At 37.3% G+C, this 72,089-nt stretch overlaps 4 protein-coding genes across 4 annotated transcripts; 1 reads left to right on the forward strand and 3 right to left on the reverse strand.

Moving 5' to 3' along the window:
- Positions 1 to 1,001: 1,001 nt before the first annotated feature.
- On the reverse strand, positions 1,002 to 14,041 carry LOC125837510 (ubiquitin-like-conjugating enzyme ATG10). The gene is made up of 6 exons (XM_049516614.1): positions 13,883 to 14,041; positions 13,748 to 13,798; positions 13,601 to 13,675; positions 9,468 to 9,567; positions 9,296 to 9,393; positions 1,002 to 1,309 (listed from the first exon to the last, which is right to left on the reverse strand). The coding sequence occupies exons 1-6, from the start codon at positions 14,039 to 14,041 to the stop codon at positions 1,067 to 1,069; spliced, it is 726 nt and encodes a 241-aa protein (XP_049372571.1). The 3' UTR covers positions 1,002 to 1,066.
- A 5,146-nt stretch (positions 14,042 to 19,187) lies between these two features.
- LOC125837501 (uncharacterized) lies at positions 19,188 to 31,192 on the reverse strand. The gene is made up of 6 exons (XM_049516604.1): positions 30,893 to 31,192; positions 30,569 to 30,809; positions 22,631 to 23,195; positions 20,884 to 20,986; positions 20,301 to 20,540; positions 19,188 to 19,577 (listed from the first exon to the last, which is right to left on the reverse strand). Exons 1-6 carry the CDS (start codon positions 31,190 to 31,192, stop codon positions 19,524 to 19,526), a joined length of 1,503 nt encoding a protein of 500 aa, XP_049372561.1. The 3' UTR covers positions 19,188 to 19,523.
- A 1,007-nt stretch (positions 31,193 to 32,199) lies between these two features.
- LOC125837512 (TPR repeat-containing protein ZIP4) lies at positions 32,200 to 35,711 on the reverse strand. Its single transcript, XM_049516616.1, has 5 exons — positions 34,395 to 35,711; positions 33,833 to 34,022; positions 33,733 to 33,765; positions 33,018 to 33,638; positions 32,200 to 32,826 (listed from the first exon to the last, which is right to left on the reverse strand). Exons 1-5 carry the CDS (start codon positions 35,696 to 35,698, stop codon positions 32,200 to 32,202), a joined length of 2,775 nt encoding a protein of 924 aa, XP_049372573.1. The 5' UTR covers positions 35,699 to 35,711.
- An 11,625-nt stretch (positions 35,712 to 47,336) lies between these two features.
- LOC125837502 (uncharacterized) lies at positions 47,337 to 48,209 on the forward strand. Its single transcript, XM_049516605.1, has one exon. The coding sequence runs from the start codon at positions 47,337 to 47,339 to the stop codon at positions 48,207 to 48,209; it is 873 nt and encodes a 290-aa protein (XP_049372562.1).
- The last annotated feature ends 23,880 nt before the right edge of the window (positions 48,210 to 72,089 follow it).

The raw sequence follows: 72,089 nt of genomic DNA on the forward strand, positions 1-72,089 counted from the left end.
TTCCTCCAGCCTCAACCTGGTGGTCCATCCTCATTTGTGACGACGACATCAAATCCGATACAAACTCAATAAACTTCACTTTCAACATCTGGAAATCCAGCCCAGATCTTTGAATCGGATTCTTCGTCGAATCTCATAACTACGACTTAACCCATAAATCCTGGATCTACACAACGAAAATCCAAAAATGCTCAATCATATTGACGAAATTCATGATCTTAAACATAGAAGGATTTCTTCATCCTTTTTTTTTGTTTCAGCAGATCAAGTTAATGATTTTTTTCCGATTTTTTGTTGTTCATCTTTTTCTGATACATATAGGTTCAGTTGTTCAATGTATTAAGTTGTTTTTATTTCTTAAATTAATGTATAACACCTTTGTTTCATCATTATTATACATTACAATTTTATCAAGTGTTGTTGGTGGCTCCGGTAAGGACTTAGGATCGAGATCCATGGGACATCATCATTGTTGAAGGTGAAAAAAAGCTACAAGAATTGATACAGAGCAAAGGGAAAAGTGTGGAAAGATTTCATCATCATTTTTTTTTTTTTGCTTTTAGCAAATCAAATTATTGATTTTATTTTTATTTTTATTTTTATTGCTTTATCTTTTAATGTATCTAGTTTAACAATAAAAAGAAAATATTAAAAAAATTATGCAGGGCGAAGCAAGACAGATTAAAAATTTTACGGATTAAGCTCAACCCGCCCACGCCATCCCCATTGCCATCCCTAAGTAAATAGCTATCAAATAAAGAGTAATTGTTGCAAATAAGCGGATACAAAGTGTGCTTATATATTTTCAATATAAGTTTTTTGACATTTTGCAACTGTGAATGTAATCCTCACCAGCGTACATCATGTAAGGTAAGAGAAGCTCATTGAAGAAATCTGCAATGCCAAGACTTTTAACAGAAATTAAAATTTTAAAATCTACATCTGCCTATTCACATTAAAAGATTAGTTTTATGTAAGGCCTAACATCTGACATAAGCCCCACCAATTTTGCATCTTAGCAGATGATTTCATTCTAAACATTTACATTGAAAAGAAAAAACTAAATCTATATTACAGTAGCAACATTTCCAGACTTGCTGGGTGTAGAGTTCATAAATGTAGAGAATTTTAAGGGGATTTTAAAACCAAAGACAGGTGATACAACTGAAAACCATGAGGTTAGATACTTTTCAATTGCAACTCCACCTTGAGACACCACTGAAGGTTCATTACTGAAAAGCAGCTTCATCCACTCACTAGTCCCACATGGATGCAAAGTATACCATGGCCGATTCAGGTACGGGTGCTCCTATAGATAATTCACCATTTAAATTAAGACACATCTCAACGTGGTGCACATTCATAACATATATATATTTCCACTAAGTTAACTTCATTCTAATGGCATCAAGGAGGTATAATGGAGAAACATAAAGAAATATCCTTGTAGCTACTCTTTTGCATTTACTGGTGAAGGAGGGTTAGGGAAGAAACATAGTAAGAGATACTAATTGACAGGATATGAAAAGGATCTTCCAGGAAGATTCAGCAACAATGGGAGTTTTGCTGGAACCTACACATCCAAATGGCCTCAAACAGAAAATAAGAATTCCACTGAAATACATGGCAACTACTAGAAATTGGTAGCGGTTATGATTGTCAACTGATAACTAAAGGGGTTTTTGGTCATGATATCACTTGCAAGTTGAAGTTTGGCTACCAGTATATCATATACTGGTGAACAATGTTGCTTTCGAAAAATGCCCATGTACTCATGTCAAATCCGCCACATATGAATAACTTTTGACGGATCCGACTCACACTCGGCGGCTGAGCATAGCTGGTGAAATAATGAAAAACTTGTTTGAGAAGTATTTCAGGTGAAGTATGGCTTTCACTCAGAAAACTTAACTTCAACCTTTTCTTTTTATGAGGAAGAAAAAGCTTCCACCATTTTTTACCAAGAAGGAATAATATAATTATAGACAAACGTTGCAGTACTCCCTGATAACTTAAACTGCATCAATGCACTATTCATCTCTTTCATGCAGATAGAACCCTGAATTTTGTGGCCAAGAAGAATGGCAGAGGTTAAAATGTAATGACAAACAAGATGATTTTTTTTTTGAGAAAGTTAACATTTTATAGACAACAATACACCAAGGTGTATTTCAGTAGTAATTACAACAGGAGTATACAGTAAGCAAAACCAAAAGATCTATCATTTATACTCCTCCTAAACTATCTAAAAAGTCAGCAATAGCCTCCATCTCTTTGGGGAGGACATGATTACACCAAAAATAAAGGGTTATAAGACAGTTCAACTTCAAACTCTGGAAAGGGATGCTCTTGTTTTTGAAGCATCTCTGGTTCCTTTCCTTCCAAATTGTCCACCAGATGCAAGCAGGGACAATCTTCCATCTCTCCTTGTGACCTGATGTATTCCCTTCTCTATTCCAGCATGCTAGAAAATCTGAGGTGTGTCTTGGCATGGACTAGCTGATTCCCCTCAAATTCAAAAAGACCTGCCACAATTTTTGTGTCACTCTGCAATGGAGGAAGAGATGGTTTGTTGTCTCTGTTTCTATTTCATAAAAAAAGCACCTGGAGCATAACTGTCTTCCCCTTTTCATTAGATTGTCCTGAGTTAGTACTGCTTCCCTAGCTACCAACCAGGTGAAACAAGCCACCTTGTGAGGTACATTAATTTTCCATATCATCTTCCAAGGCCATGGTAACAACATTTCAGCTGGCCTGTCAAAATGTCTATAAGCTGATTTTATTGTGAACTTCCCATTGTTGGCCCTCAACCATTGTAAACTGTCCTCCTTTGCGTCAAGGTTACTTGCCTGCTCCAAAGACTTGTAAAAATCTTCTAATTTGTCTATTTCCCAATCATTCAACCTTCTCCTAAAAGATAGGTTCCATCCTTGGTTGTCTTTGACTTCTGCTACTGTTGCTTTCTTCTGTTGGTTCAGATTATAAATCTCAGGATGCAATTGTTTCAGAGAGTGTTGTCCAACCCACACATCATTCCAGAAGAATGTCTTCCTTCCATTTCCTATATCAATTTTTGAATTTCTCCATATTTTAGGCCACAAATTTCTGATTGTTCTCCATAAACCAACCCCATAAGGGCTTCTAACTTCCTTTGTAGTCCAAGAGTCCTCCATTGCATATCTGGAGATTATAACATCTTTCCACAGACCTTGTTCTACAGAATCAAACCTCCACAACCACTTCAAAAGGAGACTCTGGTTTTGGACTTTGAGATTCTTTATGCCCATCCCCCCTTCTTTTTTGTTGTTTATCACCACTTCCCATTTCACCAAGTGATATTTCTTTCCCCCTCTCTGTTTCCTTGCCATAAGAAGTTTCTCCTGATGGATTCTAACTTCTTTAAAACACTCCCTGGCATAGGGAATAAAGACATCATGTAGGTTGGCATAGCATCAAGCACACTATTAATTAGTGTCAATCTTCCACCCAAGGATAGGTATTGACTTCCAATTTACCAGCTTTTTTTCACACTTCTCCACCATTGCATTCCATATGTTCTTTGATTTACTGTTTGCACCTAGAGGCATCCCTAGGTAAGTGGTAGGCATTTCTCCCACTTTACCTCCTAAGATGCCAGCCAATCTGTTGATTTCTGGGACTTCATTCACTGGGTAAACAAAACTTTTACTCCAGTTTATATGAAGTCCAGAAACAGCTTCAAACAATATAAATATGATTCTTAGATGCTTTAGTTGATCTTCCTCTGTACCACAAAACACTAGGGTGTCATCTGCGTACTGCAAATGGGAGATAGATAAACCCCTTGGGTCACTATCATTCGTCCAGAAACCTCTGATCACGTTGTTTGATTGTGCTGTTTTCAACATGTCACTTAGTCCTCCCATAGCTAGGATAAAAAGGAAGTGGGAGAGGGGATCCCCTTGCCTTAATCCTCTTTCAGAGGGAAAGAAACCAGATGGGGAACCATTTATTAGAACTGAGAATTTGACTGTTCTCACACAATACTTCAACCAATTTATCCACCTATTTCCAAAGCCTATCCTCTCTAGTGTGTACCACATAAAGTCCCAGTTGAGGTGATCATAGGCCTTTTCTATGTCCAACTTACATAGAATCCCATGAATTTTAGTTATTTTCCTCACATCTACACATTCATTGGCTATAAGTATGGCATCCATGATTTGCCTGCCCTTAATGAATGCCAATTGATGTGTATCCACCAGCTTAGACATCACTTTCTTGAGTCTTTCTGTTAGGACCTTGGATATGATCTTGTAGACACTGCTAATCAGGCTGATGGGCCTGAAGTCCTTCATTTCTGTTGCCCCCATCTTTTTTGGGATCAAGGCTATAAATGTAGCATTGAAACTTTTTTCAAAATAGCCTTGACTATGGAAGTTCTGAATGGCTGCATCCCAACAATGTATGAAAAAAGCCATGGTAAAACCATCTGGACCAGGAGCCTTATCTCCTGCACAATCAAAAACACATTCTTTAATTTCTTGTTCTCCAAATTGACTTTGAAGAAGGAAGTTGTCTTCTTCATTGAGCACAACTTGTTCTCTGGGGCTGAATTGGGGTCCCCAGTGTTCATTCTCTCCATAAAGGTTTTGGTAGAAACCTGTGATCTCCTCCCTAATTGTTGTTGAGTTTGTGACATTAGTTCCATTAATCAGAAGACTGTCAATGTTGTTGTATCTCTTGCGACTGTTTGTTGTTCTATGGAAAAACTTTGTGTTTTTGTCACCCTCTTTCAACCATATAGCCCTGGATCTTTGCCTCCATGCTACTTCTTCTCTTTTTGCCACTTCCTCAAAATCTACTGACAGGACAGCCCACAGATATAATTCATCTTCAGACAAGCACCTTTGTTCCTGTATCATATCTAACTCATAAAGCTGATTTAAGATGTTCTGTTTCTGTAAACCTAGATTACCTTGTACAATTTTGCTCCATTCTTTCAGTTTTACTTTGAGAGCCTTCATCTTGCAAGCTAGAATGTAATCTGGTCTACCCACAAAAATTTCGGAGTCCCACCACCCCTTAACTCTCTCTTTGAAATTTTCAGTTTGCAACCACCAATTTTCGAATTTAAAATACGAATGTGACCTCTCCCAATTTCCACATTCTAGTAGCAACGGGTTATGGTCTGAGGTGACTCTAGGCATAAGAGTTTGTTTTATTTTCTTGGATGATATCTCCCATTCTTCTGAAAATAGGAACCTATCCAATCTTGCTGCTGTAATGTGCCTATCTCCTTTTCTCCAAGTAAAGCTGCCACCTACGAGTGGTGGGTCTACTAATTCCATGTCCTCAATGAAATCTGAAAAATCCTCCATAGCTTTGGTGATTCTGTTACAATTCTTCTTCTCAGAAGGGAACCTCACAACATTGAAATCCCCTGCAATCACCCAAGGGAATAGACTCCTTACTGCTCCTAGTTCTCCCCCAAACCTCTTCCCTTTCCTCTCTGTTGTTTGGAGCATAGACACCTGAAAGGTGCCAGCTGAAATTCTGTGTTTTCCCCCTAAATCTTACAGTAATACAGTATGTCCCTACCTCACAAACTTCTCCCTCCCATATGTTGCTGTCCCATAGAATGATAATCCCCCCTTAGGTACCTCTGGCTTCCAATTGTGTGTGATTTACCCCTCTATTCGCCCATAGTTCTTTAATTGTCTCCCTTATATCACCTCTTAATTTAGATTCCTGAAAACAATAGACATCTGCCCTCCATTTGTGTACCATGTTCTTGATCATCAGCCTCTTCCCAGGATCATTGAGGCCTCTCACATTCCATGACACTATGTTAACCTTCATTAAGGTTGCTCACAAAACACCCCCCTCTACTTCTTGTTCCAAAGCTAATGAAATTGCTGGTTGGTTCCAGGTTTTTAAGCTCCTTTGAAACCTTTTCTTTTGGAGTCATTGGCACTATTGCCCTTGATATCTCATCTATTACTAGTCTTTTGCCATCGATTTTCATGAATAATTTCAAAGCCGCCTCCTCACAGCCTTGAAAGTGGACTCCAAATTCCTTACTCAGTTCAATTATATTCCGTTGAACCCACATGGGAATCGTTTTCTCAGATTCTGTTGTGCCTTCACCCACTGTTGAGTTTAGAGGTAAAATATCCTCTACTGTGTCATCCCTCTCCTCCTTCTCTTCCAACTGTAAATTCTCCCCTACTTGTGTAGCGAAGTTCTCCTTGTCGTCCATCTGGATTATAAACATCGCATCATCATCACTTTGCTCTTCGGCCAGTTCGAGACCATTGTAAGCCTCTTCGATGGTTCCTGGGTTGTTTACTAACTCATCTTCCAAACCCATTGACAATAGTTTATTAACTTCTATCTCAATTTGGACTGGGTCTGGTGTCTTTGTTACATTAGGCCCAACTCTGTTGTTATAATTTCTGCTGAACTGGGCCAACGGGTCCAGGCCCAACCTTTCTTTGCCCTTTGTTTGATTTTTAAGTGGAAAGTCACGTGTCCAGTCACGTGTTAGGGTTCGTGTTTCAAAAAAACTTGAACAACCCACGTGTTCCTCTGTTCGTTCAGTTGTTTCCAGTACGGATAAAGACTTTTCAGGTCCCAGTATTATCCGTTGGTTTGAAGACTTGCCCACTGGATCAGCTCCGGCGATCTCCTTCTCTTCTCCGTCATAAAATCTGACCGGCGCCTCATTCCAGATTTGGATGATGTACCCAGTTCCTTCGAATTCGATTCTCACTTCCTTCAGGATGCTATTTCCCCAACCCTTCACTGGAATTCTCGCCCATTTTAAATGATTCCGAAGTTTTGTCTCCTCCTCCGTACTTATCCACCCTCCGCAAAAATCCCCTACTGCCTTAAAAACCTTTTTTGACCACAAGTGTAGAGGCAAACCTACCAATCTGATCCATGTCTGCTTGATGGCTGCTTTATATTGAGCAGCACCTACAGTTGGAGTCCACCATTGGAGTTGCAGGGCCTGTTTCTTCCAAAACCAGCAACCTCTCAGGGCATGTTCTGCCTCTTTCATAGAGGTGAACTCGAAAAGGAAACAATGGGTCTGAAATCCCGACTCTCTTTGAGATTCGCAGATGGGCTGAAATCCAGAGGGATAGATGCTGCGACCACAAATGAACCTCTCTATTTTATTAGCCACATCCCACCAACCTACATTGAATGTTGTTTCTGGGACAATTAATACTACTCTGTTTCTGCCTTGTACACTGATTATACTAATATATCTCCCCCCATTGTTGAAATTTCTTACACAGAATAGCTGCGTAGATAGTTCCTGTCGTTTCCATCAGCATACACTATTGCCTTTGACCTTTGAAGCTTCTTTGAGAGTCCTACACAGCCATTCCATTGTTCTCTGGCTAAAACTTGCCCTGCTCATCCTCTTTCTTCCACGTTTAGTCCAGTCGTACCAGTTTTCTCCTCGAGAGGAACTTCTCGAGATGTCAAAAGATTTGAATCCCATCGTAAAATAGATTATGTCACTTTCCATGGTAGAGGTCGAAGAGAGAAAGAAAAAGGTGTTAGTTAACACATAAGGTGGTAACCAGGATGAAGAAAGAAATCTTTTTCGGTGCCGAGGCCACCGGAAATGGTGGTTCTACCCTCCTAGTAAGTAGGAGAGAGAACTATCTCAGTTTTCGTGCCTGGGAGCATTCTAATTTAAAGCATGATATGTAACACTTATATTGTTGACAAACAAGATGATTTTTGTTATTAGTGGTTGATTATTGTAGAGAGGGAGGAGACTTGGGGAGAATTAGCAGCAGAACAGGGACTACTAAATAGTCCATGGGTATTTTGTGGGGATTTCAACACTACGAGGTTCCCATCAGAAAAGAAGAAGGGAGTCGCCGAGTCGGAATAACAAAAGCAATGACAGATTTCTACGATTTCAAAGGAGAGATGGAAATAAGGAATTTGAAGGCACAAAATCAGAGTTTTGGTGATGAAATGGCTATGGAGATATGCTTCAGAAGAACCTCTATGGAAGGAAGTTATTAGACAGAAATATAGGGAGGACAGTTGGACAACAAATCCAGTAGCCACTCCTTATGGTTGCCGTATTTGGAGGTCCATCAGAAACTTGTGGCCAAGGATGTGGAACAATTCAAGGCTAAAGGTGGCGAATGGCAGGAAAATATCTTTCTGGAAGGATAACTGGCTTGGACAAGGCACTTTACAACAATCTTTTCCAGACATGTACATTCTAAACCCAACAACAAGAGGCAACAGTGGCTGAGGCATGGTCTGAACAAGGATGGAACTTGTCTTTTAGGAGATATCTAAATGACTGAGAACTGAGGAGGGTAACAGAGTTCTATAATGTTCTAAGTCAATTTCAGGGTATCAAAGGAGATGAAGATCCTATAGTATCAAGGAAATTCCCAAGGAAACTTTAAGTTGACAGAAGCTTACAGGATTTTGAGCAAAGTTAATAACCAGGTTGACTGTTCGCCATGGAAAATGATTTGGAAAGTGAAGATACCTCTGAAAGTGACATCTTTCTCTTGGCTGGCAGACAAAGAAAAACTGTGTTGACACTGGAGAAGCTGAGAAGGGAAGGTTTTAATTTATCCTCTAGATGTTATTTATGTGGGGAGTAATCAAAGACAGCCAACCATCTCTTTTTACACTGCAAATGGACGTACCAAATATGGAAGATCTTCATCAGCTTGAGGGGAATCAGATGGGTGATGCCAGGCAACAAAAGGGGGGCTGCTCTTAGCAGTTGGGGCAAAGAAGGACTTCTGTCAAATCAGAAGAGAGATAGAGGGTTGTCCCTGCATGTATTTGGTGGACTGTATGGAAAGAGAGAAATCAGAAAATGTTTTGAAGAAAAACAATGGAACATTCAAAAGTTGAACATGAATTGCTTAGCTCTTCATTATTTTTGGTGTAAACAGGAATGTTTAGTACAAACAGAAGATATTTTTGATGTTCTAGACAATATGTAACTAGCAATATATGAAGAAAGTATGCTATAACCTGTAATGTTTTGATTTGGGGGACTATACTTTTCTGGTGTAGTATATCTGTTGATATATACCATTATCAAAAAAGTTTAATGTAGATGGATTACACAGAGACTATCGAGGCATAATGGGATCAGGGTTTGATGGCTAAATGAATTTGAGAGAAAAAGGATATCAATAATCTTCTTTATAAATAGAAGGCAAAGCCACATAAAATTACCAAGTGCAAATTGAGATTACAAGGTGAGAAAACATGATCAGCTTTCAGAAAATAAATTAAGCAAACATACCTCCCGAGTTATAAAAGTCCTTTTAGATACTGCTAGTTCCTGTGCAGTATAGGCAGGAAAGTCCTTTTCCAGGTCTTCTATTGCCAAGGGTTCTCCATCTATGGATGTAGCATAATCAGAACAATATATATGTTGGTGTGTAACTTACGGCATAAAATGAATACAAACATACCACTGCAGTATGCACGGAAATAAAGTACTGGAACCCTGAAAGAGGAACTGTAGATGACATGAAAGTCGTAATGATGTCTTTCTTTGCTGTCCTTTTGAACCTTTAAAGGAAAATCATGACAATGTTCAACCATTTATAGTTTAAAGACAATTAAGAGATGAAAACTGGAACAGATATATCAAAGCAAAGTATGTAGTATTGAAGATAGAGCATGGATATGTATAAATGTTGACAGCCACATACTGTAATGGAACTATAAAAGATAATGAATCTAAAACTCCATCAGACACAAAAGTCATCGTTGTAACCGATTGAAGGCAATTGATGTTTAATTAGTGTGGCTAGAGTACTTAAGAGGAGCATATTGTTGATAAGAGCACCACCATCTATCAAATTAACAGCCATATCCAAAAATTGAAAGTCTTTAATGCCAAGGACAGGAATAAATGATCTCATTAAACTTATTGCCTGATTGCAAGAAATTAACATGTAAACCAATCTCGTAAGAAACTTGTATCCATAACTTTTTCTCTCTCTAAGTAAACACTCTCCACACAAACAAAAACCTTAATACACAACGGTAACTTTTTCAGTGAGTCTAAGGCATAGCACCTTATGGAGCCACTGGACAGAGGCCTTCCGGCACATCCACTTAACTGAATTGCTCCCCTTGCTGGAGCGACACAACCAACTGACAGTATTTCTAGAGAAGTTCCGTGTGCCACCACCGTAACAAATGTAAACACAACATCGACGGCGAAATCCCCACCCAGGGAATCAATCATCGCGAGAAACACCACTCACAATGGGATGTCAGTGATAATGCAACAACATACCTAGAGAAATTCCACAATTAGGGTCTAAGGAGGGTAGAGTGTACGCAGACCACCTAGCTTATATTGATGATATTATTATTTTCATTTTTCCGTAGTGGAAGTAGTGGAAATAGTAGATTTATGAAGTTTATCATGAAATAGGTTAGAAGATATGAGAAATCCTCTAGTCAAAGAGTTAACACGGATAAAGTTTCTTTTAACTGATTCTAAAGCTAGTGCATACAAAATTAACAGAATTAGAAGATGCACTGGCTTCATGGACAAAGGCTTTCCTTCTACATATTTGGGTTGTCCTATTTATGTGGGAAGAAAGATGATTTCTTACTTTGATGATATGGTTGCAAAGTTGTTAAAAGATTGAATGGTTGGCAAGGTAAGGTTCTTACTTATGGTGGTAGAGTGGTTATGATTAAAAGTGTGCTTCAATCTATGCCTACTTACATTCTTACTGTTATAAACCCCCTTGTGAGTACCCTGAACCTTCTGGAACAACACTTTGCTAGTTTTTACTGAGAATCCAGTGATAAGAAAGCAAAATATCACTGGAGATCTTGGTATTGGTATCAGAAACATGAATGACATCTCCAACACCTAAGCCATCAAAAGATGGTGGAGCTTCACGGCTCAACCTTCTTTATGGTTGATTTCTTGAGGGAAAAATATTGCAATAGTGTTCGCCCTGTGTCCAAGGCATGGACAAGCAGAAACTCTCAAACATGGAAATCTCTAATTAAAGCTAGGGAGAACACTGAAAGAAACATTCTTTCACATATTAATCTTAGTTGTTGCAGCATGTGGTGAGATAATTGGATTGAGAAGGATGTTTTGGCAGACCTTTATCCTGGTAATATTGATAATAATAATAATAATAAAGGCTAATGCCAGTGACTTATTGACAATGGAAAGTGGAATTTGGAGGAGCTTTGTGAGGTGCTCCCAGATTACATATCTCCATGATTTTGCCATCTGGAATGTTACCCAAGATGGCCATTACACCAACTCTTCAACAACAACATACCCAGTGAAATCTCACAAGTGAGGTTTGGGGAGGGTAGAATGTACGTAGAACTCAGCACTACTCATGGAGGTAGAGAGACTGTTTCCGAAAGACCTCGGCTCAAGTACAACACACACTTGTATAAAGAAGAAGACAATGAAGAGAAAATCGAAACAAGAAACAGTGCAAAAGTAGCCAAAATAGCAATAAATCATGTGATAATCGAAATGCCATAAAACCAATATTAGGGTAGATTATTATTAACAAACAATAATAAACCATGATAAGAATAAAAACAAGAACTAAAATAATACAACAAGTACAATCGTAAACATCAACCACCCTAATATGAGTCCTCCAAACCCTCTTATCTAGGCCTTGTCTTTGGTAACCTGAACCTGCATCATATCCTATCTTATCACCTCTCCCAATACTTCTTCGGCCTACCTCTGCCTATCCTCATACCCTCTATAACCAACCTCTCGCACCTTCTCACTAGTGCGTCTATGCATCTCCTCTTCACATGTCTAAACCATCTCAGTCTCACTTTCCTCATCTTGTCGACCACGAAGGCCTGACCTACCTTATCCCGTATATCCTCATTTCTAATCCTATCACTCCTAGTATGACCACACATCTCCACAATATGCATCGTCTGGGCATGAAATTTCTTGACTGGCAAACACTCAGTCCCATGCAACAAAGTCGGTCTAACCACCACCCTGTAGAACATTACAACAACTCTTTAGCATGAAAAATCATCAGAAAGCCTAAGTAGAACGACACCACTCTTGAAAAGTTATGGCATAAATGTTTACCTTTTAAAATTTCATTTCTTTACTTAGAGATTGATTCTTAAAAAGTTATTTGATTCTCCATAATTTCGGTAACCAATTAGTATCTAGATGCTTTTGTTGTACTACACCTACTCGTGATACAATGAACCATGTTTTATTGATGGAAAGGCTGATAGTTATGTTTGGAACTTCTTTGGTAACCCTCTGGGAGTTAGACATCACTATGTCTATAAAAAAAGAAATTTAAATATGTGGTGAGATGTTAAGACTAACAACAGCGTACATAAACTGTTTCAACAAATAGTTCCTATTGTATTTGTTGGGAAATTTGGAGGAGCTGGACTTCTTGTAAATATGGTGACCAGAAAAGATTTGTTACTTCCAATATGGAAGTGCATATTCTGTGGAACATAAAGACAGCCATATCTGTGGCATTTCCCAGATGCAATATTTCAGGTAACTGGACTCAATTATGTCAAAGAATTGAAAGATTCAAGCCAGTAATCAGTTGGAGATAGGTTACTTGGACCAGACCACCGCTTGGAAGGATTAAATTTAATACTACTGGAAGCTACATCCAGCAAAATAACAGAGCTTTATGGTGGTGTGGCGAGGAATGATTCTGGCAACCTGATCATGGCCTTTTCAGTCCCAATTCAATGTAAAACAATCAGGCAGAGGCTATGGCTGCTATGTATGGGATTAACTGGTGCAAACAGACTGAATTCAATACTTTTGAACTTGAATTGGAATCCTTACTGACTACTGACATGATCAATAACAAGGTCACTAATAATCTCAGGCTCAAATGTATCATCAGAAACATTATCAAGGGTATCAATGGTGTTGATGTGAAGACTTCACACTGTTTTAGGAAAGCCAATCAAGTGGCCAACTTCTTATCCAAACAAGCCTCTTCAAGTGGAAATGAGATCTTCTTCTACTCTTTTCAACATCTTCCTAAAGGGGTGAAAGGATTTTTTCAACAAGATAGATGGCAACTCCCTAGTATTAGAAGAAGATATGACAAATGTGACTTCTTTGTGAGTTAATGCTCTTATGCTAATTTTATGAAAGGTATTGTATAGGCAGTCTTTCATCTTTTGCAAAGATTGAATTTTCAATATTTACTTTTGCGGGGTTAGGTCCACGTCTCCCTTCAAATTATGTAATCTCTTTTTGCATTTATATAGACATGGTAAGGTTCAAACCAAACCCCCAAACCATAAGGCTAAACGCCTAAGGTGATGGCTTAAAAAAAACAAGAGATTTGACAATTAATGCATTCTACCAAAGACTCAAATATTAATCCAATATACAGCCCAAAATTATTGGAAATCTTGGTTGCAAGAGTTGAGCAGTTTAAACTAGAAATAGTCGTTGTTAAAACCTTCAACACAGGTGAGTAAGAGATAAATATTTTAAAACTGAAGCACTCTTATCAAATAAAATGTTGTTTCCTAGGTAAAGGAAATTACTTCAAGAATAAAAGGTGTAACATACCAATATGGCAGTATCATTACATAAATCTTCACTAGAGCAAGTCAAATCTTCTATTCCAGCAAGAACACATTCTTCCTATAAATGAAAAAGAAAATCAGCAAAGTCTTACATGCATAACCTCTTAAAATAGCTCAACCCAAGACAAACCTCAGTGGTTCTGTGAAGAATCATATTCTCCAATGATAAATATCCTTGTAGCTGCCAAAATTGCAGAAAAAAGGAGTATAAAATATATGAAAAAGAAGATTGTTGAAATTCAAAGCCAAATGCAGAAAGATAAACCTTGGTAGCAGCAAAACCTGGTTTTTTTGGACAGTTAATCCATGACCAGTGAGGAAACCCTAGATCGAAATTGTTCCATATCTCAGAAAAAGTAGAAGCAGCATTGTGAAATTGAGTGGATGTAATGGTGCCGTCCCATGAAGAGGAGATGGATGACATTTTTGCCCACAACACAATATCTCTAAATATCACCCAATTTAAACATATGGACTGACCACAGATTGATATACAGAGAGAAAGACGACGATAAGTACATATGTCAACGAAACCCCTAGTTCATATCACCTTTTTGCATATGACTCGACTTCAATTTTTGTACCTTCCGATAAATCTCTCGTAAACCATCGAGTTTTCTATTTTTTTCACTATTCCAAACTCGATACTCTATTTTATACTTTAACAAAAGAAATTTCTTTTCTTTTATTAATATTATATTATTATTTTTATTTCATTCTTATTTTCTTCTTCTTTTCCAAATAATCATTCTATATAATTTTCATAATTTTTTTATTTAATATAAAATTATTATTTATTCTAAATATTTAATTAACATAAATTGCAAGCAAATATTATATAATATACAAATTAATGGACAATTCAAATAAAAGTAAAATCATTAATGAAATACAATTACATAAACATTATATAAATACTCAACTTTCAAGATTATGCATTACTCCTATAAATGCTCTATTAGTGCATTACGGAGTTAAAAATGAACAGTTTAGTCCTTAATTTTTCTATCTCTAGCTAAATATTGTTCAAACCGGAGATTTTCAAATTATATTAGTGACGAAAATAAAAAAATTTATTAATTCCGGATGAACATAGTATATATTAAATAATATATTTTTTATAAATATTATATTATATTTAAAAAGAGTTGCAAATATTAGGTATTTACGTAGTGGCATTATATGTAAAATAATATGTTAATTACAAAATAATAGAAAGGCATAATACATAAACATGACCCTTAACTTGGCTTCAACGGATAACTATGTCCTCCAATTCTGAGTGTGCACAAGTAGGCACTTAAACTTGATTAAAATTGAACAAGTAGACACGCATGTCCTACATAGCATAATAAACGTAGGACGCCATGTCGGACACAAAATTGCCATGTAAGGTGTCATGTAGGACTAATGTGTCTATTTGTTCAATTTTATATAAGTTTAAGTGCCTAAGTGTGCACACCCAAAGCTAAAGGTTATGGTTGCCAACTGACGTCAACTTAAATGTCATGTTTATGTATTATGCCTAATAGAAAAAGAAAAAAAAAGTAAAATAGAGAGTGTGAATAGTAGTTCTCCAAATTTGGAGTACTACTATTCACCTCTCTAAAAATGAAGAATAGAGACTAAAATAAAGAGGGGTTGGACTATCATTCTCTATTTTACACTTCAAATATAGAGAATTGAGAGTAAAATAGAGGTGAATTGGAGATGATCTAAATGGTTGAGCACATTTATTAACAATTGATAGGTTGAAGGTTCGATATAGGGTGATTATTTGGGGAAAAAATGATGTATATTATGAAATATGGAAATAAAAATGAAACATAAATCATAATATTACTTTACTATATAAGAAGAGTGAATAAAATTCACTCTTCTTTCGACACGTGGCACCATGGCCCACCTACTTTTATTTTATTTAAATCATATATCATATATATTACTATATATAATATAATAGTAATATATATATATTACTATATAAGAAGAGTGAATAAAGCACCATGGCCCACCTACTTTTATTTTATTTAAATCATATATCATATATATTACTATATATAATATAATAGTAATATATATATATATATATATAAATATAAGAAGAGTGAATAAAATTCACTCTTCTTTCGACACGTGGCACCAAGATGGCCCACCTACTTTTACATTTGGTTTTTGAAGATGGCCCACCTATCACAAATATGACCCACCTACTTTTATACACTCCTCTTTCATTATATTTTAATTTTTTCCTTTTTAAATAGTACTTAAAAATAAATTTAAAATATCACAAATTCGATTAACTCTCAAAATTTTACGCGAATTCTATAATTAAGACGAAGGGAATAACATATATTATTTGAAAAATTACTATATAATTACTACTCTTCTTATATAGTAATATTTTAATTTTTTCCTTTTTAAATAGTACTAAAAAATAAATTTAAAATATTACAAATTCGATTAACTCTCAAAATTTTACGCGAATTGTATAATTAAGACGAAGGGAATAACATATATTATTTGCAAAATTACATTAAGAATACCATAAACCACAATAGTTAACAACTTACAATATTTGAAAAACATATTAACTCTCAAAACTTCACATGTGTCACATAAATTGGGACAAATGGAGTAACATATATTATTTGAAATTACGTTAAGAATATTATTAATCACAACTTAAAGTATTTAAAAATACATAACATATATTATTTGAAAATAATGTAAAAAATATTATAAATCATAATAATTAACAATTTAACGGATATTGTGCCCGTGCTTCCATTTAGAAGTGAGAATGTTTAGGAGCTTAGGGTTAGTCAGTCAATTGACCGATTTGCCCTTCTTCTTCAACTTCCTCTATTTACTACAAAAATAGTACTAAAAATCAATTTAAAATATTGAAATTTTGGTTAATTCTTGAAATTTCACATGTATTGCATAATATAATAGAGTGAGTAACATATATTATTTGAAAATTATATAAATAGTACTAAAATATAGTTTAAAATAGTACTAAGAATTTGATTAACTCTCGAAATTTCATATGTACTGCGTAATTGAGATTGAGTGAGAAATATATATTATTTGAAAAATAAAATAAATATGTGATATTATTAGAAAGAGCTTTAATATATATTTTAAAAATTATTTTGTCTTCCGTATATGATTTTCTGCATATATGTGGAGTTTTAAAGTTTTTAACATTTTAATATAGAAATATGATTATTTGAAATTTTTTGTACTTTCTTCATTTAAATTTTTCCTTGTTTTTCTTTTAATTTGTTCTAGATTTAAAAATTACATAAAAAGTACTTAAAATCACAATGTAATAATATAAGATATTAAAAAAACATAATTAAAAATCATAAAAGAAATTTTATTGATTCTTTAATTCCATATTGAAACAAAAGAAGTTTGTTTGAAAATAACATAAAAAGTAACGTAAATTAAAGTAAAATAACAACTAAAAATATTTAAGAATCATATAAGAAATTTAGTTGAGTTTCGTAAAAGTACCTACGTCACATAAAATGGAACAGAAAGAGTAATATATATTATTTGAAAATGATATAAGAAGTGCTATAAATCACAATAAATTAACAACTTCAAAATATATTGAACAAAATCACATACAAAAAATTATATAACTCTCCAAATTTCATCGGTGTCACATAAATTGAAACAAAGAACTACTCCCAATTTATGTTATTTACTTTCCTTTTTAGTCAGTCCCAAAAGAATGTCACATTTCTATATTAAGTAATAATTTGATTATAAAATATTTATTTTACCCTTAATGAAATAATTTACAGTCATACAAATTTATATCATTCATTTTGGACCACAAATTTTAAAAGTCTTCATTTCTTTTTTAAACTCCGTGGCGAATCAAACTACCTCACATAAAATGAGACGGAGGAAGTAATATACATTGGGCCCGCGCTGGCGCGGGAACCTAATAACTAGTAATATTGAGAAGAGAAAAAAAGATTTTTTTAAAGAAGTAAATTAGAGAAATAAATTGGAATTGATTGTGAAAAAAATAAGGGAAAATTGTATGAAATAACAAGCTATTAATTCAAATTAAATGTTATAGTCATAGTTTATTTTATTTGTAATTCGCAGCAAACATCCCATTTTTTTGACATCTGATTCGGTATACAATTAGCCATTTTCGGTATACAATTAGCCATTTTATACATTTCGGTATAAAATGTATAAAATGTGTTTGTGTTTGTATAAAACGAGAGAATAGTGTATATACAAATACAAATACATATATTTTCGTCCTATACACTTATAACTATACAAATACATATTTTATTATACAAATGCAATGTATAAATGAATTTATACAAAACTGACAATTTGTATAAAATTGGATGTATCTAGCGAATTATACAAATCAAAAACTCCATAACAAACATAAAATTTGTTATGGAGCGCAATTATGCAAACTATAGTTATAACAAACAAATATAAATTTATGTTTGCTATGTGAAAGTTTTCCAAAAAATAATAATAAAGAACTCTCTCTCTATATATATAGAAATAGAGGGTAAGATTGGAGACGTATTATAGAGACTCAATTCTCTATTTTACTCTCCAAATATAGAGAGTGGAGAGTAAAATAGAGAGATGTTAGATATGGTCTAATGCTTATTTAATGATGTGAGAGGTACGCTAAAATGAGATGTGATAGCATTAAGGAGGTCTCATAGGCCTCATTTGTTTGCACTTAACAGAGGTATGAATCTTAATCATTTAGATTCATCCCATTAAGTGTGTTTAGATTTTAAGATTCAAATCTTAATCATTCAGATTCCATCCATTAAATCCATTTGTTTCTTTTCAAAAGAAGCCTCTTAATGGATCTGGAAAGATCTTAATGAATCATATCACCAGGAGAGTCTTAATATATATCATTCAGACTTATTTAATATGCTTTAAAATAATTAGTCGTCGCTTTTCTTTCTCTTAGCACAACTTTGTTCTCTCCCTCTCTTTTCTTAATCAAACATCAATTTTTTCCTCTTTGAACAAGTAAGTTTTCATAATTTTACAATATTTTTTTGGGGAGTATATTGATGTTTACCTCTGCTCTTTCAAGATTTGTGTACAAAACTTTTTGAAGGTTCTACTGCAACAAGAGTTCATGGTTCCTCCTCCTCCTCCTCCTCCTCCTCCTCCTCCTCCTCCTCCTCCTCTCACATTGGTTTGTTCTAGTTATCCGAGTAATTTGAGGGTATAGGTTGCCGCCAAGAACATGTATAGCTATGAAAATTCCCAAAGTATTTGGATAGAGTTATGAGATAATTAAACTAAACCAATTCACATGTTTCGCTTATCACGTAACAGAGTTAGGAAGCTATTTATATTTTGTGTTCGTCATCTTCTCTTCAACTTGGAAAAACAAATTCCAAATCAGAGGCAATAGACATTAGGGCATAAGGATAATCCGGCGATTCCAAATACATTTACTTAGTCATTTGCTCAGGAACACCAGTTTCTCTCAGTGTTACAAGCAGATCATCAATCAATCATCTACAATCCCTGGGATGTGGGTGGGAAAAGGACATTTCAGAGACTTAATAGGCAGTGATTTGGTAACAGAGCTTGCTACAAAAGAGCTAGCTAAAAATTCTTGTTCAACACATACACTAAAAGTGAAAAGTTTAGCAATGCCCAAAACTGGACTATAGAAGTTATTCTGCATTCCATGGTGGATCAAGGAAAAATCAAAGCAGACATCATTTGCTTTGGTTTTTCAGTGTGTGTCAGTCATACTCTCTTCAGAAACATATTGATGTCAAGCTGCAGTTGAGACATGGCTAATATTACACCATTCACATGATCGATGAGATAGGAGGCATCAAAGGAACGACATGCAACTACCATCAATTTTGAGGCTTTGAAGGAGAAGGGGACGATGGGGGCTTCAAATTTGGATACTGCAAGATAGATAAACAAATAGAGTCAATATTTCACGAGCCTAAAGTTGTTCCCGGCAAAAAGCATTTTGATGGTTCTGAGCAAAGAGGACAGATAAAAAGAAGCTATGCAGAACCATTCTTAGCATTAGCACATGACCTAAACTGACTGACAGTAACAAAACAAAGAAGGAAAGGAGACACAAGAATTAAGTGTTCCACTTTGGTTAGTTTGGCACTGTCAAACTGCTGCCTACCGTGGAATGCACGGTGGTCAGGTGATAATTTTCGAGAAAGAGTTTAGATCAATTGGGATTTGTGCCAGACTTCCAAAAAGAGAACCACAGACTAAAGCATAAAATGACTCCATCACAGTGCGCCTATGAGACAGCAAACTTGGATACTGAAGAAGCAAGTGGCACGTAGATATATTCAAGAATCGTCCCAAACACCCTTCCACTACTCCTAAGGTGTGTTAAGGAATAAAGATAGTCATTTAATAGCTTTGCAATCTCACGCCCTTCCACTACTCCTGTGGTGTGTAGTAAGGAGTAAAGATAATCATTTAATAGCTTTGCAATCTCACACCCTTCCACTACTCCTGTGGTGTAGTAAGGAATAAAGATAGTCATTTAATAGCTTTGCAATCTCAGACACTTGCTCATGGTCATGGTCGTGTAATCAAGGTGGGACAGTGTTCACTTATATGTGTGCAAGAGATGGAGATAGAGAGAGAGATCATACATTTGGATATGGGGATGATGACCTAGGACCACATTTTATTGCTGAGAGTGAGTCAGCAGAGTGCTTAACGGGACCATTGCTTATCTGCTCAACTTGGGTCACACCTATAGCAGATGGAGATTGACTATTACTTTCATTTGCTTGAATCACCCCATTATTGCTGCCTTGTGGTTGCAACCCTTTATCCTTCTTCTTGGGATAAATATGAACAGATGGAGGGAGAAGGGTTTCTTGGATCTCCTGCAAAGTAAAAATAAGCATTTTAACTGACCAAGATGAAATTATCTGTGCAGAGTTTCTGATAACTAAAAACATTGTGCTTCTGATTTCATTCCAAGACCAGCAACATAAAGAAAGTACCCAAGGAAACACTTATTAGATTGTCAATTAGGCCAGGTCGATGCAGTAATCACGACCCCAAAACTATCTGAGTCTCTTATCATTTGAGAAACGACAGAATTATTCGCAAGAATACATATAGGCAGATCATTTGCAAGCTAAGTTACAGAAAATGATACAGTTGAACATGAATGAAGAGATAAATCATCCCAACTCAAACTACTTGGAAGAAAGGAAGAAATACCTGCCATCCTTTCTTGCCTCTTATCCCACCTCGGATAGCATAAGCCTCTTTGAGACCATTTTTCACCAATAGTTCAGCCACTTTAATCGAGTTCCCATCAAAACTACCTTCCACATCAAAGAAAGATATCTGTCAAACTCTTTGAACTACTCAAATTGCCAAGTGTTACTTGTCACTATCTGCTATTACAGCAGCTACCTTTAGAAGAATCCACTGTTTGTCAGAGCAGAGGCCATAAAGGCAATTCTCAGTAAGTGAGAGACATTCAACAAATACATGCTCATTAAGGGGGAAACGACACTATTCTCTCTTCTTCTTTGCAGTAGCTATCTGATTGTACAACACAGCTATAAAGCTACTTAGGCTGCCATCTTGGTAAGCAAAAAGCCTCATTACCCCCCTAAGGAAATCATCAGATAGAAGGTGAGGCAACTTAAAAAGGAAAAAATTTAGGTGGAAAGGGCATCTACACCTGCCATTACTTGGACAACCAGGAAGCATCCCAATCGCAGCTTCACCCACCCCTCCTGCATCTACATATTACTTGACTGTGTTGACAGCCTCATGGCATGCAGAGGGGATAGGCGCAAACATCCTTCTCAACCTAGTAATATAGCCGGATTGCTACAGTCATAAACAGACATAAGGAGAGACATTGGAGCAAATCCAAATCTATACATGACTTGCTCGACTAACCATAAAGGTAATGATAAGTTGACACTATAGAATATATTACTTAACAATAACAATTCGCTTTTTTTAGAACATTTTATAACAATGGCATTCAAGACAATTAGCAGGCACCTCGTGCCTGCAAAAATAACACTTGCCACTTGCACACAAAAGAGAGTTATTTGATAATGTTGAGAAGGATCACAAGAGAACTTTGCAAGATTATTTGGCAAATATAACAATAAGGGTGGACTCACAACTACTCTTCCCGGTCTCTCTACATGTGTGTACTCTATAAATGACTCAAAATAAACAAGAGAGACACAGTCACACACATTATGCACCAGAGATAGACCCCCCCCCCCCCCCCCCCCCCCTCCCAAAACACAACACATATAATTATGGAACGAAAGATGTTTGATTCCAAACAGGAAGAATCTAATTATAAGTAAATAGAGAATATTATTAATAATTTTTATATCTTTCACTATGAGCCAAAAATTAAATCAAATGGATATTGCACAAAAGCTTGCCACATCTGTACTATGCCAAAGCAGCTAATATATATGTAGGGAGAACATGGACAGTAAAAAGCTGCATAAGAAAAGGTCAACCATTTTGCCACTGGAAAAATTATATCATCAGTCAAATGCTTCACTGTGAACTCATTATAGGTGGAGAAGTACACAATGAATGGAATGGTTCGAAAATTGCTATAGAAGACCAACAAGTCTTAGTGAAGCTAGTCCATTAATTAGATAGTTCAACTGTGCTATCTGTAATAAGAAAAAACCTGGAGTGGAGGACTCAAAGTTAGAAACAGGCTGCTTAGTTTGGCCCCTTTACTTTGTGTATATTTATTGGTATAGTGTACAACATATGATGCCAAATGTGCAACTAAAGAATCAAAATACATACTACTCTCTTATCATAATAATCCGTGAACTAGTTATGTTTACATGTATGATAATTACATGAAGTCTGAGAAGACCATTTTGAGCTGACCATATCAGAAGCAAAAAACCAACAACAAGATATAGTGAAGAATGAATGCAAGATTGTCACATACACTTACTTGTCTATAACACAAAGCGTAGTATTTTGTGGGTCGTTGAATTTCTGAAAGACACTCTTGACAAAGGCATCTTCATCTCCTTGGCGGAACTCAACCTGCATCTCACTCTTATTAAACATTCTCAAACTGGGAGAAGGCAAATAAGCTAAGCTCTTGTTATCACGAATATCTAAAAGTTGGGAAGTGGGGTCATCACGAAGCTTTGCAAATGCATCAACGGCAGAGATGAACTTATACTTTTGCAAGTACTCTTCTGCTAATGGTATAACAACAAGCCAGATAAAGGAAACCCCAGCAACAAAGAATGGATACTTGGTGAAAAAATCATCAATAGAGACCAATATTGCTTCTAAGTTGAGTTTAGTTGAAGTGGGTATTGTAGTTTCAGAGGAGGCAAAGGAAGTAAGAGGAAAAGAAAGAGTCATAGAAAGAAAAGATAAGTAGAATTTGTGAGAGATAAGATGAATTGGGGTTTCAGTTTGTAAAACGGGAGAGAGATTTCTGGTTTTAGGGGAATTCAATTGGATTGAATTGCAGAGGAGGGTGGGAGAACATCTGAATTTGGGTGAGGATGTGAGGGATTGTGGGTGTTTTTTGACAAGTAAACAAGTTGAAATGCCTATAGAAAGAGACTCCATCATCAGATAAAGAAGCAAAAGATGTTTGAGATTTCCCAAGGAAGAGAGACGATAAGATGTGCCGCCATTTATAACGCCAAATTTATTTGTTCTGTCTATTTTAACATACACCTAATTTGACAGCATATAAAATATTTTTAAATTTTGTGATTTTAAATTAAATATATGTCAAATATATCAAAATGTTTTTAAATTTTATGATTTTAAATAGGTCATACGAAAATTTGAAATGAATAATTAATTAAAAAAATTATTTTTTTCTAGACAGACTAAAATAATTAAATAAATTAAAACCGAATACAAGAAACTATTAAAGTCCTAAATAGTAAAGATGACTAACTATGTATATCATCATATGACTGAAATATAGAAAACTAATAGCAGTCTCCTAAATAAAAGGATAATATTATCTGTTAATAACCCCCCCCCCCCCCCTCCCCGCCCCCGGAAGTTGGGGGTGACTGGATAAGACCCAACTTGTGAAAAGGGCGCTGAAAAGTTGTACGGGAAAGAGGCTTGGTGCGGACATGAATTACTTGATAAGCTGAGGGAATGTGACAAACCTCAAGTGCCTTCTGCTGAACTTGCTCACGAACAAAATGAATGTCAATGACTATATGCTTCATCATATTGTGAAAAACAAGATTCGCACAAATGTAGGTGGTGCTAGCCTTGTCACAGAAAACAGTTGGTGAAGCAGGCAGCGATAGATGTAAAAAGCAAAAAAATTGTATATCTAAAAAGTCAAGTTATGATATCAAGAGTCGTGAATCTAAAAACCGATTCTCACACTTAATTCCCTCTATACCAAAAATATCCATCATGGGAGAAACCATTGGCGTTAGTAGATCCAAAAGCTCTGAACCTTCCAAGATGGTTGAAGGCAACCATCCCTATTTTCTCACTCCTTTAGATTCACCTAGAATGAATCTCAAAAGCATCAACTTCAATGGAGCCAATTATGAAAATTAGAAGAGGGGTACTAATCTCTCTTTCTGTTAAAAATAAATTGGAATTTATTAATGGAACATGTAAGAGGCCTGAAGAAGACACGCCTTTGTTTGATCAATGGCGGAGGTGTAAGGACATGGTGTTGGCATGGCTTATAAACTCCCTTAGTAAAGAAATAGCGGCATATGTGATCTATTCTCAAACAACAGAGGACTTTTGAAATGAACTTGAACAAATGTATGGACAAACAGATGGTACCAAGATGTTCCAATTATAGAGAGAGTTGAACAACATATCTCAAGAAACCAATGATGTTGCTAGGACATCAACAGATTGAAGAAAATTTGGGACCAAACAACGGTACTTAATACTTTTATGATATGCATTGTGATTGTAATTGTGGTGCAAAAACGCACAATGTAAAGAAAAACAAAGATCAAAAGTTGATCCAGTTACTTATAGAACTGAATGAAAACTATTGTGGCCTAAGGGGAAACATACTCATGATGAAGTTGTTCCTACTACAACACATACATACTCAATTATATTACACGAGGAGACTCAGAGGGGAGTAAATTCTGCAAATCAGGTTAACATTAATGTTGAATCTATTTCTTTTATGCCAACCAACAAAGATGGACTAGAAACAAAGGAAACAATCAAAATTTTAGCTACGCTAACACATATATTAAGGAACACCATTTTTTGCTCTTATTCTAAGAAGTCGGGACACACAAAGGAGAAGTGTTATAAACTAGTTGGATATCCACGATCCTTCAAGTTTACTAAGCCAAAAAGAGTATGGGAGTGGGCAAGAGTGTAATAAACTAGTTGGATATCCACAATCCTTCAAGTTTACTAAGACAAAGAGAGTCTATCGAAGTGGGCAAGCAAATGCAGGTATAATAGAAGAAGGAAATATCACACAGACTGCTGGTGATAATGAACCTAGAGGTCTAGGTCTAGAGGGATTCACGAAGACCAATGTATAAAAATGATCCATATGCTATTATGCAGGTGGGAAATTTAGGTCCTAAGGCGAATCCTAGTGCCAACTCTGTGGGTAAATGCTCAATCTCTAATGTCTTTGACTGTTGTTTTACTACTATTGGTACCAACCTCTGGATAATAGACTTAGGGGATTCTCAACACATGACTCATGAAAAAAATCTCCTATATAACATTAAACGCTTAGAAAATTTAGTCTTAATAAAGCTACCAAATTCATATAAAGTCACATTTTTCTTTGTTGGTTCGATAACTTTTAATTCTGATAATGAACAACAAAATGTGCTCTAATAACTGATGAGTCCACGATTTGGACTCATTTAGGGATTTATTTTAATAGATTTAGTGTCCTCAAATGCATATTTTGTGCCAATAACTGATATAAATCCTTGAATTTCAGGTATTTGGATTGAGGCACAAATCATGGACACTAATAAGCAAAAAGGAACAAGGCAGCTAAAAGAACGAAGAAAAGAAGGCCTGAGGATCACCCAAACCATTGGGCGAGTCGTTGAATGGCCTTGACCTCGCCTAATGTTCCAATGTGCCAAGCCCTGAAGGAGAAAATCAAGTCGGCGATAGAAGAGAGCAGTCGACGAGTCGCCGAACAGGTCCGTGATGCAGTACTTCATCTCCCAAAGTTACAGAACTTGAATTTGCTGAAGGCCAATGCAGAAAGGTGATGAACCAGACCAACGGGCGGATCACCGAGTGGATCGGCGATCCCGACTAACTGTGCCGATTGGACCTTCGCAGCACACTTTTTGACAACTACAAATACTTGTTTGAATTTTTAGTTTATTAAGCAACCAGTTTATGAAATTTTAGAATATCAAGATTTAGAACTTAGAACTGTTTTTGGAGACATTTTCCCTTAGCTTTGAAGAGTTGAAGATTTCCATTTCTAAGTAATTGGAAGTGAGTGTTGAAGATTCTTCATCTTAGACATTTGTAAAGACAATATCGATCATACCCAATTGATGGAAACACATTTCGGTATCGATTTCTATTTTTTCACTATGTCTAGCTAAAACCCTAATTTTTGGGGTGTGATTATATGATTATGGGTTGATTTAACTGCTGGGTATTGTTACTTAATAGTTTATTTTCTGTTTAAGGTGGTTTCGATCAGTAATTATGGTTGAATTTAATGGGGTTGTAGTTGCAAATACAATCTTAACTTCGTGTTTTTGGCTTGCTCGAGAGAGAGGTTTTAAAACCAAAATTACTGATTCAATGGTATGTGGGTATTGGGTTGTCGTGGGTTCAACTTGAGAGAGTGAATCCTAACCCTTTTTCCACACATTCAACTCGAGAGAGTGAATGGACTAAAGCGAAGGCGGTGCTTCATTGCCGCTTATTGGTGTTTGAGAGAAACCAATTTGATTCGGGGTAAATTGTCGAGAGAAAGTTTGCCCCTACTAAAGTCTAGCTTATTCACCGATTTGCATCGGTTTACTATTAATTGCAATTACCCGATTGTTTATCTTAGCCCATAATCCTATCACATCCCAAGAATCCCGTCTGCATATTCGTATTTTCATATTATTTGTTGTTTTTAGTTGCTAGTTGACTACAAACCTTTTTGATATTTGACACTTGTGTCAACCTTTAATTTATCATGTTTTTCTTCGTATATGTCTTTAGCTATAATTGACTTGAGCGAAGTTCTTGCTTTTCTCTTGATTCTCGATTACAAACCGCTCCCTTGGGACTTGACCCCAACTCACTAGTTGGGTTATATTACTATTGAACGACCGTGGATGCTTAGTATTGGATGAAGCGTCCAGATACGTCAACCAATAACATGTAAAAATAAAAAAAGAAATTTGTATATTTTTCTGGAATATCGATTGTGCTATACAATATGATCTATTTATAAACCAACAATTGCTTAAGATTTTGTAGACTCCTAATGATTTTCAGAGACTAGCCTCCTAATAATCACATACAAGGATAAAATCTAGTGCAACGTAAATACAATTCCTATACATATACTAGTATAAATAAAATACAACTCAATATTTGAAGTTGGGCCGCTTATTGAATCAAAGTGAAGCAGCCCGAATTCAATTTGTTCCTCAAACAAAATAACACCCAGCGACTCTTAATCTGAAATAATGTTTTCTTCCTTCAACACTCTTAAGTGTTCTGTCGTTTTCTTTCGAGATGAGCTCAAGTTGATTGTACTATCAACAATAGGTGAAGCTCCCGGAGGAAATTTGTTAGCCAATTGACATCAGAAACAACAACAACAACTTGGTACTTGGCTTTCGTAAATGAGCGGGAGACATACTTTTTGGTTTTGGAAGACCAAGAGATTGGTGAGTTCCTAAGGGAGATAGTACATAACCTGTTGTTGATGTTCTATCTTGTCGATTTCTAGCCCAATCAGAGCAGAATAAGCAAGTAAACAGCCTGTTGGTTCGTGATTGAGCTAAACTACCATGTACTTATGTATTTCAAGTAGCGTAGCAAACGTTTGATAGCTTTTCAGTGAGACACGTCACTATTATGCATAAATTGAGATAGCTTGTTCACAACAAATCTGATATCAAGCCTAGTGAAGGATATGTAGTGAAGCTTACCAATGACTCTTCTACAAAGGAAAATGTCAGCTACGTAATCAATTTCTGAATCATCGAAGGTTGATGTCATTGGTGTTGGAAGACCCTAGCAATAATTCATATGCAATTTATCTAAAAGATTCATGAAATATTTTTGTTGAGACAAAAAGATGGCAGTTGGCGTGGATATCACCTAAATACCTAAAGAATAATGGAAGAGGCCAAGATTTTTGAGAGAGCATCGTAGGGAAAGTGGTGTAATTATAGACTTGACACTTTCCTAAAACTGCTCGTAATAATTATATCATCAACATATATGAGAATGTATACATAATAACAAAATTATGAAAGATAAATAAAAATGAGTCAGATTTTGATTTAACAAACCCAATACCTGTCAAGTTGGTGTTGAGCTCGGTGTACCAGGCCCTAGGAGCCTGCTTAAGTCCGCATATGTCCTTTTGAGCTTGCAAATGTATGTTGAATGTTGAGAGGACTCAAAAATAGGAGGTTGCCTCATATACACATCTTTTTCAAGATTTTCTTGCAAAAAGGCATTATTGACATCTAACAAATGAATAGGCCAGGAGTGTTGAGCAGCAATTGCAAAGACTAAACGAATTGTTGCAAGCTTGACAATAGGGTTGAATGTGGAATGATAGTGTAACCTAGGTCTTTGTGTGAAGCCTTTGACTACTAGGGGAGCTTTATACCTATGAATGCTTCCACCAGATTTATGCTTAATTCTAAACAACCATTTACAATCCACAATATTCCTAGAGGGATCAATAAGGACCAAATCCCATGTCTGGTTTCTGATTAAAGCATAATATTCTGCTTTCATTGCTTCTTGCCATTGGGGATAGAGTTGTGCTTGACGGAAGGAGCGTGGAATTGGTGGAGAGGGATTGATTTTGACAAGAAAGCTCTTGGGTTTGAGGCTATTTATTTTTTAACGGGTAACCATTGGGTGAGAAAGGGTGTTTGGTTATGATAGCGGCGGGAGTTAAGAGGCTTGGACATATGTGGTAACTGTAGAGGTCCGACGTCAATAGATTTCGGTGATGGGTGACTTACTAGTTTTTACTGGAGAAAGAGGACTAGGAGTGGATTGAGTGGGGTAGGTAGAAGCAAAGGTGCTTGTTGGATTTTTGAGAGAAGGTGGAGATGTACTTGAGCTTGGCGACACCGCTGAGGAAGGAACAAAGAGATATTTGAGCACCCATAGATAATGGCTGAGGTAGTTCAATACAATGTGGAGCTACTGGGATATCATTGTGCATTTCTATTGACGAATATGAGTCATCCCAAGAAATTTTCAAATGTTGAGTTTTATAATTAGAAAAAATATTGGTAAAAGGGTTACTAGTTTAAAAAAAAAATACTACATCTCTAGAAAGATAAACTTTGGAGGTGATTGGGTCAAAACAATGATGGAAATAATATTTGTTTGAAAATCTCAAATAGACACAGGGCTTTGATTTTGAATCAAGCTTATTTTGTACATATGGTTTTAACCACATATAACATAGACAATCAAAATTTTTGACATTGTCATAATTTGGTGATTCTTGAAATAAAAGCTCGTATAGACATCTGTTTAAATTTGGGGTTGTCATTCTTTTTATGAAAAAAACAGCTTGATGGCATGCAGAACTCCAAAAGGTGGCTGGTAAAGACGCTTGATGCATTAGAGTATTTGCAGTCTCGACAACATGGTGATGTCGTCTTTCAACTATAACAACTCTTTGTGGTGTATAAGGTGGGGAAATTAAGTGTTCAATGCCCTAAGATTTTAAATAAGAAGTTAAACTCAAAAATTCACCTCCTCCCTCAGTATAAAAAGATATTATTTTTGTTCGAAACCAACGTTCAAGCAATGGATGTAGTGTTTTGAAATCATCTAAAACTTTGTGTTTGGACTGAATCATGTGGAGCCACATGTATTTTGAAAACTGATCAACAAACAAAATATGATATCTTTTTCTATCGGCGGAAAAATCTGGTGACGGGCCCCACAATCACTGTAAATAATTTAGAAAGACATGTAACTTTGTAAAGAATTTGTAGAAAAAAATTGTCTGTGACTTTGATTTGATTGACATGAATTACAAATGGAAAGAGAGTCTTTCTTAACATGAATGAAAAATTTATTTACAAACAAATCTAAAGTACAACATGTTGGATGCCCCAAACGCCGATGCCATAGATCTAAAGACAGCTACATTGCATTGAAGTTGATAAGAAGAAGAAGAAAAAGATTTTTCTAACGGCCACTCATAAAGGCGTCCTCTACTCCGACCTTGAACTAACGGTGCCCCCGTACTCACCTCCTTCACTAGATAACAAAATGAAAAGAATTCAATAGATGTTTTATTGTCACGACAAAATTGAGAAACTGAAATCAAGTTACTGGAAATGAAAGGGGAGCAAAGTATATTGGATAATTGAAAGCTAGAATCGGATGGGGATAAATCAGTGTTACCGGTGTGAGAAATTCGTATGGTATTATCATTTCCAATAGCGATTTCTTCCAGATCATTGTAGTCAACAACGTTGTTGAGACTGTGGGCATCTAATGCAACATGATGTGTATCCCATGAATCGACAATCCATGGGGAAAACTGCTGCATATGTTGTCCAACAAAGTTGGCCTGTGCCTAAAAATGGTTATGAGTCTGACATCGATAAACGCGAGCAAATGTCCAAGTTGGTTACATAACTGACACACTAAGTTGACTTCTTGCAAATTGGTGCGATGATTGGACCCTGATGAGAACGTTGCTGGTAGTTGTTTGAACGCCTATTAGTGTTGGTGGCTCTAGTCCACATTTGAGAGCTCGACTTTTGAAAAACAACAACAGTAATTATAGTGGATTGAGGCGGATCATTGTGTTTGAGGAAAAGCTTATGATTGCTAAGCTTTTCAAACAGTTTAGCATATGAAATTGGGGTGTCACGTGCTCGAATCACTGCAGAGATTTCGTGATATTCTGGTCCAAGACCAGTGAGAATCTTGACAATGTGTTCGACATTGGTGACATGAGCTCATGCAGTCACAAGTTATGTGATCGAACTTGGTTGAGATAGTCTGTTACAAGGAGACTCTCTTTCCTGAGATGATCGAGGCAATCTCGCAAGCTGAATATGCAGGTTTGTGACTTATTTGCATATGTCATATGGAGGGAACCCCAGACTGCTTTGGCTGTGGTTGCAGCGGCTACAATGGCAGAAAGAGTGGGATCTACTGATGCTAAAATTGCGTTTTGGATTAACTGGTCGTGACAAAACCAATTAACATAATCGGGGTTGGCAAATGTGAGGTTGTTGTTGTTGGTGGTCTCAACAGAAGCAGAGATAGTCCCATTTAGATGGCCATAAAGATTGTGTCCTCTCATGAGCACAGACACTTGGGCCTTCCACAGTGAGAAGTTATGGTTGCCAACAAGTCTAATCGGAAGTTGGGTAACCGAGTTGAATTGAACAAAGGTGGTAGTGTTAGTTGCATCAGAATTGGAACTGAGGGTGCCATTGGTGGTGAGTGGGTAATAAGAAACTTAGAACTCTGTGAGGAGAAGAAAAGTTCTTGATACCATATAAAAGTTTGAGATATAGAAGAAAAATATATTTTTATTCACGTACAACCTTCACTTTAAACAGAGTCAGTTATTGAAGTCCTAAATAGTAAAGATGACTAACTACGTATTTCATCATATGACTGAAATATAGAAAACTAATAACAGATTCCTAAACAAAAGGGTAACATCTATTATTTGTTGATACAGGTCACCTAACAAAATGAATCTTTTATATATATTAATTTTAAGTAGAAAAGAAAAGGCAGTAACCACATTTTGTTATCAACGAATTGACATGTCATATTTGGTAGAGGCCTATGCCAAAGAAAATAAATAAATATTGACATGTGATAATGAGATTATTAGGAGACACTAATTTTCAGAAACAAGAGAATTACAAATTATCTACCTTACAAATTAAAGCAACACAAATACTATAGCAAGTGAAATAAGTTTTTCCCTAACTTTGACTCCTAATCTTGACTTTCAACTTTGTCATGTAAATACATGATAAACGAAGTAAATATGTTCCACAAGTCGTAAAGCCCCTATACCCAACATTCACAAAATTACCACTTCTCTACTTGAAATCAATCTTTCCTTTGCCTAGTTAACTCTTTGGATGCATTCCTTAAAATGTTCCTTAATAATTCCTCAGTTCCACACTGGAGCTATGCTTCCTCTTTAGAGCTCAAAAAGGAGGAAAAAGAAAAGTCTTGCAATCATGGACAATAAATGCGTGGTTAACTTCAGTATCTATCCATGATCTTGTGTGCACACAAGAATTTAGCGTCCGGATGTCTACAAATTATCTGCTTTGACAATCATCATGCCCCTGATAATTTCTGCTCAAACCCTGCAATAAAATCTTCCATGCATGACCTGTATGTTTGCATTCCTGGGACTTTATTGGCCAGCTCCAAACCCATTGACATCCACCTTTTTGCTTCATCCATATGCCCCATCCTCACAGGGACAGCTGCTCTATTCCATGCTGTCATGGAGAGCCATTTTGCTTCTTCAACCGGATATTCTCCTTCTTTCAAACCCACCATTATTCGATACGCTTGCTTGTAAGTTTCCATTGTTGCATCATCATTAGTATCAATTCCATGGATGCTTCTTAGACTAACAAGTTTCCTCACTATGAGTGCCACACTTGCATAATCAGGTGAAGGCAAAGCCAGGAGTGTGGAGAGGCAGGTACTTAATGCAAAGATGGCTACTTCATGGTTCGAGCTTGGTCCTTGTGAGGCATCAATGGCAATCTGAAGTAGATGCTTTGGGTTGCAACATTTTGAGTTTGCAAAGCGCTTTATAAGGAGGAGCTGTTGGCTTCCCGTGTCATCAAGCCTTGAATGTAGATCAAAAGCACACCAAGTGTACACAAACAAGAAATTAGGCTCAATGATGGCCTCTAATTTGTCATATTCTGTTGAGCTTGACATTAACATCTGCATCAAGCATCACATTACAATTAAAATCATAGTCTAGAGAAAACCACGTCTCAGAGATCATAAACATAAGAGCTCCATTATGTGGCGGCTGAGAAATCTCCAATATATAAGAACTAAAATAACAAACAACGAAGCAAGTGCAAGCAAATAAATGGAAAAAGAACTATCCTATAATTGAAATTGGCTACCTTTCCTGCTCTGTCTAGCAAAGAAATAGCTTCCTTCACTTCATTTTCCAATAACGTATTAGTTTTTAGCTTCTCATCTGAGATTATTGCAGATACTGTCATAATCAGTGATTTGCAAACCATTACATGGTTGCCTTCTTTCTCTTCATCATTTGAAGCACCATAAAACTCTGATGCCAATCTAAAGAACTCTGCACAAATTGCATATTGGTTCTCCTGTCCTGTTTTAACCCCCGAATTCCATGCATTCACTGAAAACCAATTTCTTTCTCTTCTTCCGATCTCACCTTTCCCAAAAAAATTCCCAGCACTCATCTCTCGTAGCCGAGAATGAGCTCGTTTCATCTGCTTTAGGATATCAGAATCATTCTGAGGATCCTGAGCTAAAATCGTGACTAAAGTCCTGAAAACTACAACCTCAGTTGTTGGCATCTGTTTCCCTGTGGAGTAGAAATTCAAGAGAAGTGACAGAGAAGAAACAGCAACTGGTAGACAATGGCAAGCAATAGCTTCATGAGCTGCTAGAGAGAGGAATTCAGTGGTGAAGTCAAGACAACTTGGCAATGCCTGCACCTGAGTGATAGCACCATCGCATTCATTCTTTTGCAGGTAGATCTTAAACTGCAACATCCATACATATCTCAGATTCACATAACCATACAATTAGGAGCATCAATTAAATACACAGATTTCAGATAGGGGAGAAAATCCACACCTTTAGGAAGGCACTAGCTATATTTGGTTCAAGCTGTGAAAGAAGAAAAACTATCAGATCAAGTTGATGAAAGCAAATGTGCTTAATCTATTGAACACACCTTCTCTGCCTCGTTTATGTATTCTTGAGCACGATCAAGCTGTGAAAGGCCCATATAGCAGAGACATAAAACTCTAAACCCCTTTGCTCTGAGATTTCTGCTCTCTATGTTAGAAGGGACATAAAGCATAGATTTTTCAAATATATCAGCACTGGTTTGGAGATCTTTTGATCGGAAGTGTTCTGCTGCACTGTGGAAGAAGCAATAGTAGATGTCCAATGATTGATCGAAAGCATTGCCCTTTATATATACATTTGCAATGACGTAAAAACCAGAAAGAAGGTTTGCTGAATGCTTTCTTTATTCTTTTCTATATATGTCCATTCTCTGATAACTTTTAAACAGTAATGATAGGCAACCAGAAGCTTGCCATTTTTAATAATCTGTCCCAACTAGTTGAGGTCTACTATATGAATTCTTAATAATCATTCGGCTACATTTTGATAGTAATGCATGAATTAAATTGAGAAAGCAACTTGTTTTTTAATTTGCTTGAATTCGTGATAACTTCTTAGACTATGAAAGAAATATTCAGTTGGAAAGCGAACACGATTGAACATACCAGTTCCAGAGAAGAGCATGCATAGCTGTTCTCTCCTTGGAAGCATCGTCTCCATTCAAGAGCGTCAGAATCCTATCATCGGACACCAGGTCCGATACTACCTTTGCCCTCAACCTTGCCTCTTCACCACCACCAGCAGGATCCCCAATTACCTTATTCACGACCCTAATTGCTGCATCAGCACTTACATGGCACCTTCCAAGAAGTCCTAAAAACACTCCCTTCACAGCTGGTGCACCAGCAGCCCCTACAACTTGAAAGTATGACTCGACAGCTGATACCCAAACACCTTCAGGAATCCCCTTATCCACCACCATTCCTCTTAGCTCCTTCTCCGCTTCCCCGAACCTCCCCAATCCCAGCCATGCTTTCATTGCCAACACACTAAGACTCGGATGCTGATCCTTCTCACCATCTCTCAAGACCTTTACACATTTCAACACGCTCTCAAATTCATCTCTCTGCAAATGTGATGCCCCCAAAAATCTAAGCGTCTTGGATCTCAATTCCTTCAAAGCTAACGTCTCTCCTGTCCTCTTAACAACTGTCAAACCCCTTTCACACAATTCCAGTGCTTCATTCATCAGTTTCAATGCTTCATTCACTCCAGAAACTTCATTTTTCGATAGCATTGCTTTTCCAAACATTAAATACTGATTAGCTAAAGATTTATAGTTGTCCGCAAAAGCGAAGAGCACGTTTTTCGATCGACTCAATAAAGCAATCGCTAAATTTCTATCAGAGACTTCCCAAGCCGTTCGTGATCGAGCAATATTGAGATCTAACAGAAGCTTTTTCTCTTCATATTCTGAAACATTAGTGATGTCAACTTTAGTTAACAGATCGGAAGCTTTCTCGAAGCAATAGTTCGCGAGTTCAAACTTCCGAAGGTCATGCCATATAAGACCGGTTTTATAGAAGAAGGATACGGATTTAAACGCCGGTGACGGGATGCCGGAGACATCAGCAGCGAGGAAGAGGAGGTCGGCCGAAACTTGACGGAGCTTTGCGTGTTCCTCATGGTGTTTTTGAATACCAGCAGCATTGGAATTAGAAAGATCGACACAAGCATTCCAAAGGCGGTAGGATAGTTTCCAGATGTGGAGTTTAAGGGAATTAGGGAAAGGAGAGAGGGAATTGAGTTGAGAGAGGGTACGCCTGAGATAGGTGGAGAAGGAATCCGGCAAGGCAGCAGTCGCAGGTACATGTTTCTCGATATCTTTGATGGATGACTCGATTTGAGAGCATAGTTGATTTCGGAGATCGTCGTGAAGCTCCGGCGAAGAGATATCGTCGATTTTCATCGGGGATTTTGAAATGGCAATTGCTCGCGGTTTGTTTTTTGAGGGAAATGGGTATAAATTGGTCATTTGATACACAAGTCTCGTTGTATTTATCTTTACGTCGGTTCATGTCATCTTGCTTACCCCTTAAACCTTTTTTTTAAAAATAAATATCTTTCAATAAAATGTGTTGATGGTAACAATGGCTTAGATGGTGTTTGGATTATTTTTTTTGTGATACTTGGTAAAGATAAAAGATGCTTTAAGCATCTATTTTAGACTTTAAAATAAGTTAAAAGTTAGGTATTCCCAAATTAATTTTTTTAGCTTTTACCTTTTATGCTATTTTTAAAAAGTAAATTCAAACACCAATTAGTTAGTTTTAGATTTAATAAGGGATCGTTTGGTAAAGTGTATCAGGAAAAATAATGCATGAATTAGCCTTTTGTATTACTAGTACTTTGTTTGGTACTCTTTTCTAATCTATGTATAACTAATGTTTGCATTGATTATACACTCTATTGTGTGTTAAGGTGTGTATTACTAATACCATGAATTTCTAGGTATTAACAATGCAATGATTTTAATGCATGCATTGGTACAATTAAAGACTCAATTGCCCCTCAAAACCTATTTTTACATCTTTTCCACCATATTAGTGGAGGGTATCTTTGTAAATAAAATTGTTTATGCAATGCATGCTATTTTTAATGCATCAAACCAAACAATGCATAAAAATAATCTATGTATAATTAATGCAAACATAACTAATACATGCATTACTAAAACAAGTATTACTAATGCAAGCATTGCTAATACAGTCTATTCAACATTATTCTTATACACTCTACCTAAGTGTGAACAAGGCATGTGAGGTGGCAAGTACAAAGCTGAGGGCTATTATCCCAATAGAAACGTTAACACCTTGTTTGGATGGTTGTTACCTTTTGTATTGTATTATATTGATAGTTTAAATACAATATTTGTTTTGATTGTTACTTAATTTTTATTGTATCGTATCGTTTCGTTTAAATATATTGTTAGGTAAAGACAAAAAGACCAATGTTATGTAACGACCTATTTGATGTGACTGCTTCATTACCTTACTGTTTTATTCTCATTGTGTCTTTATTTATTATTTAATAATCATATTTCATCTTTTATCCTACCTTTTCATAGTAGCTCTACCTCGTACCCTACTTTTGTTGTAGGTTTATGATTCAAATTATGGATGTGTCACAATATGTAACGACGGTGAACGATACAATCTATCCAAACACTGTATTCACTAAAATAATATAGTATGTTACAATACAATACAATACAATACAATACAATATGATATGATACAATACAATACATTATGAAACAATACATAACAACTATCCAAACAAAGTGTAGCACTCCGAGCCTACACCTTAGCGTGGTTGGCACTCAGAACAACTGTTGGTCCCAAGTGAATCTTTGGCCTGACTTACTAGTATATTGAATGGTATAAAAATCATGTAGAAGCTTTTAGAATATGAGTCTGTAATAATTTTAGAAAACAAACTGAACAACTTTATAGATAAAAATTCTGAATAATAAATATATTCGTAAAACAACCGAACTATGACTCAACTAACTCGTCTATAAAACTTCTAACATAGTGGAGATAGGTTACATAGACAAGACCCTAGGCTACCTGAATACTTGTAACGACCCCTTCTGGTCGTTAGGAGTAGATCAATGGTGAAAGATTTGAGACAGAAAACTTAACTTGAAAATCTTAGGCTAGGCCAGTCTTAGATGAAATTTGAGTGAGGTGAGGGCTAGAAAAATCCGGGAAGGTATTGGGGATAATGTCTAAGATTGAGTTGAATTTTCTATTAGCTAAGACATTAAGGAAATCATAGGTCTTTTCGGAAGTAAATTTGAGTGAGTAGAACTAATGATATCGATCTTGGCAGGAATGAGTTAGGTTGGAACGTCAAGGTTCGAGGGTGTGTTGCAAAATGAGGACTTTTGGGGAGAATTCTGAGTTTCTATCTCGTGAAGGCCGTTATAGCGGGTGTCACTCCATTATAGCAAGGGGAATTAATTCTCTCTAGAGCGGGTGATCCCGCTATAACAGGTTGGGCCTCTATAGCGGGGTTAGTCGGATTTTGTATAGAAAAGTCCTAAAACCATTCATTATTTGACTATTTCATTTTGGGGAACTACAGAGGTGACCTAGGGCATTTTTTGATCTCTTTTCCATTGTTCTCTTCGATAACGGTAAGTTAATTACTCCCCCTACTTGTAATTTGATTCTTAATCCCTAGAATCATGGTGGTCAACCTTAGGGGAGGGTTTTAACTTGAAATTATGGTAGGAAAAAACCCAGGTTGGGCAGAATGCTCATGATATTGGCCAAGGGTCTAGATTTGAGTATAATTCGAGCATTGTTAGTTCATTTGTCATTGATCGTAGTGTTATATTATTATTGTAGACTAAGAACAAGTCAAGGCATTGCAAAACTAGAAAACTCGGATTCTTTAGAGTTTTTAAGGTTTGATTCGAGATACGTGATGATTGTTTGTTTTCTAAACTATGTAACGTGTGCATGTTAACTGTTATATAGTATTACTTGTGCAATGCATGTGAAGAAAACTAAAAGGCTAATGTGAAATGTGTAATACCTTTGATTTTGAAAAGGGAAAAGGTTGCATAAATTGTAGCTGCCGGTTCAGGACTACGAGACCAATTTATGGTTCGTAGAACTTTCTACGGGTTGTAGACCAGTCTCGTAGAAATGGAGCAAAATAGTTCTTGCAAAATCAAGTTTCTAAACTTTTCGATGAGTGAACAGTACGGTTCGTCGAATGATCGATGAGTTGTAGATATGTCTCGTAGAAAGGTCCCAGACTTAGTGAAATTTTAAAGATCAAGTTGATTTCTATAGTTGGGGTCTACAGACCGTAAGAAGTCATGTGGGCCGTAGACAGGTTTTTTCAAAAGTTGTGCAAAAATTTAGGCTTATGAACTTTTTTACGGTTGATCATGATGGTCCGTAGAAAGTCCTACGGGACGTAGGTCCAAAACGTAGAAAGTTTTGATAATTATTTCTTAGGGGCTTTTAGGTCTTTTCCTAAATGTATTAAGCTTATGCGATGTCGTTTTTGCCTCTATCCTATGCCTTATATAGAGCCTTTAAGCCCTAAATCTACCCACCTTAAACCCATTCTCCTATTTCCCCAAAACTCAACCAAATTCATTCTCTCAAATTCTCTCTCAACCTAAGGAAGAAGAACAAGCTAGGGTTTACTCCAAGGTCTTCAATTCACCATTCATTTTGGGCTTTGAGTAGCAAGGTATGTGGGTATTCACTCATGGAGTACATTCCTCCATGGGATCCCCAAGGTTCTCAATTTCTCAATTCAATTGATCAAATTAGGGTTCTTCTTAGTTCTCTATAAGTTCTATTCAATTATGATTCAATGATTGTTTTTCAATCTTTTATGGTTTAATGAAATTACATGATAATGAGTTGAGATCATTAGAACCCACATATGATCCATGATTTTTAGCTATGAATTTGTGAAGAACTCATAAACCTATGAACTATGAATTTTGAAGGATGATGCATGTCTTATGAAAATGATGTTTACGTTGATAGGGTGATTTTAGATGAAGTATTAATGTTGTTGTGAAAGGTTTCCTCACATACAAATATGGTCATGATTGTGAAAAGTATTTCTCACATATGGATTCACATTGGTGAAATATTTTCTCACCTATGCTTGAATTATTATTTAAGGAGGTATTCTATGTTTTAATCTTTAAGATTAGATTTGGTATTGATCATTGTCTTTCTTATGTTATAAGGACATTTGATTTTTATCTATTCCGTTGGGATTTAGACTTAGCACCGAGAGGGGTTTGAGGTGGAGGCTCAAATAGGGTAGTCTCTAGTAGCAACCTCTAGTCCCTAACTACATGCTTCCGTAAGATTGTCTTAAATGACCTAGCTAGTTGATCCACTTTAGCAAAAGATGATGTGTACAAATTCTACCTTGGCAAGTAGAATCCCGTTCTTTCGATATTAGGGATATACCAGATTCCATGACATAGATCGCATGGTCTTATTGTCGGTTAAAACTAATATTCCACAAATGATTATGTTTCCTCAAAGCTTTCTTATGTATCTTATTTCAAATGCCTTTGACCATGTCTTATGATTTACATGTTGTTGCTTCTTTAAGCTTTCAAATGTTCAAATGTTGGTCACGCATTACATATTTAAGCTATCTATGTCATCATGTCTATTTAGGCACATTGCCCCATACTTAGTACATTCCATGTACTAATGCATACTTGTACCTATATTGTTTCATTAATATAGGGTCCGACGATCCTACCTCCCACACTCTTGACTAGTTGATCATTCTATCGAATTTAAGAGTAGGTAAGTCCTCATGTTTTGAAGATCAAGAAATTTTTACTTGTTCTATGTCTTTTTAAGTTTTTGAATGATGTATGTGGTGTATGAGTTACGTCCCAATCAGTCCTTTTTGATGTTTAAATGACTTGTTGAGACCATGTTAGACTTCCGCTTTGTCAAAATCTTTTATGATATAAGATTGCTACTTTTGAAATCTTTATTTCTATTATCTTGTAGGATGTATGCTAAATGACTTATTGTCACGACCCGATTTCTCAGGTCATGATGACACCTACTATAACCCACCAGCAGGTAAGCCAACCCGTAACCCAGAACAACCAGTAATGGGTCTGAGGGTAGAAACTAAACAAGAGTAAGCAAATAACAATATAAACAGGCAAAAGCAAACCAAAACATATATACAAATAAAGATCCCTCCCAGAACCTGGAAGTCACTAGTACAGAGCTACTACAAAATGAGTATAAGTCCCAAAAATGGACAACAGAGATTGGACTGTCTCGAAAGGTAAAAGACAAGTCTATATATACAGATGGAGATTGAAATAGTACAAAACGCCGTGTGCTCACTCCCGTCTTCGGATCAGTCTGCTCCAAGCTCGATCAACGCTGGCTACTAATGCTCGGACCTGCATCACGAAATAGATGCAGGGTGTAGCATGAGTACCAAAACAACAGGTACCCAGTAGGCATCATAGGCCGACTGAACTTGAAAAGTAAAGGCAGTATGAAAAGAAGGAATAACACAAATCGAAGTCAAGAACGAAAATCTAACTAACAAAGGAATGCACACGAGTGTACAAAGAACTAACTAAAGTAATCTATAAGCTAACTACACCTAACTGGACCCTCATAAGCCCAGAAGGTACACTCGTGCGCAAGTTAAATAAAAACCTGAACGGACCCCATAAGCCCGACGAGTACACAGAATAACTATAACTAAAGAGAATTGCATATGAGAACCCAAGAACGGAGAACACGAATCAGAACCTCAACTCCCATTAGTAAAATCTGACAGTACGGAGGTCAAACCTCGAACCGGATGCTCACCAGAAGTACCCAAGTAACCAATCACAAGTATTAAGTATCTGAGGTCGGAACTCTAACCGGATGCTCTATATAAGTATCTGGGCAATAGAGTCCGAAACTCTAATCGGATGCTCTATATAAGTATCTGGGCAATAGAGGCCGGAACTCTAACCGAATGCTCTATATAAGTATCTGGGCAATAGAGGCCGAAACTCTAACCGGATGCTCTATATAAGTATCTGGGCAATAGAGGCCGGAACTCTAACCGGATGCTCTATATAAGTATTTGGGAAATAGAGGCCGAAACTTTAATCGGATGCTCTAGATAAGTATCTGGGCAATAGAGGCCGGAACTCTAACCGGATGCTCTATAAAGGTGCTAATGTAGTTGCTGTAAGAGTCCCAATTGATCTATTCTCATAAATGTCCGTGGATCGCCGTCCAAACCTAGCCAATCAATGTAAGTCCTTGGAACCGAATCGAAAATCAAATTCAAATCGTGAAGCAGAACTAGTGTCGCCGACTTAACTCTTGAAACTGTAACATCGGGGAAATAAGGATAAATATCATCGGAGCAAACGTATCGCCTAAATAAGACCCAAACTATCAGGCTCAAGTCTGCTACACTAGTCTACATGGATCTAAGCCGGCCGAGCGGCGTCGGGGCAAAACTAAGGCCTAACGGATCCGAATCATGTATTTCTAAGGCAAGCCCTAGTCAAACCTAAACTAAGGCCCAAATGGTTCAACAAATAATCATCGAGCATACAAGTACTCCACATAGCAAAGAGGGATAATTAATAACACAAAACATGCTCACAGTTATCCGATAATTCTCGAAATATGCCGAAAACATGATTTCCAAACACCTATGCATGATTCAATAACAACCCAACCCAAATCCCAACTAATCAACATGCATCCACATTCTCAAGCTCAATCTAGGAGAGAGAAACCGTAGCCTACCTGTAGGCCGATCACACGAGCTCTAAAAATCACTTCTCCGGAGCTTTCCCTTTCCGAATGTCCTTGAACCGCTACCCCGCTATAAAAAATAGAGTCCCAACGTTATTACGGTCGTTTAGACACCAAAATCACAATAAACAGAGACGGACCAATTTCGGGGTCAAAACGGGGAAAGTGGGACCCACGCTGGAAGCTCCAGAATTAACCCCAACAGTGGGTCCTAATCAGTTCCCCCAGCTCATGTCCCAAAATGGGACACAATTCAGGGCTCGGGAACAACACAATATCAACATGCAACCAAAACCCAATTTACACTAAAACGAAACAACAATAGCAGCATCTATTTAGAAGAAAATACCAGAAATGAGGGTCCAGATGCTGAAACCAATCACACCACGACGATCCTCACGAAAAACCCTACAATCTAGGCTTTTGAATCCCCAGATTCGCACCTAAAATGACCAAGAATCACCTTCTAAAATTTCCCAAAAAATTGAGCTCGAAATGAGCTAAGACAGCAGCTAAAACAAAACTTTTTACCTCCAACAAAATTTAAATACGAAATCTAACTATGCCAACGCGTTCTCCTTGAAAAACCACTCAAGATAACCCCAATAATCACCGAAATCGGATCTAAAATGACTGAGATATCAAGTCTCAAAAATTCCCAAAATCAAGCTCACAAAAAGGGTGTGGCAGCAGGTATTTTACGAAAATTACCTCAAACGGGGATCCCAAATCACTATCTGAGCTCACCAACGTGTTGTCCTTGAAAAATCTCACAACTTTGCCTTTTGAATCGCCCAAATCGGTTGAGAGATGAGGGAGTTATGAGGGTTTAAGTTTGGGGAAAAGTTGTTGGTTTTTCTGCATCTTAAAACAGATTATCTGCACTTTTCCCAAAAACTAAAAACTCCGACGGGGTGCTCCGATCTCGTTCGGAACCCCGTGCATGCAAACGAGATATGCAACCATACCAAATTCGACATTTCAAACTCAACGGCGCAGTCAAAATTTCCATCAGAGGTCATCTCGATAAAAAATGGGTCCACTTCCAAATGTCATTTTAAGTCAAAAACCACAAAAGAGCTCAAAAAAATATTAAAAACCTCCAGACACAAAAGAAGGGTCAATCTAGACCAAACTTGACATTCCAGAGCTAACTGCGCTGACAAAATTTTCATCTGAGCGCATTTTCCAAAGTCAACCCTAAGCCAAATTTCAAAGGCTAAAATGCCTAATGATCAAAACTCACATCAAAGGCCTCGATACTCGTGCCAACTATGCTACTAGCCTAATTTGGCCACTCCGGAGCTGATGGAACCATTAGAATTTTCTTCTGAGGTCATCTTCTTGAACTTTTGATCGAAAAGGATCGTTCAAGGTTTATAAGCTTTAGTACACTAAAACTCGCACCATAACCAAACGAACGACCAGGTGACCGAATTGTCAGTCCCAACAAGTCATAAATGGCTTGGGGTCGCTACAGGAACGCTCTAAATGACACATAGAATGCAAGACACAGAAATGACCAGGAGGGTCATTACACTTATGTTGAGCCTTTCGAGTTCTATACGCCATGATACACCTAGGATATACTTTGGGTCATGAAAAAATGACATCATGTTGATAATTTCATCCAATGAACCTATTTGTTTACTTGTGGTTTCAAGTGTGATTGTTCATTGTGATTGTGATTATTGATGATATTTGTGATTGCTGGTTGACTCGGGTACCACGCCGGTACAAGATACTAACGGTTGACTTGGATACCACGCTTGATATAAAATACTAATGCTTAACTCAGATACCACACTGGTACACTAACAATTTATGAGTGGGTTCCATGAGAGGACTGAATATGTGTTGTTATGATCATGTAGGAAAAATTATGCATTGATTAAGTGAAGAATTGTGACTAGGAGTCTATTGATGTGCCGCAAAATCTTGGCAGATTTGATGCTTGAAAACTAAGGATTAATACTAAAATCAAGTGTATTTATGTGGATATGATGTGTTTGGTAGTGTTTGTACAGGTAAAACATGTGGACATGAAAGAAGAAAGAAGAGAAGAAAATGTAAAGTGAAAATGGATGGAACCAAGTGAAGATCACGGATGCCTTGATGGGTCGTGAAGATTATGACTGATCGTGAAAGGGCTCGTGAATTGGAACCAATGAGAAGGTATGGAAGATAATACATTGGTGGAACTCAAGTAAAGACCACTGACACTTTCACGGGTCGTGGTCATCACAACGGTCTATGGTAGTGCCCGTGCAGGGGAACGAGTGTATGGGTCTTGGGGAAACAAAGTACAAAGGTGATTCAAGTGAAAACCACGGAAGGCCTCACGAGCCGTGGTCCCTACAACGTTTCATGATGGTGATCGTGAAGTTGCACCAGTGGCTAGGAGCAAAGGAGTGAAAATGAGAAGTGGCCAAGTGAAGACCATGGACACCCAGACGGACCGTGGTCCCTTTGATGGTCCGTGGTACCTTTCCAGATTGTTGGATTTGAAGATCCAAATCTCGAACATGCCAAGTATAGACCACGGGAGGCTCCACGGACTGTGAAGCTTGTGACGGACTGTCAAGCTGTCCGTGAAGCTGCCCGCATTTCAGTCCTACTTCGAGTAGGACTCTTTTTTATAACACGGATTTGAATTAATTAGGTCGTTTTATATTTTTTATCTTATCTAACCTTGAAAGATGAAGAAGTTTCGATTTATTCATAGCTTTTGGTTTTCGATTTTGGATATTAAATTAAGTTTGAAGTTTGGTTTTTCGGTTCTTGAAATATCAAAGTGGTGGTTGATTTGCTTATTCTCGTAAGTACTTTCTAACATGTTTTCATTCTGTGTTTGTGAGCATTTACGTGAAATTATGAGTAGCTAATCAACACAACTGGGGTTGTGCGATCCATGACGTAATTCTAATCGTAATTTCATAAAACGAGTGAAAGGCGATTTATGTTTACAAATTGTAATTTAGCTTCGTTATTCATGTATTCTGATGAGTGCACACATTAGAGTGAGCCTGTATCTGTCATTTGTTCGAGAGAAAAATGATAGTTAGGAAAAAGTTAAATTAATATGATGAAATAGAGTTAAGGTTTAAGTTCGAGAGAAAAGAGTCTAGACACCATTGTAGGCGAGGGTAAATCGTGTAACACTCTAGGATCGAGAGGACTTGAGTGAAGATTATCTGAGCCACTGAGAAGTGTCAGATATAGCTAACTCACATGTATTTTGTAGAGGTAAATTGCTTGAAACCCAATTACGGAAGAACATTAGACACAACATTATGGGGAACACAATCCTAGTTTCAGTTAATTATTGAAACAACTTCAAAACTGATATTTTGTCAATTGTTGAATTAGACTTTAGTTTGCAACTTTGGTTACCAAAGCGTTAACGCTAAATCCAATTTTACTTTCTAGAATTGTTTATTTAGGAAATAATAACGACATTAGAGTAAAACGCGACAGCATAATCATTTCTATAAAGAAATTCTCTGTGGGATCGACCTTAACTCATGTTGAATTCTGTAAATTGACTTCGACCGTTTATATCTCTTAATTGAGGTGTAAGTTTGGATGTATCAAATTTTGGCGCCGCTGCTGGGGAATTTCAATTCAAAAGTGTTTTACTAGCTTTTATTCTAAGTGTAGTTAGATTTCCTAATTTTACGTCTTGTTCTTTGTCTGTGTCTCTTTTAGGTGAGTTTGACTGTGTATGTCAAATACCAGAAGTAAGAGAGCCCTATTAGTCCCATACGATCCAGAACTCCAGAAAACAATCCGCAAAATGGTGAACGCTCAAGAACTTGAGGCGCAGAGACATAGATTTGGATTGGAAGCTGAAACCATTGCAAGAGGTTTTTAGCCGAATGTTGTGAAGAACCAACCTAGGGCAGTGGACGAAAACATAGCAGTGGATGGAATCATTCCTCCCCACCGCCAACCAATAGCTCCAAGGGGTAGAGCACAACATCCAGCTAAAATGATGTATGAGGAGGATGATTTAGAATTGGATTGAGCTGGAGTCACTGGAGCGATAGCGTTACTTGCATTACATCCAGATGTTAAATTCACAATCACCAGCACTATGATTCAACTGCTGAATCTGAAAGGTATGTTCAGGGGTGCAACTGGTGATGATGCAAACCAGCATCTGATGAACTTTGTGGCGATTTGAAAATCGCAAGAGATTCCTGGAGTAAGCCAAACAACGATGAGATTGAGGCTGTTTCCTTTGTCTCTTACTGGAGAAGCAACCAACTGGTTGAATGAGATGCCTGATGACTCAATCAGGACTTGGACTGAACTGAAGGAAGCTTTGCTGGAATGATTCTTTCCAGAATCTAAAGAGCTGCAAATGAAAGATGAGATAAGTGCCCATAAGCAATTACCAGGAGAAGCAATGCATGACACCTTGTGGAGATTCAACCAAAAGCTGAAGAAGTGTCCAAACCATGGTCTCACTGAGAGACATCTAAAAAAGGTGTTTTACAGATCTTTAAATTATGTTACTAAACCTGTTGTTGCTGTAGTGTGTGGATGATCTTTTATGGGGAAGCTATTTTCAGAGAGCATGCAACTGATGGATGAGGTGTCAAAGAATAACAGGGCATGGTACACCATGGATGCATAAGTAGGAGATCTTTGGTATACTTATGAACTTTCAGCTGAACAAAGGAAGAGAGAAGAAGAAAGGGATCAAGACATGGCTTACATGAGGACCCAAATAGATCTACTTACAAAGCACATTAGTCTTAAAGTCTGGAAAGGTAAATGCTGTAGGACAATCAAACAGGTATGAAGATCAGGATATTGATCTAGATGACGAGGCTAATTTCTTGGGCAATCAAGGAGGTTTCCAAAATTATAACTCGGGAAACCAGGGTTACAATTCTGGAAATGCAGGTCGAAACTACTCAAGGGAAGAATAATATGATAGGCCAGATAATAGAGAGCAGGGAAACTGGCAGAACAGAGATGGGTACCGAAATGATCGAAATAGTGTCTCTGTGCCCCTAGGTAATAGAGACCGGGCAAATGGTAGTTCTAACGGGTAAGACATGTTGGCCAAGGTGCTCCAAAAGGTTGAATCAACTGATGCAGGGGTAAAAGAGATGAAAGGTGATTTTTCTAGTATGAGTCAGCTAGTAGACTCTCACACCACCTCTATCAAGAAGATTGAGCAGCAGTTGGGGCAACTTTCAGCCTCATTAAATAAGAGGAAGAATGGGTCACTACCAAGTGACACGATCCAAAATCCCAAGAAGGACGGGCATTGCATGGCTATTGCCACCAGGAGTTGTAAGATTCTTACTGACCCTATATCTGCAAGTACTAAATGAGCAGGTGTTGGAGCAAGTTGGAAGAGAAGAGGATAAAGCTGAGCAAGTAGATGACTTGGAGGATGCTCAACCAATAGCCAAATCAGCAGGAGCGGAAAAAAAAGAGGTTGAAGGAACCTTACCGTTACAGAAAATCCCAAGACCACCTCCTCTTTTCCCTCAAAAGCTTAAAAAGAAAGCCGAGGATGGGAAATTCGCTAAATTCATCACCATGCTGAGATTGCTGTCTGTAAACATACCATTGATGGAAGCCTTTGAGCAGATGTCGGGATATGCCAAGTTCATGAAATACTTGGTTACTAAGAAAATAGCGGTGAGTATTGATTTGACTAACCATATTCATCACTACAGTGCTATTGCTACCAGGTCTCTGGTGCAGAAGAAGGAGGATCCAGGTGCATTCACCATACTATGCACTATCGGATCAATGAAATTTGCAAAGGCCTTGTGTGATCTAGGGTCCAGTATAAACTTGTTGCCGCTGACCATCTACAAGCAACTGGGGTTAGGAGTTCCAAAACCCTCAACCATGAGGTTAATGATGGCAGATAGGTCAGTGAAGCGACCTGTGGGCATCTTATGTGATGTACTTGTAAAGCTGGACACGTTCATCTTTCTGGCAGACTTCGTGATCTTGGAATGCGAAGTGGATTTTGAGGTTCCTATTATTTTGGGAAAACTATTTTTGGCCGCATGGCGAGCATTGGTAGATGTTGAGCGAGGAGAACTGAAATTCAGACTCAACAAGAAGAGGTAAAGTTTAATATTTGCAAGTCCATGAAGCAGCCACAAGACATGAATGTGGTGTCTGCAATAGGGGTTTTTGATGTAGAAGAAACAGGAGCATCCATTGAAGAGAGGGTGGCTGTTGAAACCTTGGGCGCAGTACTAATGAATTTTGAGGCTGATTTCCGGTCTGACTATGTAGAGACCGTGAATGCTTTGCAGGGTATGGGAGCACACTCTTATGCTCCAAAAAAATTGGACTTGGAATTGAAAAACATGCCGAGTCCTCTAGCAAAACAATCCATTGAGGAGCCACCGGTGCTGGAACTGAAACAGTTACGCTGTCACCTGAGGTATGCATTTTTAGGAAATAACAACACTTTACTTGTGATTTTGGCTACAAATTTGAATGATGAACAGGTCCAAGCTGTGATCAAAGTGTTGATTAGGTACAAAAGGAATATTGGGTGGACCATTGCTGACATCATTGGGATACCTCCGGGTATATGCACCCATAAGATCCAACTTGAGGAGGAATGCAACCCAAACATTGAACACCAGAGGAGGTTAAACCCACCTATGCAAGATGTGGTAAAAAAAAAGATAATCAAGTGGTAGATGCTGGGGTGGTGTACCCCATTTATGACAGTCACTGGGTTAGTCTAGTGCAATGTGTGCCGAAAAAGGGTGGTATGACTGTGGTAGCGAATGCAAAAAATAAGCTGGTCCCATAAAGACCAGTTACTGGATGTGTCACGACCCGGGAGCACCCCCTAGTCGTAACCGGCGTACTCGACCTCGAAGAGGTCTAATACAAGCCTCTTAGCATTCATTCATCGCATAGACACAAAAAAAACCATAAGGAATTTAAAACTTTCTTTACCAAGAAAACATTTCATAAAAAATATATATATAGCAAGCAAAAGACTTTCTAGACTTTATACATGATGTCTCAAAACCATCTAATACTTTAGAGTACAAAATTCGGGACCAATCCCATACACAACTTAAACAATACTAAAAAGACATAAAAGAACATATGGGGTATTGTCCTCGAATATATGAGGACTCACCAAGTCTTCATCTTCAACACTTAGAAACCTATCAAATAGCCATGACATGTCACCATCTCCAAATCCCTACACTTTAGTCAAAAAGGGAAAGAAAGGGGTTAGCACAATTAAGTACTAAGTATGGAAGCCATGCAAAAACATGCTAAAAGGGACGTTTATTGGAGAAACATGCTTTTATGCCATTTGGTAAAACTTCATGAAAAAAAATACAAGTATAAGAGTCACAATATCCAACCATAACCAACATACAAGTCATTAACCACTTTAGCACATACTCCACACATAACCCATTCCTTCACCTTAACCCATCCACCTCAAGTAACCCTTGGACAACACTTTGTGCAATGTATGGATAGCGTCCCATACCACCATCCACACTAAAGCATCATCCTAAGGCCACCAAATGTGAACTTACCACTTATCATGCTCACAAGCCATCATGCACAACTAGTACCAATGTACAACACATGAACATAATTGACAAGTAAGTCTTTTCATCATTTCTTGACCTCTATCTCAAGTTACCCAAAGTCACACTTAAGTGAAACATGAAGTGACCGCCCATACAATCTCTTCATATACACCTAAGTGTTCCTAAGGGTTACCATAGATAAGGAAATTTACCATTACAATATAACATACTAAGTCAATGTTCACATATAAAACCATAGCCAACTGTATACATACTCAACATATATTCATATACAACCCATGCTTAACTTTAAAGGAACACATGCCATTTCATTACCATAGGACCTCTACCTAATATAACCTTAAGACACACTTGAGTAAGACAAGAAGTGACCGCCCATACAACCTCTTCAAGCACACTTAAATGTTCCTCAAGATTACCTTAGATAAGGACATTTCCTTTACAACATAACATCAATAGACCAACATTCTTTAAGAAACCATTTTGGAGACATTCAAGCACATAAGGGGACTTTCACATAATAGTCGTTAGACTTAGGGAACTCACTTTAGTATCTTCAAAGCCTACTCGTGCCATGTGTAGATAACATCTCATACTACTACCTACACGTTGTAGAACCTATCCAATAACTAGAGTGCGCATCCCACATGATGGGAATAGGTATAACCGACATAGACCATACTAGCTAGGTATGGAATCCGGAGTCTATCCTACTCCGTGGAGGTTGTTCTACTTGCCAAAGGTAGAACTAGTAAGCAACCCATGTAGGCACATGGTTTAGGGGATGTCCAAGGAAGTTCATTGTGCCTAATCTCATACTCAACTAGGACACCTTCCTAACCACATCCACTCGGTGCTAGCCTTGTTTCCCATAGAGTATTCAATCACATATGTACTTAGAGAAGGTTCCTTTTCTAGTTCAACCAACTCATAGTACCTCTTCCCAAGAAAGGCCCCATTTCTTAGTCATGGCCAATCAAGGTTCATAAGGATAACTCATTAAATCCCCCTGGAAGGGTGCCTTAGGCCTACCAATTTTTCATTAAGGGTGCCTTAAGCCTGCCGGTCCAAGGTTCATCATTTCACACATGAGAAGGGCTACCACCATTAGGTCTACCGATTTCATGGTTTTACATTTACTTAGGAAAGCTAGACTTATGAAAGGGCACCATTTCTTAGTTTTGCCGATTCAAGTCTTGGCCTAGAATTCCTCTTTTAGCATTTATAGAAAGGGCACCATTTCTTAGTTCTGCCCATTTCACACATTCATGCATTCAAGACTTTAAGTAACAAGGAGGGACACTTTAGTCTACCAACCAAGTCACAACATTTTCATTTAAGGATACTTCATAGTCCAACATCATTTCATATATACATCATGAGAAATCATACTTTAACTCACAATGCTATCCACTTTACATAGGATCATCACAAGATCACATAAAACTCATTCACATCATTCCTTCACATATAGCTTCATATAGGACTTTACATATAGCCTCATTCATATATAATAATATAACAATACAATAACACTCATATAATTCCCTTCATGGCCTCAATTCACAATAATACAATATTCCAACATTATGCAACAACTTCCCCAATGCCTTCATGGCTACAATTCACAATAATACCACACAAGAACAAGATATAACACTTCCACCAAAGGTGGATTCAACCTACCAATAACAATTAATTCAATAAAAAGAGTTCAAGCTTTCTTACCATAATTCAAAGTCATAGCCAAAATCACCAAAAATCCAAGCAATCACCAATACTTCACTCATAAGGCTTACCACCCTTAATTCACCCATTATCAACAATTAATCATGAATAAACATTAAACAACACAAGAGATATCAATACAATTCACTTTACACATAATTCCATCAACTTTGAATTTATAGAAATAGACCCACTTCATCAACACATTTTGGGGTTTTGTAGAATACAAGGATTCATGGAGTTTTCATCTTAAAACATCAAATAAACATCAATAATATCATAACTTATCATTTGAAATCGTTTCATGCAAGAACCCATGAGTTTGAGTAGAAATTAGGCTTTTTCACAAACTTTGGAAAAGTTGAAAACCATTTGAAATTGGCTCTAGGGTGATAGCTTGCCCTAGATAAAGAACTCCCATACCTTTACTAAGATTCCCCAAGAAATTTGATGAAGAAAACGTCTTGCATCCACAACCCTAGCTCCCACTTCTTCTTCTTCTTCTTCTTCTCTTCTTTCTCTCTTCTTCTCTTATTTACTCAAGAACCCTAACTCTTACTCTTTTAAAATGAAAAAAAATGATCCAAAATCATCCTAACACAACAATATAACCTCAAAAGAAATGATTTGTGAAAAGACCAAAATGCCCTTAAATATCCGGACGGACTCCCTGCCAACTGCCCAACTTTCAAAGAGAATAACTCGCTCATACGAACTCGGAATCGAGCAAACTCAGTGGCGTTGGAAAGATCGTTCCAAGGGCTTTCCCAACATAACTGGAACTACTCCTGGATCATCCTAAGCTAGGAGTTATGACTGCTCAAAGTTGGCCAAAAACTCATTGATTTCCACACTTGGCCGAATTTCCAGATTCTGAATTTTTTTCCAAAAATGACTACTTCCAATTTCAAGCTTCTTCATATTCATTTTAAATTGTCGGATGTTACAGGATGGATAGTGTGTATGGACTATAGGAAGCTGAACAAGTGGACCTTGAATGATTACTTCCCAATGCCTTTCATGGACCAGATGCTTGACAGGTTGGCTAGAAAAGGGTGGTATTACTTCTTGGATGGATACTCTGGCTACAACCAGATATCGATTGCTCCTAAAGATTAGGAAAAGGCTACCTTTACGTGTCCTTATGGCACCTTTGCGTTTAAACGCATGCCATTTGGACTATGTAATGCACCAACAACTTTCTAGAGGTGTATGATGTCTATCTTCTCAGACATGGTGGAGGACACTTTGGAGGTCTTCATGGATGACTTTTCAGTGGTAGGTGATACCTTTGATGATTGTTTGTTGAATCTTAGCAGGTCCCTACAGAGATGCGAGGAGGCAAATCTAGTGTTGTACTGGAAGAAGTGCCATTTCATGGTCAAGGAAGGCATAGTCCTCGGGCACAAGGTATCATAGAAAGGGATTGGGGTCGATAAAGCCAAAATTGAGGTGATTGGAAAGTTACCTCCGCCGATCTGTGTGAAGGGTGTTCAAAGTTTCTTAGGACATGGAAGATTCTATAAGCATTTAATTAAGGACTTCTCTAAAATTGCACACCCCATGTGCAAACTTTTGGAGAATGAGGTGAAATTTGTCTATGATGAGGCATATCTCAGAGCTTTTGAATGCCTAAAGGAGAAGTTAATTTTTGCACCAGTGATCATTGGCCCAGATTTGGCAGAGCCATTTGAGGTAATGTGTGATGCTAGTGGTACGACCTTAGGAGTTGTGTTGGGGTAAAAGCGCAACAAAATGTTTCATCTGATTTACTATGATAGTAAGTCACTGAATGGAGCACAACGAAACTGCACAGTTATTGAACACGAACTGCTGGTGGTGGTGTATGCGTTTGAGAAAGTTAGAGCCTAGTTGCTGGGTACTAGAATGATAGTCCGTACTGATCACGCAGCTCTGAGGTACCTTATGGCAAAGAAAGATGCCAAGCCAAGGTTAATCAGATGGGTATTACTTCTCCAGGAGTTTGATTTTGTGGTTAGGGATAGGAAAGGTTGTGAGAACCTAGTGGTTGATCAGCTGTCGAGGTTGGAGGCTGAAAAGAAAGAGGAACTCGAGCTCGATATAAATGATTCGTTCTCGGATGAGTAGGTATTAGCCGCTACTCTTGGTTTTATTCCTTGGTTTGCTGATTTTGCTAACTTTCTCGTTAGTGATTTTATGCCTGAGGGGCTGACATATCAACAAATGAAGAGATTCCTTCATGAGGTGGGTAAATATTTTTAGGATGAACCTTATCTGTACAGTGTGTGTGCTGACAACATCATCAGGCGATGTGTTCCTGAAGCTGAGATGTTGCATATTCTAGAAGCCTGTCACTCCTCTCCGATAGGTGGTCATCATGGAGGTTTTCGGACAGCTCATAAGATACTTCAGTGTGGGTACTACTGGCTCACAATTCATCAGGATGCAATGGATGTAGTGAGGAGTTGTGATGTGTGCTAGCGACAAGGAGCCATCTCTCAGTGCCATGAGTTACCCATGACACTTATTCTAGTGGTGGAGCTATTTTATGTGTGGGGAATCGACTTCATGGGACCATTTGTGAGCTCCCATGGGCAGAAGTACATATTGGTTGTAGTGGACTATGTGTCCAAATAGGTTGCGGCAATTGCTTTGCCTGAGAATGATGGTAAGAGTGTTGCTGGTTTTCTGAAGAAGAATATCTTCTCAAGGTTTGGCACACCCAGAGCTATCATCAGTGATGGTGGTTCTCATTTCTGCAATAAGGTATTTAGTTCTCTTCTGGCTAAATATGGAGTTAAACAACACAAGGTAGCAACACCTTATAACCCACAGACTAGTGGCCAAGTGGATGGCTCCAACAAAGAAATTAAAGCAATTCTGGCTAAAATGGTGAATGCCAACATGACAGATTGGGCACGAAAGTTAGATGATGCTCTATGGGTATATCAGACAACTTTCAAGACGCCTATTGGTATGTCTCCATATCAATTGGTGTTTGGAAAGGCATGTCATTTGTCGGTTGAGCTTGAGCATAAAACACTCTGGGCTTTGAAGAAGCTGAACCTTAGTTGGAGCGAAACTACAAACCTGAGGTTGGATCAGATCAATGAGATGGATGAGTTCTGTCTGAGAGCCTATGAGAGGTCTGCACTGTATAAGGAGAGGATGAATCTATATCATGACAAACATATTGAGAAAAGAAGCTTCACTCTTGGTGACTTGGTGTTACTTTTCAACTCTAGACTTCGTATGTTTCCGGGAAAGTTGAGATCCAAATGGTCTGGACCTTTTAAGGTAACGCATGTGTTTCAGTCGGGTGCTATTGAGCTGGAAAATGATAAGGGCGAGAGGTTCAAAGACAATGGCCAGCGAATCAAGGCATACTTGGGTGTTCAAGAGGATGTGAAGATTGTGGAGGAATGTAAACTTGATGAAGTTTTAGTAATCAAGTAATCTGCATCGCGCCGCGACGTTAAATTGTGCGCTGCTTGGGAGGCAACCCAAGATGTAATTGTAGTAGGTATTTTCCTTTTTCTTTATTTTTCTTTGTTTTTATAGAGTCATACGTCCAAAATTACACCTCATTTAAGAGATATAACGGTTGAAGTCAATTTACAGAACTCAACATGAGTTGAGGTCGATCCCACAGATAATTTCTTTACAGAAATGATTTCACTGTCATGTTTTACTCTAATGTTGTTATTATTTCCTAAATAAACAATTGCAGAAAGTAAAATTGGGTTTAGTGTTAACGCTTTGGTAACCAGAGTTGCAAACTAAAGTCTAATTCAACAATTGACAAAATATCAGTTTCGAAGTTGTTTCAATAATTGACTGAAACTAGGATTGTGTTCCCCATAACGTTGCGTCTAATGTTCTTCCGTAATTGCGTATAATGTTCTTCCGTAATTGCGTCTAATGTTCTTCCGTAATTGAGTTTCAGGCAATTTAACTCTACAAAATATATGCGAGTTAGCTATATCTGACACTTCTCCGTCCACTCAGATAATCTTCACTCAAGTCCTCTCGATCCTAGAGTGTGACGTGATTTACCCTCGCCTACAATGGTGTGTAGAGTCTTTTCTCTCGAACTTAAACCTTAGCTCCATTTCATCATATTAATTTAACTTTTTCCTAACTATCATTTTTCTCTCGAACAAATGACAGATACAGGCTCACTCTAATGCGTGCACTCATCAGAATACATGAATAACGAAAGCTAAATTACAATCTGTAAATATAAATTGCCTTTCACTCGTTTTACGAAATTACGATTAGAATTACGTCATGGCTCCCACAATCCCAGTTGTGGTGTTTAGCTACTCATAATTTCACATAAATGCTCACAAACATATAATGAAAACATGTTAGAAAGTACTTACGAGAATAAGCAAATCAACCACCACTTTGATATTTTAAGAACTGAAAAATCGAACTTCAAACTTAATTTAATATCAAAATCAAAAACCAAAAGCTTTGAATAAATCGAAACTTCTTTGTCATTCAAGGTTAGATAAGATAAAAAATAAAAAAATGACCTAATTAATTCAAATCTGTGTTTTAAAATTGAGTCCTACTCGAAGTAGGACTGAAATGCGGGTAGCTTCACGAACAACTTGACGGTCCGTCACAAGCTTCACGGTCCGTGGAGCCTCCCGTGGTCTATACTTGGCACGTCTAAGATTTTGATCTGCAAAGCCAACATACTTGAAAGGTACCACAGACAACACCACAAACCTTCATAGGGACCACGGTCCGTCTGGGTGTCCGTGGTCTTTACTTGGCCACTTCTCATTTTCACAACTTTGCTCTTGGCCACTGGTTCAACTTCACGATCACCATCATGGAACGTTGTAGGGACCATGACCCGCGAGTCCTTTCATGGTTTACACTTGAATCGCCTTTGTAGTTTGTTTCCCCAAGACCGATACACTCGTTTCCCTGCACGGGCACTACCATAGACCGTTGTGATGACCACGACCCGTGAAAGTGTCCATGGTCTTTACTTGGGTTCCACCAAGGTATTATCTTCCATGCCTTCTCACTAGTTCCAATTCATGAGCCCTTTCACGATCATTCATAATCTTCACGACCCGTTAAGGCATCCGTGATCTTCACTTGGTTTCATCCATTTTCACTCTGCATTTTCTTCTTTTTCTTTCTTCTTTCATGTCCACATGTTTTACCTGTACAAACACTACCAAACACATCATATCCACATAAATACACTTGATTTTAGTATTAATCCTTAGTTTTCAAGCATCAAATGTGCCAAGATTGTGCGGCACATTAACACCCTCATTTTAGAACCATTACTTGTCCTCAAGTGATGAGAAAACAATACATTCAGCTCTCAAGTCATTCAAAAACTTTTGACCCTATGCAGCAACCATCTGAAACACAATTTGTATCCAAAACCATGAATCTAACATGCAAGGATCAATACATGACATCTCATTACTCACAGTTGATCATTCTTATGTCTGTGAATTATCAGCTAACACAACCTACTCTCAAATGCAATCACTGTGTCCTCACACCAAAGAAGTCCCTCACTCATGATAATTGGGACTAAGTACTACGCTTACACTCTCAAAGAACTTCTAATACTAGCAACAAACTACCATAGGCTTGCCCTTGCTTTCTATGCTCTATCTTGCATACATCCGGAATAGGATCACTGTAGGATTTTATCGGCTTGTAACATAGGCTCAGGTTAGGGAATGGATATTTGGGTTCGTGAGTGACTAGTCCTTTGGTTTTCCAAAGTCTCCTTTTCACACAACTCTTTTCTGAGCAATTCCCTCTTTTTCTTCATTACAACACATCCCAACTGCTATTATTTTCCTTTTTCTTTTTCTTAACTTTTCTTCACACTTTTTTTTATAATATGCACTCAGCTTACTGGTTGAACCTTCTTTTTCACTTTTCTTTCCGCTCGGATTGCAAACACCATCAACTTAGGCTTTTGGCTTGAGTTGTGACATCGTATCTTCGGAGACCAAAGGATATGATATTTATTGGGTAAGAATAAAAGTTGATTTTTAGGCTCAAATCGGGTTCAAATGATAAGCTTTTTATTTGGTTGTTTATTTTTTTGGCTTTTTAATGGCTTAACAAAAATGGTCTACTGATTCTTTCCTATCCGGCTATTCTCAGATTTAAGCAAGATCACTTCGGCAAGTTCTAGTTTCTACTCCTAAGGTTAGACTTTGAACAACACTCACACACATGACACATGACTGCATTCTCCAGTTTCTTGGTTCCCAACTTATTTATCCGATTAGCAATGTTCAACATGTAAGTATCTATGATGTCATCTAAAGATCCTAGCAGTCAAATTTCAGATTTGGTCGTCATTTTTAATAAACTAGCTGCTGCACATCTCAACACACAAACACAAACACAAACACAAACACAAAAAATAACAATTTTCACAGTAAGCATAGAGTCAACCTCCATTCATTCTAACAGCTTAGAATGGTAGGTTGCTCACCACCCCCCTAAAAAAAGGACTTTGCCCTCAAAGTCAATAAAGAAAACAAAACAGGGTTGTGAAGAGGGGTCATACCTATGGTACTCTAGGGGTCGGTATCCGGATCAACATTGACACCCTTATCAACAGGTGCACTCTCAGAACTCAGCAAATGATCAAGCTGGCTACCACTCACCGGGGCAGGTGCTACACTACTAGAAGTTCCAGCTAACACTGCATCTCTCCATTGTTGTTCAAGTGTTTCTTTTTCTCGAGCTTCCTTCTTTGATGCCCGACGATCTTTATTTTGTTGCCTTCTTTCCTCTTTAGAAAGTTCAGCAGACAGCTCCTCATTAGATTCTCCAGCTCTGTGTTTCCTCTTGCCAGACTTACCCTGGGGTAGTTCACCTAAAAATTCGTCAAGTGATTGAGTGGAGGGCTCCTGATTTAGCAGTTACATCAACGACTCTGGCATGACCGGGGTAGGTACTTGTACTGGATTTTTAGCCAGTTTTGTGACCTGAGCTCGCATCTCTGCCAATTGGGACTTGAACTCTTCAATATCTATAGACCTGGCAACCTGGAATCGGTCTTGGACAAGGATCTCCAAGCCATCCATCTTGTCTTTTAAGATAGCTAGCTCCTTCCGCATCTCATCTTTTATCTCTTTCTTTGCAGCTAACATATCTCTCTCTATCTGCTGGGGCATCCGATGTACAATTTGGTCGACTAGGGTCCTGGTCTGGCGCCAATCTGCAACTAAATTTTCAAGAAAAAAACATAGGAATAGTGATGAAGATACCTGGAGCCTGTGATGTGGATGCTGATGGTGGTGGTGCCTCTGTAGACGGTTGGGATGACTCCCCTTGTTCTGGTCCTCTATCAGCTTCTGGGATGTAAATTGGTACGTGAGGAACCACAACTCCAAATTTCACACCAAAGAGATGGTTAGCGACATCTTTGATTTTTGATGCCTGGGTAAGTCGAAATGCTTCACCCTATCTGTTGATTAGCCTGTTTGGGGGAATGTCTGATTTTCTATACAATTTCCCTATCAAGCAGGGAAATGGAAGCCCGAATCTCTTATTCAATTCCCTGTCTCTCATCTCAGTCGCTATGATTTGCCCCACATTTATCTGGTAACCAGCCATGAGGTAGGCTACCAAAAATGCTAATGAGGGAGACAAGGTGTTATCATTACCTGTAGGTCTGAATTGTGGACGAACAACAGCCCACCACACCTTGGCTGGAAACGATAGGGATGCTTTCGTGATGATTATTGGTGTTCCTATCACCCAAACTGCTTTCTCCCCATCTACAACAATTTGCCTTGCAATCTAGCGCAAAACTCGCTCTCTAGAACTCCGAACCTCCATTTCAGTCTCTCTGGTGACTGCATCATGTTTACTCTAAAAAAGGCCAATCGAGGCTGGTCCTGTGTATTCCGAGCCATACAACATTCTGTTGATAGTATCCTCGGAAATATCTATCGATTTACCCCGAACCATAATTGAGTTGAGTGGACCCAGGTAATAGCCATATTTTTCTGTCCCTTTTTAGTTGTCTCAGTGTCTGCAACAAAGTTCATTATTATGGCTGCAAAAGATGCATAAAATTCTCAGGTCAGGTGGCTTGAATATTCTCCCGGTGCGTTTTTCATCTAGTCAAACTGATGAAACTGAAATGTCCGATAAATGTCAGGGAATGCTTTGATATCAGCTACCACCACTCGAGTTTCAGGCATGATTTCTCACCTCTTGAAGCCGCCAGTCATGGTCAAAATACCATTGTTGAAGAATTCTTCAGACCGGTTCACAGTCCACATGGAACGGAAACAGTCAATCAGCTGCGGTCTCACTGCAGGATCATGTTCATGGATGTTCACATACATCACCATGGTATCATCAGAGGTGATCTCTATATCCCCATCCGCATCATCTGTCTCCTCCCGTACTTGAGTTTCAGGTTCTGTTTTTCCTGTAGGGAGAGAGGTGGTAGCACATTTCTGAGAGCCACCATCGGACTCTACACTGCCTCACGACCCATCATCAGACTGGCTCCCCGCATCAACATTAGAATCACTTCCTGATTTTTCACTGCTAACGAAACTACTACGTCCCTCTTTTCAGACTGGGGAAGAGTGTCCTGGAGAATAGCTCTCGCTGTTGTGGATCTAGTAGCTCGAGGTGGGTGATCTTTAGGTGTCACATGTAGCTGTACCTCTGAGCTACTAGACTCGGGATCGTTACCTCCTTCTGATTGGGAAGCAGTGGGTGAAGAAGGTGGAGCTGCGTTCTTTCTTCTTGGAGGCATAGTACCTGAGAAACACAACACTCATTAGTAACCAATTCAGAAAAACAACGCACTATCGGGTACTCAGACTTCCCCTGTGTAATTACATCGTGACGCCTTGCCTTAAGAATTCCGTCACCCAATCTATCATTGGGAAGGGCCACAAAATCAAAAGATGACATAAATAAAAGTATCAAAAATTAATATTTTACAAATCAAGTACACTCTATGGAAGCTCTCATGGGCCGTGGTAGGTACCACGGTCCGTTAAACCCATCGTGGATTTATCACAGACTCAATGTGCAACAGGAGGTTTACCAAGTACTGTTCATAGACATTTACACGGCCCATGGAGTGAACCACGGTTCGTGATACTGGTCGTGAACTTTACTGATGGGTGGAAGGAATTGAAGTGTGGTCCACGATTGGTTTTACGGCTCGTGGTAGCTTCCATGGTCTGTAAAACCTATCGTGGTCTTAGACTTGTCCATTTCTATAGTCAACTTCTTCCCCACCTTCACTATATTACAAATTTACAGCACCAAACTCCCATTTTTACACAGGATCATACCAAACAGATATCCACACATCACTAATTTTCTAAATAAATTCAACCAACACATCAGATCCCAACCAATTTAGACAAACATAATTTCAACCTACTGTTATCATCCCCACACAAGAAAAAATATTAATTCAACTGATCTTTAACGAGTAGGTATCCCCATTTACACACAAGATCACAATGAGGCTATTAACATTATTGAATTTCAACAAGCACACTGCCAATAAACACGATACTCATCCAACCAAACACGTACCCACACATCAACACTATCCCTACACAAATTCAACCACTCCACATGAGGTTACACCCAATTTAAAGAAAACCCACAACCAGTTCTCATCAATAAAACTTGTTCATCACATGATCATGCTACATTCAACTAAATCAAAGTAATTCTAACATGTTTTGAGATAAGATCAAACTTATAACAAGGGATAATCAGAACTTACTTGGAATTAGAGGAAAATTTCACACAGAAAGAAGAAGATGAACTTGAACTTGAATTCCTTAGCAAAATGGAACTAGGGTTTCGATTTTCAAATAAATTTTGGGAGTTTCACTATTGAAAAACCTTTGTTTATACCACTAATAACCGTTATAAATGAGAGGAGGGAAAATAACCTGACCCTTGGCGCGTTGGAATACATATATGCTTTAAGTTTAATTATTCATTATGCGCGGGTCGGGTCAGATTTTGGTACTATTAGGTTGTGGACGACGGACCGTGAAAGTACCCGTGAAGGTCACTACGGTTTGTACAGTGGTCTGTGGAACTAACTTGGGACAAAATACTTACCTGTGGTTCACGAAAGGCTAGACGGTCCGTACAAATCTTGACGGACCGTGAACCTTTTTTTTGCAAATTCCAGTAGCTCCTTTAGGTTGGTGCTTAGATTGACGGACCGTGAAAGTGCCCGTGAAGGGCACCACAGTCCGTGAGAATGCCCGTGAAGAGCAGTCTGCACCCATTTCCTACACTTTTAACCCATTCTCTCCTGCACACATCAACACACAGTGACTCTATAAAAAAAATTGTTGATATATGTGTTGTCCTTTATTACTGTATTATGGTTACTTGTTTCACAACTAAAAAATTGTAAAGAAAAGATGGGTTGTGTCGCTGTTTTGGTTAAAATCGATGAAAAAGTGACACAGTCTAGTTCGTCATTTTTTTGCTCAACACTTTGCGAAAAGCGATGGATGACGTCGTAATAAAGCGACAAAAAACGTCATTTTGAGTTTTTTTAAAAATATTTTGTTGAATAATTCGACGTTGTTCATCGCTTTTTTAATGCATAAAAGTGACGGACTAAGCAACTTTGTCCGTTTTTTTTGTTGATTTTATATTTTTTAAAATGCAGAAAAGCAACAGACAAAGAGACGTAGTCCATCTGTTTTTTTGGATTTTAAAAAAAAATGCAGAAAAATGACGGACAAAAGCACCTTGTTCGTCACTTTTTCTGCAATGTAGTGTCAATTTTTGTTGCTCACCTATATATATATATATATATATCATATAAGAAACATACTACACAAAATATGTAATAACAAACTTAATCAAACCTTCTAAAACACTTGAATCACATTTTTAAGATTTATAAAGTCTTTCAAATTTTGTTTCAAAAGTCTAAAATGTTCATAAATTAAAGGGGATGCAAGCTAAAGGGTGTAATCTATCTATTCATCCTCATCACTGTCATCGGTTTCATCGGTATGATATGATGTAGTTGGCCGACAAGCGAGGTTGAATACTTGTTCTTTGATTTGCTGAACGGTCTCATTCATGCTTGTTGTTCAACAATTCTTTTTCGCTTAGACTTTGACAATGCTACTATATCTTTTTCTATTTGATTCGACATACTAGTTATTTGAACACCATCTAGTGCCTCGACATGACGTGACGATTCAAGACCTTTTAAATCGGACTTGAGTCATCGTACATCATTTCGGGAGCCTCGACCATAGACTATGTCCTTGTGTGTCCCCCCTACGACTTTTTCTATCCAAATTTGAGTCTACATTTCAGGAGTGATTTGGACCAAACTGTTTATATTCTCATGCATGTACTGTTGGTACTCTCACTGCATATTAAAAATAAAAATTAGACACACACACACACACACACACATATATATATATGTAGAGAGAGAGAGAAAAGACATAAAGTCACAATTGAAGTTGTCCCGAATTTTCAAAAAGACACCATAACTTTGCAACTGTTCTATTACCCCACTAAACAATTGTGAACTGATATTATATCATATTTTGATCAACCCAGAGTTTAAAAAGCAAGTGTGTTCACACACCAATCAATACATGACATGTGTTAATTTAATTAAAAATATAATTTTTTTTCATTTTAAGTTTTTCCTCTCTCTCTCTCTCTCTCTCTCTCTCTCTCTTAATTTTTGAGTTATTTTAATTTTGATTTCATCTTAAATTCCACTTCATCTTCCACCCCCACTTTCAAGCTAATTCATCCCTCCATTTTCTTTATTTTTCTTCGCCTCCCACCCTCACCCCACCCCCAAGTCGAGTTGAACCCCTCTCTCATTTTTTTTCTTTTTTTTATTCTTCTCCAATCAAAATTTTTATTTCAGTGATTTTTTTTATAAAAAAGAAATCACACTATTTTCTAGATTCTATTGAATTATTGATAACAAAACTAATTATTTTTCTAAGAAAATTTAAAATTTTGAAGTTATCATCAATTACTTCTTTTCGTATAAGTTTAAAATTAGAAATTATGATTTTAAAAGAATCAATGAATTCCCCGAAAGTTGAAAGAACTTGATTTAAATCGGATAAAAAAACTATATGATACCTCCGAATCATCTCGAATCTAATGGGTTTATCAAATTCTTCGAAATGTAAGAAAATATTTAGATAAAGTTTTAAAAATAAAGAGAGTAAACCTAATAGTAGTAAAAAAAAGGAAGGTGAAGTTGTGGTAAAAATGGTGACATTGAAAGTGAGAAGCTTCAATGGAGATGACAATGTATTTTTGAAGAAGAAAGAAAAAAGAAAGAGAAAAAATAATAAGAAAAAAGTTTAAATAATAAGAAAATATATTTTATAATAAAATACTTGTAAAAATAAAATTATATTAGTTATTTTAGGTTGCTCATTCACTATGTAAGGTGGACAAAAAATGATGTAATAGTATTAGTTCAAGATTGTTTAGTGGGGTAATAGAACGCCCGCATAGTTAAGGTGTCTTTTTGAAAATTTGGGACAAGTTCATGTGTCACACACACACGCAGATATATATATATATACACACACACTATTCGTATTACATAACTTACAAAAGTTCGTTAGACACTTTCCTCCACCCACACATCTAAATCTGACTCGTTTAATTAATTCTACAAATGAGTCCTCTTGAAAATCTCTGATTCAAGGGGAATGCTCCCCAATTTTTTTTTTTTTTTATAAATAAAATTTAAATTTATGCCAATATTAATCAAATAATATTTAATCAACTACTTATTTATTTAAAAATTAGAAATATAACTTACCATCTCTCTTGTAATCGTTCCAACACTCTTTACACTCCCGGTGTGCAACTACCACCCTTAAAACTGCCTTTAGAATTTTTGGCTTGTTCAGACATCGCTTGAATTTATCCATGTTTCAATAATGGTGCAATTCCTCAAAGTCATGAGACAACATTAAAGTGGAATGTCGTTCACTATTCCAGACTTTTTTTAGCCAACTAGACAATCTCATGGATGCCCTCCTCTCAAATGTGGTTGAACTGACCATATTGTACCTCAGTTCCCAAGTACACTGTCTGAAAAAAATGAATAACGTTAGATAATTAATAAAGTAAAGTATACCAAAAATATTAAACTTAACTTAAAAAATATATAACTAAACATATACATACCTTAAATTCATTAAACATCGTCTGACATATACTGTTTGGGATCTCGCCCCATGAGTGATAGGACTACATTAAAAACCTCATAACACACTCTTTTAGAGCTCTGGCAGCATCCTTCAAAGGATTCCACCTGCAAGACACATAATAAATATTTTTGTTCATGAATATTATGTTAATGTATAAGAAATAAATAAAATAAAAAACTAATAGATAACAAAATAAATTTATGATGATCTATCAGACTCAATCATGACTCTACCAAGCATGTCCCTCTGTCCAGGTGCTAGAGCAGGCGTCACATCTGGTTTAGCAACATGTGGAGGTGGAGGTGATACTCCTGGATGCACATAATACTGAGTCAATGGAGGAGTACCAACCATAGCATCTGACTCACTACTAGAATCTCTAATCATCATAGCAGATACCATCAACATTACCTCGTATGCAGATACCACTATTATTTGTTTTTTATACCTAGAAATTTCTTCAGTTTGAAACTTAAAACTATTGAAACAATACTTATTCATTGTCTGAATTTGAGAGTCAAGTCCAAGTACAACTTCTCTCACTAATTGCAAAAAAATACAATTTAGTATAAAATAAATATATTATTAAATATTTATTGATTCAATATAAGCTTGCACTATTATATATTCTTTTAGCCATTTGAAATATCTTGTATAGATGACTTCGTTACCCCGTGTATTTGCGAACAAGCTGATAATTGTATATTCAGATTTTTCATTAGTTAATAAACACTTATTAGTATGTAATTTGATAACATACTTTAACATTTACTTGAGATATGGTTGAATCACTGGACAGTTAAACAAAATGTGTGTCACAGCTGATTGTATTTCCATACTAGTAACGTCGTTTGCCACACTTTTTAGATTCTCGACCATTTTGATTAAAAATTTATATTAATGGAAACAAAGGATCAATAACACCTTCATCATTGCAATTAGTCTTGTTTCTACTACATGGCACTTCATTCCTAAAGTAATAAAAATAAAAATCATTAGTTTCTTTCGCAATATGACCTTGCACAATTGATCCTTTGATCTTTTCCCCTTGCTTAATTATTTGTTTGGAATTGCCAAATTTTCTATAGGTATATATATATATATATGTTAGCTACTTATAAGAAAAAATAACTCAGTGAATATAAAACAAAATATTATCTCTCAAATGGAAACATCCATCTTGTTTGAATTGGACCTTCAAGACGAGCCTTTTGTACAAGGTGAACTGGAAGATGCTCCATCACATCAAAGAAACCATATGGAAAGATCTTCTCCAACTTAGTAGTACTAACATGAATATTTTTCTCCATCCTATTTAAACTAGTGTCCAACAACTGTCCGGAACATAAATCTTTAAAGAAAAGACTTATCTTTGTGATTGGTTTCTACATCCTTTTAGGTAGATAGGTAAAGGCTATAAGAATTATAGTTTCCATGAATACATTACAATCATGACTTTTCATACTTATTAATTTTTCTTCATTCATATCTTTCCACTTTCCTAAATTCGAAGAATAGCCCTTTCACATCCTCTAATTTTTAACCCACTCAGAAATTTCATGTTTCTTATCCAATTATGTGAATAAAAAACGATCTTTGAGCTTAACTATTTTACAATTTTATAATTTCTGTAGCCACAACCCTCTTCTTCTATAATATTACTTTATGTCTATTCTAGCTTTTGAATTGTCTTTTGTCTTGCCCTTAACATCCATCATTGTGTTAAACAAATTGTCAAAATAATTTTTGGCAATATGCATCATATTTATGTCTTAGAAGATTATCCTTCCAATATGGAAACTCCTAAAATATGCTCTATTTGATTCAATTATGTTCAACACCATATCCAGGAGGTCTGGAATGCCAAGCTTCTGTAACTTTAGGCAATTGAGAAACTCTTTCCCAAATTTGGTTCCCTATGAGTAATGGAGGTGGGGTCATTTTCAATATTATTTTTTGTGATTGCATTTTTCGTCTTTCTAAACTCATGGTCCATTGACAGGAACTGACGATGACAATCAAACCATGTATTTTTTTAGCCATGCTTTAAAGTAATGCCTTACTATTTTCCATGCAATACGAATAAGCTAGCTTTCTGGCTGTCATCCAACCAGACAATATCCCAATGCATGAAAATTATTAATAGTCCACATTAAAGTAGCACGCATAACAAAATTCTTCTTAATTGATGTATCATAAGTCACTATGCCTTCAAACCACAATTGTTTGAGCTCATCTATCAATAATTATAGATAGAAACCAATCAAACTTTTTGGATTACAAGGATCTAAAATGTAGGGACTTGTCATGAACATTTCAGGAGAAAGATTATACGGAGTAAAAAATACAAGTCAATTGTAATAAGGTGAGGCAGTATTAGAGAATGGTGTGAAGCCATCTGCAGACAACCCCAATCTAACATTTCTTGGTTCACTTGCAAAATCACGATATATGTTATCAAAATACTTCAATGCTTCTCCAACAGCTGGATGAGATGACACCGACGACCTTCTATATTCACGATGCCATTTCATATGTAGAGCAGATCTCATCGATGCGTACAACCTCTTTAAACTAGGAATAAGAGGTAAATATGTAACACCTCGGACTTCGAAAGAGCTAAATTGATATTAGTTCAAGTTACTCTTCAATTGTGAGTTTTCGGTCAACTTCAAACGACCATAAATTTTATCACATAATGAGTTAGGTGGTCCATGAGGTATCAAATCGATGGTCTTTGAGTCCTTTTTCCAATGCCACTAAGTTTGGTAAATTCTGAGTTTGGATGGGGGAAGTATGACCGTTTGAGTGTAGCCTCTATAGTTAAGGCATTTCATCCATTTTAAGGAAAGGTATTTTGGTATTTTCCTTAACTCAAAAGACCTACCCACGTTTTACCCACCCAAGTTAAGGGTTCTATTCAGACTAAGTCAATTTTAGACATTCCAAAAGCGTTTAGGAATTTTAGAAAAAATTCAAGAGTGAAGTTTGCGTAATCAACGACACGTCTTACAGTTCGGGTGTCTACGATCGTGCAATAGTATAATAACCCAACCAAGGGTTGGGGTCGAGTCCCAAGGGAGTGGTTTCAAGAATTAATAGAAAAATAAAATTTCAGTTCTAACTATTCGTAGCTAAAGACATTAACGATTAAAAATATCGTAAGTTAAAGGGGGACACAAAAGTGTCATATATCTATTTGGGGGTTTTGTCACAAGTATAGCAAAAACAATAGAAATAACAAAGAAATCTATGAATGAGAGGGAATTCTTTGGATGTGACCGAAATACGGGTTAATTTAAAGTATTGGGTACATGCTTTCGATAGAAACTTTATAGAGTAATAGTGACTAGGCTAAGCTTTATGTGGAAATAAATTCTCTCTCGAGCAACTTACTCCATTTCAAATGGGTTCCTCTCGGACACCCACTTGCCGCATGATGACCAACCTATGCCTTACCCCACTCACTCTTTCGATCTAAGTGTTTGGATATGGGACTAGGGCTCACCCTCTTGGGCTGAGCCTCATGTCGACCCACTCCTTAGGCCATTAATCTAGTAGTCTTGGTTTCACAACTTCTCTCTCGAGCAAGCCGAAAACACATGAGTGAACTTGTATTTGCAACTACAAATCCATTAGATTTAACCACAACTACTAGACGAAATCACCATTAAACTACCTTTAAACTATTAGCAAGCAAGACCCAATAATTATCTTAACCTATATTCGCTAAATCACACCCCAAGAACTGGGGTTTTTAGCCACACATGAAGAGATAGAAATTTATACCTAAATGATCTTGCATTCAAATGGGTATGAAGATTTAAGTCTTGTTACATGCCAAGAATGAAGAATCCAAGAGACCCAAGTCCAAATTCTTGGAGATGAAACCCTCTTCTTCTTCTTCAAGTTTCAAAACCCTCTCAAACTCAGAGCAAAAATAAAAAGTACTAAAATTATATTAATTGTTTCACACTAAAAATCTGATACTTAAAATATATAACTCTCAACAAGTATTTAGAGGTTTCAAAAATCTGTGCTGCAGCGGATCATTTAGCGACATTAGTCGAAATTACTGATCAACTCGGCGATTTGTCCTTTGGTGTAGTTCATCACCGTCTTGCACCATCCTTCGGCATCATCGTGCTCTGGGTCATTGGGAGACATAGTACTGCTTCGTGGAACTTCTCAGCGATGCGCCGACTGCTCCCTTTTTTCGCCGACTTGATCCTTTCCTTCAAGCTCAGCACACTGGAGCAAAAGGTGAATTGAGATCCTTCGGTGACTCGCCAAGTGGACTCAGCTATCCTCAGGCCTTTATTTTCTCGTTTTTTTTTGCATTTTTGTCCCTTTTTGAGCCTAAGTGTCCATGCTTCCACTAAAACTTCAAATACCTAAAACTTAAGTGTTTTCATCAGATATTTAGACTAAATAAGAATTTGAGGACACTATTTCTATTAAAATAAACCTTAAATGAGTCCAATTTGTGGACTCATCAAAGAAAGGAGGAGGGTTTCAAGAGTTCTTTCAAAAACTTTGGGATTTCACCAAGAACAAGTGTTCTTCAAGGTATGTAAGCTTTCATTGTGTTGGATTTGTTCACCCTCAAGAAAATCATGTAAATTCATCCTTTGATTCGTCATTTAAGTTGGTTGATTTGAATTCTTGATGTTTTTGCTTCATTCTTTAACAAAGGAGTCTTGTTGAGTTCTTGAGGTGAGGGTTTTGTGAATGAGTATGGTTATTGATAGATTTTGTGTGGGTTTTCATTTAAATGGTGTTTGGTTTATGAATCTAAGAGAATTTGAAGGAAATCATTCGATTCTAAATGAGTTAGGCCTTGAATTTGAGCAAGAAAGTTCATCAAAAGTTCTGGGTTTGGGGTGGGGCATCGCGACCCCAAGGTGCCAGGAGCGCTGACGCCCTACACCTGCATTGAACCCCATTTGATCCCCAGTAAATTGAGGCTAGGTGCAGCGCGTCACCGATGTGCCCAAAGCGTCAGTTTAATTTCCTTTCCGTTCTTCTTCCTTTGAGTCAAGCTTTCATTCTCTTCTTAATACTAACTATATAAACCTTCAGTAATCACTGAGATCTCCTATATATATCCTAATCATAACTCTTAAATCTTCATTTCAAATTAATGTAAGGATTAAGAGTAAAGTTTGAGAAATAGTTTTGAGTCATTTTGAGAAGTCTTTTACAATTTTCTAGAACTTGAATTAAGACTTGAGTAAATGAGTATGAGTATGATAATGAGGAGAGTTGTCTTTCACGTTTCAAAATGAGTATAAGGGAACTAATTTATCCCAAGTGTAAACACTTTTACATTTAAAAAGAGAGGAAACCTTGATTTCTAAACGAGTTTATGAGGAGTTCTTGAGCATTATCTCATTTAAGAGAATCTTTTGAGTAAAAATCTCAAGTTGAGGATGAGTTATATTTTTATACATTTGAGCATAAGTTATATATGTTATTGGGAGTAGTATTGAGCCCCGATATGGGGATGAGTTCAGACAACTCACATTTCTCATAAACCATGTAGCCAAATTGGGCAAATGATCATACTTTTTAGATGATTCCTTATTGCTTTTAAGCATACCTTAGTGGACCTACTTAGTTGAGGAGTTCTATACCCTGGCAAGGTATACAACAGTTTCGGCAGCGTGGGTGAGACGATGTATTATCATGTAGTTCATAGTGATGGTTGTCGGTTACAAAATCTCCCAAATAAGAGTAAAGAGTCCACTATTGTATTTTTATACATTTTGAGTTATTGTTTAATGTTTTAAATCTTTATATCTATTGCATCTTATTATCATTGCTTTCCTATTGAGTTGAGTTGAGTTAGTTGAGTAGAGGTGAATATGTCTTCCCTTTATATCAGTTCAAATATATGGTTATTTTTCAATATTACCCTTACATGCTCGTACAGATACATGTGTTCATGGTCATTAACAAGTGCTCCGTTGATACCATTGCATTTCCAGCTAGCTTTGGTGAGCCTCTTTGCTTTCTGGAGGGCTTAACATTATGGTTTTGTTTTGTTAGGAGGTCATGGGTCTTATCCAGACTTCCCTCACAGTATTTAGAGGCTTCATAGACAGTAGTAGTTAATGAGTCTTTTTCCCATTTCCCTTGTTGATGTTTTTAAGACTTTGAGTTGAACACTTATGTTCGTTTGAGTATTACTGATCATTTGAGTTAAACTATTTTTATTAATGAGTCATTATGAGTTGAGTTTTGCATTAGACTTTCCTATAATGTTGATTAAGTCTTCCGCTGAGTATAGAGCTAAGACAAGGATTCTCTTGGGTACGAGCGATGATTCTCGAGTGCCGGCCACGCCCAGGGTGTAGACTTATAACACCTCGGAATCTAGTAGACTAAGCAAGTGACCAAGTGAGAGGTCACAAGCCAAAGACTAAGCTTGGGCATCCTTCACAAAGGCCCAGATGAGCTGTGAAGGGTACCACGAGGCGTGGTGTTGCTCGTGAAGGCTCATAGTGTTGAGCCAAAGAGAGAGGTCCTCCCACGAGCACCTACACAGTTTGTGGTGAGCACCACGATGCATATTGATGCCTGTGAAAGTGGAAGAAGTATCCCCTCTGAGGCTGACCCTCCACACGAGCCACTAGACGGCTCGTGGAGTCGGTCGTAAGGGGGATAGGATTTTGGGGTAAGTTTTCCATGCCACTGGTCCAAGGGCCACGACAGCACAGATAGCTCGTAGAGCTTGCCGTGTGGGGACTACGTAAACTGTAAGTTCAGGGGCTTTTGGGTCTTTTCCAGATTTCTTTAAAACAATACTATGTCACTTTGCCTATGCCTAGGACCCCTATATAAGTGATTTTAACCCTAAATTGATTCATTCACTTTATTCTCTTCAAATTCACCAAAAGCAGTTGAGTCTTTCTCTCCCAAGGATATTTCTCTCTCTAGAAGTTTGAAGAAGAAGATTCAAGCTAGGGTTCAAGGTCAATCCTCCATTCTTCAATCGCTTTTGGGCTTTGATAGCAAGGTATGGTAGCTTTTCATCCATGGAATCCTTGCATGCATGGAGCCCCCAAGTTCTCCACATTTAGAAGTAGAAATTCCCCAATTTGAGTTAGGGTTTTATTCCAAGTTAAGGGTTCTTATGAATGTTGATTCAATTGATTCAATTATGATTGATTATGGATGAATTTAGAGGATTCTATGCTTTTATGATGAAATTTCATGTACCCATGCTTAACCCATATTTCTAATTTTATAAAGCTAAACCGACATATGGGCTAGGGACCCACCTTTACGTACCTGCTTGTGCAGCCTCACTAAAATCTGAATATCTCTCAATTCTGAAGTCGTGTGGACAAATGATTTAGCGTGTTGGAAACTAGACTCATAGACCTTCGATTTCATATATTGGGAGAAAAGATCTGATACATTTAACCCAATTTTCA

Source organism: Solanum verrucosum, unplaced genomic scaffold (genome assembly GCF_900185275.1).
Source record: "Solanum verrucosum unplaced genomic scaffold, falcon-dt-bn FXZP01000092.1, whole genome shotgun sequence".
Classification (NCBI taxonomy): Eukaryota; Viridiplantae; Streptophyta; class Magnoliopsida; order Solanales; family Solanaceae; genus Solanum; species Solanum verrucosum.

Bases quoted from the DNA above. Each gene is read 5' to 3' on its own strand.
- LOC125837510 (XM_049516614.1), bottom strand. From the start codon at position 14,041: ATGTCATCCATCTCCTCTTCATGGGACGGCACCATTACATCCACTCAA. The intron at 13,799-13,882 runs GTTTATCTTTCT...CAATTTTGGCAG, and splicing joins CAGGTTTTGCTGCTACCAAG to CTACAAGGATATTTATCATT. The intron at 1,310-9,295 runs GTATGTTTGCTT...AATTATCTATAG, and splicing joins GGACTTTTATAACTCGGGAG to GAGCACCCGTACCTGAATCG.
- LOC125837502 (XM_049516605.1), top strand. From the start codon at position 47,337: ATGGGTCACTACCAAGTGACACGATCCAAAATCCCAAGAAGGACGGGC.
- LOC125837512 (XM_049516616.1), bottom strand. From the start codon at position 35,698: ATGAAAATCGACGATATCTCTTCGCCGGAGCTTCACGACGATCTCCGA. The intron at 33,766-33,832 runs GTGTGTTCAATA...CTTCTTTCACAG, and splicing joins ACATAAACGAGGCAGAGAAG to CTTGAACCAAATATAGCTAG. The intron at 33,639-33,732 runs GTGTGGATTTTC...TGGATGTTGCAG, and splicing joins TAGCTAGTGCCTTCCTAAAG to TTTAAGATCTACCTGCAAAA.
- LOC125837501 (XM_049516604.1), bottom strand. From the start codon at position 31,192: ATGAGAGGACACAATCTTTATGGCCATCTAAATGGGACTATCTCTGCT. The intron at 30,810-30,892 runs GTAACAGACTAT...CACATTGTCAAG, and splicing joins TCAGGAAAGAGAGTCTCCTT to ATTCTCACTGGTCTTGGACC. The intron at 19,578-20,300 runs GTATGATCTCTC...TCTATCTTGCAG, and splicing joins CATCATCCCCATATCCAAAT to TATCCAAATTTGAAGCCCCC.